The 72,089-nt window shown below is 43.2% G+C and overlaps 1 protein-coding gene and 2 pseudogenes across 1 annotated transcript; all 3 read right to left on the bottom strand.

The window, feature by feature from the left end:
• Positions 1–3,160: 3,160 nt before the first annotated feature.
• On the bottom strand, positions 3,161–4,452 carry LOC134966925 (C3a anaphylatoxin chemotactic receptor-like). The gene has a single exon (XM_063943942.1). It carries the CDS (start codon positions 4,418–4,420, stop codon positions 3,485–3,487), a length of 936 nt encoding a protein of 311 aa, XP_063800012.1. The 5' UTR covers positions 4,421–4,452; the 3' UTR covers positions 3,161–3,484.
• A 39,179-nt stretch (positions 4,453–43,631) lies between these two features.
• LOC134967219 (5S ribosomal RNA) lies at positions 43,632–43,751 on the bottom strand (annotated as a pseudogene).
• Positions 43,752–48,592: 4,841 nt separating this feature from the next.
• Positions 48,593–48,712, bottom strand: LOC134967218 (5S ribosomal RNA; annotated as a pseudogene).
• Positions 48,713–72,089: the final 23,377 nt, after the last annotated feature.

Raw genomic sequence — 72,089 nt, 5'->3', positions numbered from 1 at the left:
CATTCATCTTGTCTTGTAGAAATGTCCTCTCTCCCTACCTATTGTAGTTTGTTGTCATTTGCGGATGACAGAACATATGTATATTTGTGTACAGTATATGATATTTTATATTTATTTGGGGCAGTCTCTCCACAAATGATGATGGGTTAAGTAGAGATGTGCGGCGGGCACTTTTCATGTTTTGTGTTTTGGTTTTGGTTCTGGTTCCATGCTCATGTTTTGGATCTGGATTGGTTTTTCCAAAACCACCCTTTCGTGTTTTGTTTTCGGATCTGGATGATTTTTGAAAAAAACCAAACCCATAAAAACAGCTAAAATCACAGAATTTGCGGGTAATTTTGCTCCTACGGTATTATTAACCACAATAACATTCATTTCCACTCATTTCCAGTCTATTCTGAACACTACAAACCTCACAATATTGTTTTTAGGCCAAAAGGTTGCACCGAGGTGGCTGTATGACTAAGCAAAGCGACACAAGTGTACGGCACAAACACCTGGCCCATCTAGGTGTGGCACTGCAGTTGCAGACAGGATGGCACTTAAAAAAAACTAGGCCCCAAACAGCACATCATGCAAAGAAGTAAAAGAGGTGCAATGAGGTAGCTGTATGACTAAGCTAAGCGACACAAGTGTACGGCACAAATACCTGGCCCATCTAAGACTGGTACTGCAGTTGCAGACAGGTCGGCACTTAAAAAACTAAGCCCCAAACAGCACATCATGCAAAGAAGTAAAATAGGTGCAATGAGGCAGCTGTATGACTAAGCTAAGCAACACAAGTGTGCAGCACAAACACATGGCCCATCTAGGAGTGGCACTGCAGTCCCACTGTACTAATGGTGGATACTGGATGCACGTCTAACATCAGCATGGTTGTTATGGCCTCAGTAATCCGCTTTGCAACAGGGTGACTGCTGTCATATTTCATCTTCCTCACAAAAGACTGTTGGACAGTCAATTGCTTAGTTGAAGTAGTATAAGGGGTCTTCCGACTTCCCCTCTGGGATGATGATCGACTCCCAGCAGCAACAACAGCAGCGGCACTAGGAGGAAGTGGTTCTTGATCTTTCCGTATTTTACCCTCCAAATCTTTGTTCTCCATTATTTCTCTGGAGTTATATAACAAAATGCAGCACAGGAGAGAGCACCTCTACAACACAGGGCAAACCTTGTAAAAATTATTTGGATTAAATATTAATAACCCCTTTATTTGGAGTAAATAATATACAGCACAGGACAGCACCACTGAATTTATAACGCAGCACCATTGGACTGGACTTATACGGCAGTACCACTGGACTGGATTAATATGGCAGTATCACTGGACTTATACGGCAGTATCACTGGACAGGATTTATACGCCAGTACCACTGGATTTATACGGCAGTACCACTGGACATATACGGCAGTATCACTGGAATTATATGCAGTTCCACTGGACTGGATTTTTACAGCAGTATCACTGGACTTATACACCAGTACCACTGGAATTATATGGAAGTACCACTGGATTTATATGGCAGTACCACTGGACTGGATTTATACGGCAGTACCACTGGACTTATACGGCAGTACCACTGGAATTATATAGCAGTACCACTGGACATATTCAGCAGTATCACTGGACATATACGGCGGTATCACTGGACTGGACTTATATGCCAGTACCACTGGATTTATACGACAGTACTACTGGACATATACGGTAGTATCACTGGACTGGATTTATACACCAATACCACAGGATTTATACGGCAGTACCACTGTACATATATGGTAGTATCACTGGACTTATATGGCAGTACCACTGGACATATACGGCAGTATCACTGGACTGGATTTATATGCCAGTACCACTGGATTTATACGCCAGTACCACTGGCCTTTTCCGGCAGTATCACTGGAATTATATGGCAGTACCACTGGACATATACGGCAGTATCACTGGATTTATAAGCCAGTACCGCTGTACATATACGGCAGTATCACTGGACATATATGGCAGTACCACTGGACATATTCAGCAGCCCAGGGACACCACCACTGGACTGATGCAGGATAACACAGCACCACTGCAATGGACTGGATTTATACAGCCGCACTGGACATATGGCAGCAGAGGACACCACCGCTGTGACTGGACTGATGCAGCACAATACACCACCACTGAACTGATGCAGCACAACACAGCACCACCTGACTGGATTTATACAGCAGCACGGGACATATGGCAGCAGAGGACACCACCACTGTGACTGGACTGATGCAGCACAAGACAGCACCACTGGACTGATGCAGCACAACACAGCACCACTTGACTGGACTTATACAGCAGCACGGGACATATGGCAGCAGAGGACACCACCACTGTGCTGGACTGATGCAGCACAAGACACTATACTGAACTGATGCATGACACTGAGGACGGAGACACGTCCTCTCACTACACTCTCCAATGCCGGAGTGAAAATGGCGGCGACGTGCAGCTCCTTATATGGAATCCAAACCCCCGTGAGAATCCGACAGCGGGATGATGATGTTTTGCCTCGTTCTGGTTTCCGAGTCAGGTGGGATAACCCGAGCCGGGCTCGGAACGTGAAGTTCGGGGGGTGGGGGGGGGGGGGGGGGGGCTCGTCTCTAGTGTTAAGCCATTATTGTCCTGGCCGGGAATATAAACTCCACTCATCAGGCTTTACTTTTTGGATTAGGGTAGATTTGTACACCAGTTACTGAGTTATTGCTTGCTAAATATTGTCTTGATTTCATTTTTTTAAGTCCACCCCCATACTAAAAATTTTATAGTTCAATTAGATACCAAACCCAGTTGTCCTGGGTCGTTATTTATTTGGTTAAGATTTTGAATTGTCAATTATTTGCTAAGGTAGGGGACCAAGTGACAAAATTCAAGAGTTTTAATACGTTGATAATTCATTTGAGTTAAACAAATTTGTGCTATGATAAATAAAAAAATATAATGAAGGCATCAGACAAAATATTTCAGAGGGATGGCGAAGACTCAGTGAAATAAGGAGAGTGATGCAATTGCGTTAAACAACAACCACTGGGACTTTGTTTAATAAACAAAAACAGAGTGTTATTCACCATTTCATAAAAGATACATTTTTAGAAAACATCCATTTTAACTAGTGACAGACATAATAAGTTTCAAAATATATTATATGCTTTGCAAAATAAATACAACTATACGCCCAAATACATTAAAGATGGAACACAGTGAACGTCCCAATCATATCAGCCTTCGAAATCTTCCCTTCTGGAAGCTCCAGGAGGTGAAATGCAATTTATCACTGAGAGGACACATTGTATGGACATAAGCAACATAAGTTCAGATCTGTGCAAAATCAATCAGCTAGAATGTATGTACTACAAGCCAATGCTGTGTGATTTCTATTAAGCAATATATAATATTTGTGAGAATATCATCCAGTGAACATTTTAATGTTCTCTATAGTAAAACTATTTATAAAGATGATGAATCCAAATTTAGAGTTGGAGACATGGTGGCTTTGTTGTCCTTACAATTAACATCAGGCTGTTCATTTAAAGCATTTTCCAACACGGCTGGTATAGACTTTACAACGTTTTTCTTGAAGTCGTGGGAAAAGAAGACATAGAGTATGGGGTTGATGCAGCTGCTGAAATAAGCTAAGCAGACTGTAACTTCTGTAATAACAATATCAATTATCTGGTATTTTAGCTTTAGAGTTATTAATGGCCATGAGTTATATGGAAACCAGCAGATGAAGAAGCATACTATGACAGCGGTGATAACTCGGAAAGGTCTGTGAGACCGATTTGATTTCCTAATTGCTCTTATCTTAAATAAAATTAGGCAATATGATATTAGGATGATGGCAAATGGGAATGCAAACATGCAGATATTTCTTGTGATAAACATTGCCTTTGTCTTTCTCTCCACATTGGCTTCTAAAATATTTTCATATTTAGGATAGCACTCAGTGACATATTCAAACCCATGGTTAAACACCAGGTGAGGGATACTAGTAAGTAGGCACAGCAACCAAACCAGTACCGCTATGATGGTGGCTAACCTGGGCGTCCTGTGTATTTTGGTCCAGATTGGCCAAAAAATTGAGACAAGTCGATCAATGCTGATGACGGTCATGAAATAGACACTGCTCAACATGTTTATGAAGAGAATTGTTACACCAGCCTTACATAGAAAGTGATCATAAGGAATTTGCCAATACAAAGCCCACTCAGATATACGTAAGGGGAGAGAAATACATGTGACAAAGTCAGCAATAGCCAAGTTTAGGAACCAGACGGCACTGACTGTCTTCATCTTGAAGCTGGCAATCCAGATGACTAAACCGTTTCCAATTGTCCCCAAAATTAAAGTAATGCTGTACCATATGATGGACATTGCTCTCATAATATTTTTTACATTTTTGATTTCTGCAATAGACATCCAAATCTTCAGTTCATCATTGTTGTCCAAGAAAAATCTGTCTTCAGTAAAATTCCTAAGAAAACAGTATACTAGTTTACTCAACAGTGAAACTTGACATTTGCTTTTATACTATAAATGAACAATTAAAATTTGCTCTTTTGACAAAACATTGGCTTAGGCCAGTGGTTACCAAACTTTCTTCAATCACAGCGCCCTTGGGTATCAGCAGGGATAGGCTGGGGCTCTGAATCAGCCTGGGCATTTGTGAATGCGGGCACGTCAGTTAGGGGGTTCACGGCACCCCCCCACCCGCATTTCCATGGCGACGCACACTTCGGGCGGAGGGGGCGGCTAAACCATATATGCGTGCAGCCTTCCCGGCTCTCTAAGGGACAGGCCCACCAGCTCATCAACCCTTCTGTCATATGCCAGAAGTGCCATATGGGCAGTCCGGCCTTGGGTATAAGCTCGTTTTTTCATGGCACTCCTAGCCCCAAAGTTTCTTATTAAGAAATTCAGCAAAAATATTAGATTAAATAAATTGTGACTACTGGTCATCTTAAGATTCAGTCCTGTGGTGGTGGACAGGCTGAAAGTCTGTTTCCCCGTATATTTTTATGATTGGCAGCCACCAGCACTGTTTTACCTATCATATCAACCATAATTAATCTAATTTGGTTCTTGACCACCAGGCCGAGGTACACCAACAAGTGCACTGTCGTACCTCAGTGTGCCACGGCATTACTTTGGGAATCACTGGCTTAGGCATATTGTGAATCTAAAATAAACCAGCTCCATTCCTCATATTCAGCATAAGGAAACTAGTTAATGTAGTTTCAAGAGATGTACTATGCCTTAGAGAGTGATAGAGTGGAGAGAGATAAACTACTTACTGTCATGTTACAGGCTGGATTTGAAAGGTGACAGGAGCTGATTGGCTGGTACTTTAACTCTCTCTACTTTATCATAAGCCAAGGCTTAGCACATCTGCCCCTACTGTATGTATAGAATGAATACAACATTTTGTGAGGTGAAAAAAATAAGTTGTGAATCCTTCAGCATTTCGTGTTTTACACAATAATCAAACATATTTGAACCTGAAAATACCTCCATGATGTCTTAGCTGATCTATTTCTACCTCAATAATATTATTGAAATCTGATAAATGCTATATATTAAGTTTGAGCAGAATATAAATTGTTTAATTCTGATTGCCAACACCCATAGCAGAACATGGGGCAGATGTACTGTATTAACCTGGAAAAGTGATAAAGAAGTGATAAACCAGTGATAAGAGCAAGGTGATAACTCACCAGCCAAACATTACAGATTTGAAAAATGACAGGAGCTGATTGGCTGGTGCTTTATCACCATGCACTTATCACTTTATCCCTTTCTCAGGTTTAATACAGCTGACCCCATTTTCTGAACAATCATCATTTAATAAAGGTGTATATACTGTATTAGAAAAAAAACAATTTTAAATCCCTGCAGCTGAGTAAACCTTTATTGGGACACAGGTTTTGTGTTAATCATTAGAGATGAGCGGATTCGGTTTTACTCGGTTTTACTCGGTTCTCAAAACCGAATCTTATTGGCTATCCAAAACACGTGACATCCGTGAGCCAATTAGATGCCGTTTTGAGAACCGAGTAAAACCGAGTAAAACCGAACCCGCTCATCTCTATTAATCATATGACAGTATCCAGTGGTTGATGTTGACATATTGAATTAGTGCTATTGAATTTGCAAGTGAACTGAGTGAATTGTAAGTGGCTGAATGAGTCTGAGGTTATGCAGAACTGGTGCCGTAGCTTCGTCGTTGAGGCCAGGTAATCTGCGTTGGAAGACAGAGACCCTTGCCCCAGCACAACCACAAAATGGGGGTGACACTCCACTGTTTTGTGAAATGGAGACAATAGCTGCTCCTTCCCCTCCCCTAAATGGCTGCAAACTGTCAATCACCTGATGTCTGCAGACTTGCTACTTCCATGGGCCCATACTGTTCTGAACATTGGTACAATGCGTATTTCTCCTTCTTGCGACCGGCCATAAATCTAAGTTAAATTAGCTCTGTTCCTCATATTTAGCTTAAAGAAACCAGTTACTGTTTTTTTCCTATGTCCAAAATGAATATAATTTTTCCTAAGGTGAAAAAAAAAAAGTTGTGAATCTTTTAGCATTGTTGAAATGTTGAAATTTTGAATTAGCACTGTGGAACTTCTAAGAGAATAGTAGTTTTATAATCAAAGCATTAAGAGACTTGGAAGTGTGGTATACCACTGTACACAGACTTCTGAGGTCTATTCATGAAGCAGTGAAAAGAGTGGATAAGTGAACCATTAAAGAAGTTGCCCATGGCAACCAATCAGTGATAGGTAACATTTCTAAAATGCATTCTATAAAATTATACAGAGCAGCTGATTGGTTGCCATGGGCAACATCCCCACTGGCTCACTTCTCCACACTTTTCACTGCTTCATGAGTAGACCCCTCTTTTGACCACGTAAGGCAAGAGATATTATTCACATCATGAGGGCCCACTTCTGTATTTTTGTTCACCTTACTGTAAATCCTAGTAAGAAATACAAAGTCAGATGAAACCAATATCAGAAAATAATTGTACTCTTTTAAGTTTCCAGTTACTCAATAATACATAGGAAAATATATTTGAGGTTAAGTGCCAGGTGGTTCTGTAGAAGACAGCTCTGTTGCCTGCCAACCATCTCTTTAACCATTTAACAAGCTCCAAGGATCCAATGTGCATTTGAACTATAGATGTGCTCTGGTCTATGTTTGCTGGATTTGGCTCTAATTCGATGGCCAGTTTTGGATTTGGATGTGCCAAACTGCCATGACTAGTTTTGGATTTGGATTTTTTTTTTTCAATTTACAAAAAGCTAAAATCAATTAATTTGGGCCTTTTTTGTTCTTAAAGTATTATTAACCTCAATAACATTAATTTGCAGTCATTTCCAATTAATTTTGACTACCTCACACCTTACAATATTGTTTTCACCATTATTGGGCAAAGGCTGTAATGACCTGGTGGTTACGAAGCATCAGAGCAGCGGCACAAACACACGGCAGTTTATAGCACATCTGTGAAACATTGCCACACAGCAGTGGCAGAAATGAAAGTTGGTGCAATATGGAAATTTTCTTGGGAACTCCCTCCCACCCTTATGTTGGATATTAAAAAGGACATGCACAGTTGAAGAAACCAAAAACTTTAGTGACAGGGACTAACACTTTTGTGGCTGAAGTGCTTGCTTTGTTTGGGCCTCCACATGACAATTTTTTGGAAGGACTACAGTACATCCAATCACTAATGAGGAGGTTGATGATGAGGGTGTTAATTACATTAAAATCTTGTAAAATAAATTTCATGAACGTGCTGCAAATGACATAACTTGGAGGAGGTTCCTAGATGGCTGATGACCCTACCTCAACTAACTTTGGCTTTACAAATGGAGCAGATTCCTTCACAAACACTGTCAGGATTTGGGTAAAAATAATCCCATACCTAAGAGGTGGCTTTTTTTTTATGCCAGGCATCACAATGGCTTTCTTATTATTATGGGCAAGAACTGCAGCCGCTGTTGGCTGACTTACACAAATGACATCATCAACATCCTCTGTGTCAAACAGTAGTAGTACACATATATCCCACTCATCCTGTTCCACTTCCACACATGAATCCTCAATTTATATTATGCCCTCATCCCCATCTGTACTTGTACTGCTCCCCACATGTGCAGATGGTGCAGAATTGATGGAAGGAGGTGAAAGAGGCTTCTCTATAAGGACAGTGTGAGAAATGTCAGACTCACACATAACTAATGTGGGCACTCCTAAGCGTTCCTCAGGAATATTTGACGGCTCTGAATGCAGTTTGTTCTACTGTCTTAGTAGTTTTAATTTTTTGACACCTCTTCTATATAGAGATGAGCGGGTTCAGATTTACTCGGTTCTTTACGCCAGAATTATGGCCATTTCTTGTTTTCTGGATTTTTGTTATTGGCTAAAAAAAAATTACGTCCGATAGCCAATAAGGAGATTCAGGTAAATCCGAGTAAATCTGAGTAAAACCGAACCCGCTCATCTCTACTTCTAGACTCTCAGTGAAAAGTTCTTGCATCATCATGAGAGACAGAAGAAGATGCCTGACAGTTGCAAAACCGCCACTCACAAAAAAAGGCCAAGGCCTAAGCCTTTCATTGTCACTGTGTTTTGTGAATGGCATGTTGGCAATTTTATGTTTTTCTGCACCAATCCTTGGCTTTATAAGAGGTGTTTTTTTTCTTTAACACTGTATATTGGGTTTTTGATTTTACGTGCCCTGGCTTAGACTTGCTATGCCCTTGAGAATCGGCTTCAGTAGATCACATTGCTGGGCTAGCATTGTCATCACTGGTGGAAGCAGCTGCTGCACTAGTATTTGGTTGCTCTTCTCAAAACTGATAGTTATTCATTTGTCATGTTGCAGATCACTGCGTGGATCACAGGGCTTATAGGAAAGTGCACTTGAGTAAAGCGCACCAACCAACCAGTAAAAAAACAATAGATGTATTATAAACATATTATTTTTCTATTTTTAAAGTTGCAGCTCAATTCGAACTGCATGGATCACAGGGCCTATAGATGCACATGAACAAAGTGCACTTGTGTACCGCAGCACAACCACCCAGTACAAAAACTATATATATATATATATATATAAGCGCAAAGTCCACAGCACTCCCAATTCCCAAAGGTCGATGTGATACTATAATACAGCCGGTGCCCTCCCTTGGTGACAGCAGTGCTGTGTCCAATAATATATGCGGGAACAGGCGGCACTCTCGGCGTAAGAATAAAGACAGACAAGCAGGTCTGATGTTCGTTCAACGTTTCAATGTCAAATGACGAAAATGCCGCTTTGACATTGAAACGTTGAACGAACATCAGACCTGCTTGTCTGTCTTTATTCTTACGCCGAGAGTGCCGCCTGTTCCCGCATATATATATATATATATATATATATATATATTCTATTTTTAAACTTGCAGCTCAGTTCAAACTGCGTGGATCATAGGGCTTATAGATGCATGTGAACAAAGCACACTTGAGTAAAGCACACCAACCAGTACAAAATAATAGAAATATATTATATTTTTCTTTTTTCAATTTCGCAGCTTGGTTCCAACTACGTGAAACACAGGGCTTATAGATGCACGTGAACAAAATGCACTGGAGTAAAGCACACCAACCAACCAGTTCAAAAACAATAGATATATTACTGTATTTATATTTTATTTTTCTATTTTTAAACTTGCAGCTTTGTTTGAACTGCATGGTTCACAGGGCAGGTTAACAAAGTGCACCAACCAGCACAAAAAAAAAATATATATATTCTATTTTTAAACTTGCAGCTTGGTTTCAACTGCATGGATCACAGGGCTTATAGATGCACATGAACAAAGCATACCTGAGTAAAGCGCACCAACCAACCAGTACAAAAACAATAGATTAGATATTTTTTTATTTTTCTGTTTTTAAACTTGCAGCTCTGTTTGAGCTGTGGGGATCGCAGGGCTTATAGATGCATGTGAACAAAGCACACTTGAGTAAAGCACACCAACCAGCCAGTACAAAAACAATAGAATATATTATATGTTTCTTTATTTAAACTTTCAGCTTGGTTCCAACTGCATGGATCACAGGGCTTATAGATGCACATGAACAAAGTGCACTTGAGTAAAGTACAGCTAATACAGCAGAGTACAGTGCAACACACAGAAGCGTGCAGCATGTCCCTATATACACAGTCACTATACTGCAAAGCCACAATTAGTCTGGAGTCTCTGTATGAACACAGCTAGCCAAAACCACATAGTACAGCGCAGTGTGCCCCTATATAGTCACTATACTACACTGCCACAATTAGAGTCTCTAGATGGACACAGCGGAGTATAGCACAGTGTACCCCTAGTATATATACACTGTCACTATAATGCACATCCACTTACAGATGTCTGGTGTCTGGACACAGCACAGCACAGCCTAAACAGCAGAGTTTAGCACAGCATTCCCCTATATATACTATCACTATACTTCACAGCCACTTAGTGAAGTCTGGAGTCTCTGGAGTCTGGACACAGGACAGCCAAATCTGCAGAGTATAACGCAGCAAAGAGCAGCGTGCATTGATTGAAATAGTGTAGAGACCCGGCCACAGCGCCTTATATGGAATCCAAGTACCATGAGAATCCAACACTGGGAAGATGATGTTCGGCCTCAATGTGGAATCCGCGTCTGGCAGGTAGACTCAAATTAGCAATATTCGGAGTGGTTTGGATTCCAAGCAATCCAAACTACTCATCTCTAATTTGATCAAAAGTACAGTCTGTGTTCTTGCACACATCTAGAGGCATTTCAGAGTTGCATTTGCCTAAGTTACAACTCTACTTGCAGCTGAATAGGCATAAATGAGAGACAAAGGGGTGGTTGCATACAGGCAAAGTTTAGGAAGGGTGTTTCAATGGAATTTTGGACTGTACAGATGTGTATATCGAGCTATATTAAAGATGAATCTCTTGTATCAAGGATGGGGATAGTGATAACATCTATAAAACCAAGTTTAAAGATAGGCGTGAAGTAGTCACAGAGATGTGCAAAGTCTGCATAAATATCCATATATTTATGCATGCAGACAATGCTGGTGTAATTACAGCCGAATTGTGTTCAACTCTGTATCTTCCACAAAATGTACTACCGCACTCTTGTGACCACAGGTTCCCACCATACACGATAATGGGGATTTCTTTCAGCATTACTGCCTATGCGCTCTGCTTAATTGGCAGACCAGGAGCGCACAGCCAATCAGGAGAGCACTATGACGTGGAGCTCCCTGATTGGCTGGCGGGTCCCCAAGTGACAGGAGTCACGAGGGGTACCACCATTCGGGGGAAAGGGGATGCATGTATACACATGGATCCCCTTCACCTGCATTTTTTTTGCGTTTTTTTTTTTTTTTTACCCCTGGATGCCTACATGGAATGAAGAGAACCGATCTACACCAGATTAGGTGAGTATCATTTTTTTATGTACAGATACCCGTAGATTCTACTAGACAAGGGTACCGAGGGGCTCCGTGGGACACTAGGTACAGTAAGTACGTGTGAGTGTGTAAGTGTGCATGTATTTTAAATAAAATTTTATTTTCACTGTGTGTGTCCTGTGTTTTTTTGAATATTTCTTTTACTGTGGAACTACAGGTACCAGCGGGCCCTTTAATGCCTCACATGCTGGTACATTACATTGACATCGGTGTACTCTAATTGAAAAAACCCAGTACTTTACTAATTTACCATGTTTTTTTTTTTCTCAAAGTTGCAATCTCAAATGGCCGATGTCAGCCGAGATTGATCTGGGCTGACATCGGCTGCAACGTCGATGTTAGTAAATTTACCACACTATGTGTTATGTGTATTTATTTTTGAATATTGATATTATTAATATGCATTCATTCTTATTAACCTGGATTTAAGTGCTTCATGTTTTATATAACATTTTGTCACATGTAGAGGATTGCTGTATTTGCAGCAGCAGTTTTCTAGTTTTAATAATTGTTTAAGATCAGCGCTCAGTTATGTGTCTGTATTTTAGAGTTTGGGGTCTATTTACTAAGCCTCAGGTGGACATAAAGTGGCCGGAGATAAGGTATCAGCCAATCAGCTCCTAACTGCCATGTCACAGGCTGGTTTTGAATAATGACAGGAGGTGATTGGCTAGTACTTTATCTTTGTACGCTTTACCTCCACTTGAGGTTTAGTAAATAGACCCCTAAATCTACTGTATACAGTGGCTCATATTTTTCCTTATATGAATTGTTATAGAAATGTTTTCAGTGAGTTCAACAAAGACATTAAAAGTATTTATTTTGTTTCACTAGTTCAAAGAATTGTCCACTTTCATAATAGACCCAAATGATCTCTTTTACACATGTACACATGTAAATACCTGCTTTATTATATAATTGCATTCTCTAGCGTAGTATGGAGGTCATTCCGAGTTGTTCGCTCGTTGTCGATTTTTGCAATGGAGCGATTAAGGCAAAAATGCGCATGGTACGCAGCACAAAACTTAGTAGATTTACTCACGTCCGAAGGAAGAATTTGCATCGTTGAAGTGATCGGAGTGTAATTGGCAGGAAGTGGGTGTTTCTGGGCGGAAACTGACCGTTTTCTGGGAGTGTGCGGAAAAAAGCAGGCGTGCCAGGATAAAACGCGGGAGTGTCTGGAGAAACGGGGGAGTGGCTGGGCGAACGTAGGGCGTGTTTGTGACGTCAAACCAGGAACTAAACGTGCTGAGCTGATCGCAGTGTAGGAGTAAGTCTCGAGCTACTCAGAAACTGCTAAGAATTTTCTATTCGCAATTCTGCTAATCTTTAGTTCGCAATTCTGCTAAGCTAAGATACACTCCCAGAGGGCGGCGGCCTAGCGTGTGCAATGCTGCTAAAATCTGCTAGCGAGCGAACAACTCGGAATGATGGCCTATATGTATTGGTACATATAACACATAAATAAGCAGACTTCCTCACACTCCCAATATATGGTCAACATCATCATCTTTTAAACTTCCACAATGAATAGCTGATATTGGGTAGATTATGTTATAGGGGCTCATTCTAAGTCGGACGCAATAGCATCTTTTGCCAGTTGCACATCTGCGACTTTATGCAAATACTGCTACAAAGCCATTCCGTGGTGTATATCCATGCATATGAATGTGCAAGGACTGAGATGCCAACTGTCAACATTTGATGAATCTTTAGATGCCACCATTGGTCACACAGTTATAAATTGGCAGGTGCAGATTTTTCATTCGATTATAGCCCCTATATGAGCAATAAAGTGTCTACACAAACACATCAGTTACACGCTAATAACACACCCATTAAAAGGACCACTTCCCAGTTACTGCCAGAGGTGGGCTGGCTTGGGGGGCAGGATTCCATGTGCTACTGCCAAGGGCCGGTTGCCACCTTCCACTACTCCAGCAGTGGCCAACCCGTGGCTCTCGAGCCGCATGCGGCTCTTTCTATCTCCGCGTGCGGCTTGTAAGCTCCTGCAGCACCTCCCACTGCCCTAGCCTGCAGTGCCTGCCGCTGGCCTGTGAGCCAATAAGAGCACGCAGCCCAGCAGGCAATCAGGAGTCTTAGCTGCCGGTCCACAAACTCTGATTGGCTCACGGACCGGCGCTTTATTAGAGAGAATCAACGCCGCTGGAGAGTGGAGACTGAGGGGCAGGAGAGGTGCACATTGCACTGTCCTCCCCTCACAAGCAGCAGAATGAGCAGAGCAGCAGCGTGGCGGTGAGCAGCACTTGGGGGGGCGCAGTGTGGGGACATGTGTATCTTACACTGTGGGCATATCTGGCACTGGGGGGACGTGTATCTGGCACTGGGGGCAAATCTGGCACTGGGGGGGACATGTGTTTCTGGCACTGGGGGCATATCTGGCACTGGGGGGGACATGTGTTTCTGGCACTGGGGGCATGTGTATCTGGCACTGGGGCATATCTGGCACTGGGGGGACGTGTATCTGGTACTGGGGGCATATCTGGCACTGGGAAACATGAAGATGGCAGTGGGGGCATATCTGGCACTGGGGAGACGTGTATCTGGCAGTGGGGGCATATTTGGCACTGGGGGCATATCTAGCACTGGGGGACATGTGTATCTGGCACTGGGGGTATATTGGGCACTGGGGGCATATCTGGCACTAGGGAGACGTGTATCTTACAACACTGTAGGTATATCTGGCACTGGGGAGATGTGTATTTGGCACTGTGAACATATTTGGCACTGGGGAGATGTGTATTTGGCACTGTGGTCATATCTGGCACTGGGGGGAGATTTGTATCTGGCACTGTGGTCATATCTGGCACTGGGGGGACATGTGTATCTTACACTGTAGGCATATCTGGCACTGGGGGGACACGTGTATCTTACACTGTAGGCATATATGGCACTGGGGAGATGTGTATCTGAGAAGGTATAGGGGATACCGCACTGATCAAAGATAATATGCTAATCAGCATGAAAAAACGGGGGCTGCCCGGGAAGACTGAGTTTAGTAGCGGTTCCAGTGGTTGTCAGACTCTGTGCCTAACACTGACAGCAGATTCTGCCTTCTCTCTCCTAAATAATCTTGCACTTTTGGAACTTTTTATGCGCAAGAATCTTTTGTAGACATTTACCCATTCCACATGGTCACTCTCTTTGGAGGATAATTTCGGGGTCTATACTTGTGAGTCCAAAAAATATTAACCATGTGTGGGTTTTATTGGCTATTATTGACGGTACATTATATAGTGATGAGCGGGTTCGGTTTCTCGGAAACCAAACCCCCCCGAACTTCAGCTTTTTTTACACGGGGCCGAGCAGGCTCGGATCCTCCCGCCTTGCTCGGTTAACCCGAGCGCGCCCGAACGTCATCATCCCGCTGTCGGATTCTCGCGAGGCTCGGATTCTATCGCGAGACTCGGATTCTATATAAGGAGCCGCGCGTCGCCGCCATTTTCACACGTGCATTGAGATTGATAGGGAGAGGACGTGGCTGGCGTCCTCTCCGTTTAGACTAGAGTAGAGACACTTGATTGTTGATTTACTAATTTTGGGGAGCATATTAGGAGTACTACTTGCTGTTGCTGATAGTGTGACCAGTGACCACCAGTTTAATTAATCCGTTTTCTGCCTGAAAAAAAACGATACACAGTGTGACACAGTCACATACCATATCTGTGCTCAGCCTAGGTGTGCTGCATCATATGTAATACTGTATATCTGACTGTGCTGAGTGCTCACTGCTCACACAGCTTAATTGTGGGGGAGACTGGGGAGCAGTTATAGCAGGAGTACATATTTTAAGTACAGTGCACACTTTTGCTGCCAGAGTGCCACTGCCAGTGTGACTGACCAGTGACCACTGACCACCAGTATATTGTGATTGTCTGCTGACCACCAGTATATTGTGATTGTCTGCCTGAAAAAGTTAAACACTCGTCGTGTGGTGTTTTTTATTCTATAAACGTATTCTGCTGACAGTGTCCAGCAGGTCCGTCATTATATAATATATACCTGTCCGGCTGCAGTAGTGATATATATATATTTTTTATATCATTATCATCCAGTCTATATTAGCAGCAGACGCAGTACGGTAGTCCACGGCTGTAGCTACCTCTGTGTCGGCAGTCGGTCGTCCATCCATAATTGTATACCACCTACCCGTGGCGTTTTTTTTTTCTATCTTCTTGATACTAGTAGCTTACTTTAGGAGTCTGCAGTGCTGAGCTAACAGTGTCCAGCAGGTCCGTCATTATATAATATATACCTGTCCGGCTGCAGTAGTGATATATATATATTTTTTATATCATTATCATCCAGTCTATATTAGCAGCAGACGCAGTACGGTAGTCCACGGCTGTAGCTACCTCTGTGTCGGCAGTCGCTCGTCCATCCATAATTGTATACCACCTACCCATGGTGTTTTTTTTCTTTCTATCTTCTTGATACTAGTAGCTTACTTTAGGAGTCTGCAGTGCTGAGCTGACAGTGTCCAGCAGGTCCGTCATTATATAATATATACCTGTCCGGCTGCAGTAGTGATATATATATTTTTTTTATATCATTATCATCCAGTCTATATTAGCAGCAGACGCAGTACGGTAGTCCACGGCTGTAGCTACCTCTGTGTCGGCAGTCGCTCGTCATCCATAAGTATACTAGTATCCATCCATCTCCATTGTTTACCTGAGGTGCCTTTTAGTTGTGTGCATTAAAATATGGAGAACAAAAATGTTGAGGTTCCAAAAATAGGGAAAGATCAAGATCGACTTCCACCTCGTGCTGAAGCTGCTGCCACTAGTCATGGCCGAGACGACGAAATGCCATCAACGTCGTCTGCCAAGGCCGATGCCCAATGTCATAGTACAGAGCATGTAAAATCCAAAACACCAAATATCAGTAAAAAAAGGACTCAAAAATCTAAAATAAAATTGTCGGAGGAGAAGCGTAAACTTGCCAATATGCCATTTACCACACGGAGTGGCAAGGAACGGCTGAGGCCCTGGCCTATGTTCATGGCTAGTGGTTCAGCTTCACATGAGGATGGAAGCACTCAGCCTCTCGCTAGAAAAATGAAAAGACTCAAGCTGGCAAAAGCACAGCAAGGAACTGTGCGTTCTTCGAAATCCCATATCCACAAGGAGAGTCCAATTGTGTCGGTTGCGATGCCTGACCTTCCCAACACTGGACGTGAAGAGCATGCGCCTTCCACCATTTGCACGCCCCCTGCAAGTGCGGGAAGGAGCACCCGCAGTCCAGTTCCTGATAGTCAGATTGAAGATGTCAGTGTTGAAGTACACCAGGATGAGGAGGATATGGGTGTTGCTGGCGCTGGGGAGGAAATTGACAAGGAGGATTCTGATGGTGAGGTGGTTTGTTTAAGTCAGGCACCCGGGGAGTCACCTGTTGTCCGTGGGAGGAATATGGCCATTGACATGCCTGGTGAAAATACCAAAAAAATCAGCTCTTCGGTGTGGAAGTATTTCAACAGAAATGCGGACAACATTTGTCAAGCCGTGTGTTGCCTTTGTCAAGCTGTAATAAGTAGGGGTAAGGACGTTAACCACCTCGGAACATCCTCCCTTATACGTCACCTGCAGCGCATTCATCATAAGTCAGTGACAAGTTCAAAAACTTTGGGCGACAGCAGAAGCAGTCCACTGACCAGTAAATCCCTTCCTCTTGTAACCAAGCTCACGCAAACCACCCCACCAACTCCCTCAGTGTCAATTTCCTTCTTCCCCAGGAATGCCAATAGTCCTGCAGGCCATGTCACTGGCAATTCTGACGAGTCCTCTCCTGCCTGGGATTCCTCCGATGCATCCTTGCGTGTAACGCATACTGCTGCTGGCGCTGCTGTTGTTGCTGCTGGGAGTCGATGGTCATCCCAGAGGGGAAATCGTAAGACCACTTTTACTACTTCCACCAAGCAATTGACTGTCCAACAGTCCTTTGCGAGGAAGATGAATTATCACAGCAGTCATCCTGCTGCAAAGCAGATAACTGAGGCCTTGGCATCCTGGGCAGTGAGAAACGTGGTTCCGGTATCCATAATTACTGCAGAGCCAGCTAGAGACTTGTTGGAGGTACTGTGTCCCCGGTACCAAATACCATCTAGGTTCCATTTCTCTAGGCAGGCGATACCGAAAATGTACACAGACCTCAGAAAAAGACTCACCAGTGTCCTAAAAAATGCAGTTGTACCCAATGTCCACTTAACCACGGACATGTGGACAAGTGGAGCAGGGCAGGCTCAGGACTATATGACTGTGACAGCCCACTGGGTAGATGTATGGACTCCCGCCGCAAGAACAGCAGCGGCGGCACCAGTAGCAGCATCTCGCAAACGCCAACTCTTTCCTAGGCAGGCTACGCTTTGTATCACCGCTTTCCAGAATACGCACACAGCTAAAAACCTCTTACGGCAACTGAGGAAGATCATCGCGGAATGGCTTACCCCAATTGGACTCTCCTGTGGATTTGTGGCATCGGACAACGCCAGCAATATTGTGTGTGCATTAAATCTGGGCAAATTCCAGCACGTCCCATGTTTTGCACATACCTTGAATTTGGTGGTGCAGAATTATTTAAAAAACGACAGGGGCGTGCAAGAGATGCTGTCGGTGGCCAGAAGAATTGCGGGCCACTTTCGGCGTACAGGCACCACGTACAGAAGACTGGAGCACCACCAAAAACGCCTGAACCTGCCCTGCCATCATCTGAAGCAAGAAGTGGTAATGAGGTGGAATTCAACCCTCTATATGCTTCAGAGGTTGGAGGAGCAGCAAAAGGCCATTCAAGCCTATACAATTGAGCACGATATAGGAGGTGGAATGCACCTGTGTCAAGCGCAGTGGAGAATGATTTCAACATTGTGCAAGGTTCTGCTGCCCTTTGAACGTTCCACACGTGAAGTCAGTTCAGACACTGCCAGCCTGAGTCAGGTCATTCCCCTCATCAGGCTTTTGCAGAAGAAGCTGGAGACATTGAAGGAGGAGCTAACACAGAGCGATTCCGCTAGGCATGTGGGACTTGTGGATGGAGCCCTTAATTCGCTTAACAAGGATTCACGGGTGGTCAATCTGTTGAAATCAGAGCACTGCATTTTGGCCACCGTGCTCGATCCTAGATTTAAAACCTACCTTGGATCTCTCTTTCCGGCAGACACAAGTCTGCTGGGGTTCAAAGAACTGCTGGTGACAAAATTGTCAAGTCAAGCGGAACGCGACCTGTCAACATCTCCTCCTTCACATTCTCCCGCAACTGGGGGTGCGAGGAAAAGGCTCAGAATTCCGAGCCCACCCGCTGGCGGTGATGCAGGGCAGTCTGGAGCGACTGCTGATGCTGACATCTGGTCCGGACTGAAGGACCTGACAACGATTACGGACATGTCGTCTACTGTCACTGCATATGATTCTCTCCCCATTGAAAGAATGGTGGAGGATTATATGAGTGACCGCATCCAAGTAGGCACGTCAGAAAGTCCGTACTTATACAGGCAGGAAAAAGAGGCAATTTGGAGGCCCTTGCACAAACTGGCTTTATTCTACCTAAGTTGCCCTCCCACAAGTGTGTACTCCGAAAGAGTGTTTAGTGCCGCCGCTCACCTTGTCAGCAATCGGCGTACGAGGTTACATCCAGAAAATGTGGAGAAGATGATGTTCATTAAAATAAATTATAATCAATTCCTCCGTGGAGACATTGACCAGCAGCAATTGCCTCCACAAAGTACACAGGGAGCTGAGATGGTGGATTCCAGTGGGGACGAATTGATAATCTGTGAGGAGGGGGATGTACACGGTGATATATCGGAGGATGATGATGAGGTGGACATCTTGCCTCTGTAGAGCCAGTTTGTACAAGGAGAGATTAATTGCTTCTTTTTTGGTGGGGGTCCAAACCAACCCGTCATTTCAGTCACAGTCGTGTGGCAGACCCTGTCACTGAAATGATGGGTTGGTTAAAGTGTGCATGTCCTGTTTATACAACATAAGGGTCGGTGGGAGGGCCCAAGGACAAGTCCATCTTGCACCTCTTTTTTCTTTAATTTTTCTTTGCATCATGTGCTGTTTGGGGAGTAGTTTTTTGAAGGGCCATCCTGCGTGACACTGCAGTGCCACTCCTAGATGGGCCAGGTGTTTGTGTCGGCCACTTGGGTCGCTTATCTTAGTCACAGAGCTACCTCATTGCGCCTCTTTTTTTCTTTGCGTCATGTGCTGTTTGGGGGGTGTTTTTTGGAATGGCCATCCTGCGTGACACTGCAGTGCCACTCCTAGATGGGCCAGGTGTTTGTGTCGGCCACTTGGGTCGCTTAGCTTAGTCACACAGCTACCTCATTGCGCCTCTTTTTTTCTTTGCGTCATGTGCTGTTTGGGGAGTGTTTTTTGGAAGGGCCAGCCTGCGTGACACTGCAGTGCCACTCCTAGATGGGCCAGGTGTTTGTGTCGGCCACTTGGGTTGCATAGTTTAGTCATCCAGTGACCTTGGTGCAAATTTTAGGACTAAAAATAATATTGTGAGGTGTGAGGTGTTCAGAATAGACTGAAAATGAGTGGAAATTATGTTTTTTGAGGTTAATAATACTTTGGGATCAAAATGACCCCCAAATTCTATGATTTAAGCTGTTTTTTAGGTTTTTTTGAAAAAAAACACCCGAATCCAAAACACACCCGAACCCGACAAAAAAAATTCGGTGAGGTTTTGCCAAAACGCGTTCGAACCCAAAACACGGCCGCGGAACCGAACCCAAAACAAAAACACAAAACCCGAAAAATTTCCGGCGCTCATCACTAGGTACATATCATATATCCAATTTAGCCTATAGGAGATTATCTCCTATACTATTTATCTTAGATAAGTATTTTGTAATTTTATGATTCTGTGTTTATCATATGTGTCATACACTGTTTAAAAATGTTTTAAATGTGACCTAGTAAATAAAATATATTTTAATATCTCTATACTGTAGTTTTCTACTGAATTTAAGAGTGCACCCCAAAAAAAGAGTCTTCTTTTTCTTTTTTGTTTGCTGAGATGTGTATCTGGCAATGGGGGCATATCTGGCACTGTGGGGACATATATGTATCTGGCAGTGGGGGCAAATGTGTATCTGACACTATGGAGACATATATGTATCTGGCACTGTGGGAGCATATATGTATCTGGCACTGTGGGGACATATGTGTATCTGGCACTGTGGGGACATATGTGTATCTGACACTATGGAGACATATATGTATCTGGCACTGTGGGAGCATATATGTATCTGGCACTGTGGGAGAATATATGTATCTGGCACTGTGGAGGAATATATGTATCTGGCACTGTGGGGACATATAAGTATCTGACACTATGGAGACATATATGTATCTGGCACTGGGGAGATGTGTATCTGGCAGTGGGGGCAAATCTAGCACTATGGGGACATATATGTATCTGGCACTGTGGGAGCATATATGTATCTGGCACTGTGGAGAAATATATGTATCTGGCACTGTGGGGACATATGTGTATCTGACACTATGGAGACATATATGTATCTGGCACTGTGGGAGCATATATGTATTTGGCACTGTGGAGGAATATATGTATCTGGCACTGTGGGGACATATAAGTATCTGACACTATGGAGACATATATGTATCTGGCACTGTGGGAGCATATATGTATCTGGCACTGTGGAGGAATATATGTATCTGGCACTGTGGGGACATATGTGTATCTGAAAAGGGAATGGGGGGGGGGGAGGGGGAGATACCAGTATGTTTACAGCTCTTTGTTGAGTTGATAAGATGAGTGTCCGGAATTTTATTTTTAATGAGTGAGTTTGGATTCCATATAATTGCCTTGTGGGATATCCTCAGCAGGTAGTAGTGGGCTAACTGTCCCTATCTGTACCTCGCTGTGTTGATGTTTGTTAACTCCCGTGGCTGGTCCTTAGTCATGGATGCTGAGGCATGAAACGCGTTGGACCGTGTGACCGGAAGTACGTCATTGCCGCGACCGGAAGTGCTGCAAAACCCGCAACTCGGCCGTGGAGATCGTGAGGCAGAAGCTTGGAAACCAGCCACGGGAGTTAACAAACATCAACACAGCGAGGTACAGATAGGGACAGTTAGCCCACTACTACCTGCTGAGGATATCCCACAAGGCAATTATATGGAATCCAAACTCACTCATTAAAAATAAAATTCCGGACACTCATCTTATCAACTCAAAAAAGAGCTGTAAACATACTGGTATCTCCCCCTCCCCCCCCCCCCCCCCCCCATTCCCTTTTCACTCATAGCGCTTTGATACAACTTTTTATTGTTTAATTTATAACCAAAATCAAAGCAGCTTACACATACAGGCGCAGATCTGGGAATTTTTTGTACCCCAATATGTGTATCTGACACTATGGAGACATATATGTATCTGGCACTGTGGGGACATATATGTATCTGGCACTGTGGGGACATATATGTATCTGGCACTGTGGGGATATATATGTATCTGGAACTGTGGAGGAATATATGTATCTGGCACTGTGGGGACATATATATATCTGGCACTGTGGGGCATATATGTATCTGGTGCTGTGGAGGAATATATGTATTTGGCACTGTGGAGGAATATATGTATCTGGCACTGTGGGGGCATATATATATCTGGCACTGTGGGGGCATATATGTATCTGCCACTGTGTAGGAATATATGTATCTGGCACTGTGGAGGAATATATGTATCTAGCCCTGTGGGGATATATATGTATCTGACACTGTGGGGACATATATGTATCTGGCACTGTGGAGGCATATATGTATTTGGCACTGTGTAGGCATCCATTTTTTGGTGTTTTTATATGTATGTGGCACTGTACAGGGGCTTTATTTGTATGTGGAACTGTACAACATGACTAAAAATGGGGTTATGACAAAAGGTCATGCTCCTACAAACGTCAAACCGAAAAGGTGTGCGCATAAAAATGGGGTGTGGCTTTGTGACAACTATTTTTGCTCGCGCGCCTTCGGCATGCGCATGATATAGCTCTTACCCTTGACTACAGATCTTTTCTGGCTCTTTGCCACTGACTGGTTGGCCACCCCAGCACAACACAGCTCTGCTGACGCCGCATAGACTAATTTATAATAAAGTATCTTTTGGGATAATTTACAAAAGGCCTAATTTTTTTTTTATTAATAGATATTTTTTCAACAAAAAAAACTTCATTTAAGATGGTGCCATTACTTATGGGCCAGTCCTCTGGACTTGCCCCCCAGGCTAAAAGTTGCCAGCCAGCCCCTGGTCACTGCCCAGGATTGCCCAAACACCTTTATGTACAGTACTTCTCTCTGCATTGCCTAAATTCACAAATTTGACTCTGTATGAGCAATGGGCCTAATTCATGTCTGTATGCAATGGCTGATTATTAAACAACAGAGCAATTATTTGCAAACTGCGCATGTGCTGCAATCGCAAAGCGCATGCGCCAAGGTGCCGCTGCAATCTCGCTTGCAATGAGGATTTCTTGGAAAGATGATTGACAGGAAGTGGCCGTTTGGAGTGGTAATTGGGAGTGTATGGGGAGTAGTTGGGAAAATGCAGGTGTGTCATGGTCTTTTTCAGGGGGGGGCGGGGCTGATGGCTGTGAGCGCGTACCTACAAAAACATAGCGACTGAGTCACTACTGCTGTTTCCACTTTGCATAGCCATACACCAACCCTTAGCCCCAATATTCCTCTTTTTTGTGTGTAGGTTGCGATGTGTATGCAATTGTGCATGTGCTTGCTATGGCTTTGGTGGGAGCGTCACTTATCAATTCTGACCGGCACCAGCACTTGTTAATAGCAGTTCCGTAGCCTAGAAAATCGCAATTGCATTCGCATACAAACATGAATTAGGCCCACAATGTGGATGCATGCGCGATGAGACTAAGGTGCAGGCACAATCATTTTTTTTGCAAAACTACGTCCGACATTGACATTGCGACTCAGAATTAGACTCATATTGTTCCAATTTAGCATTTAAAATACTGCACTATGGTTTCCTCAGGTACTCTTATCAGAAAATATGCTGCAAGTTAAGCAGGGATATATATTTGGAAAATAGATTATATGAGTCTGATAACTTTTAATCAGGATGCACCCAAGATGGCATTCCATCTGAACCCAGAAAAAGCCCCCCGCACTGCTTCTTATCGTGCTTAGCAAGAAATATAGCAGGTTCTACATCCTCCTCAGTATCATAGAATTGGAGTGGGGCACTTGACTAGAACACCACAGTCAGACAACACACTCCCAGTCTAACACGGAAATGGAGAAACCACAGTAAGAAACTTTGGGGTCTATTTACTAAGCCTTGGAGAGAGGTAAAGTGGACGGAGATAAAGTACCAGTCAACCAGCTCCTAACTGTGAACTTTCAAACACAGCCTGTAACATGGCAGTTAGGAGCAGATTGGCTGATATTTTACCTCTGCCCATTTTGTCTCCATCCAAGGTTTAGTAAATAGACTCCTTTACATGTAAGAAGCTGCTATTTCGGCTTCATGGCTGTGGCTGTCACATCTTTTAGTGGCAACGTCAATAAAATCACTGTATAAGTGACATTATGTCTTTCTGTGTTTTTGGTGCCCCTCACTCTTGGCATCTTAGTCAACCCTTGTGTTGGTTTAAAAGCACTGCTGGCCCTGCATTTACCTCTATGGGACATGTACAGCAAGCTGATGCTGTCATTAAGACACGCTAAAATGACTATTGTACAGGTGAAACTCAGAAAATTTAAATATTGTGCAAAAGTTCATTTATTTTAGTAATTCAACTTAAAAGGTGAAACTAGTATATTATATAGACTCATTACATGCAAAGTGAGATATTTCAAGCCTTTATTTGTTATGGCCCTCATTCCGAGTTGTTCGCTCGCAAGCTGCTTTTAGCAGCTTTGCACACGCTAAGCCGCCGCCTACTGGGAGTGAATCTTAGCATAGTAAAATTGCGAACAATGTATTCGCAATATTGCGATTACAAACTTCTTAGCAGTTTCTGAGTAGCTCAAGACTTACTCGGCATCTGCGATCAGTTCAGTGCTTGTCGTTCCTGGTTTGACGTCATAAACACACCCAGCGTTCGCCCAGACACTCCCCCGTTTCTCCGGCCACTCCTGCGTTTTTTCTGGAAACGGTAGCGTTTTTTCCCACACGCCCATAAAACGGCCTGTTTCCGCCCAGTAACACCCATTTCCTGTCAATCACACTACGATCGCCGGAGCGAAGAAAAAGCCATGAGTAAAAATCCTAACTTAGCAAATTTACTTGGCGCAGTCGCAGTGCGAACATTGCGCATGCGTACTAAGCTGAAAAACGCTGTGATGCGAAAAAATTTACCGAGCGAACGACTCGGAATGAGGGCCTATATTTTTGATGATTGTGCCTTACAGCTTAAGAAAACCCCAAATCCAAAATCTCAGAAAATTAGGCAATAATTCATGCAAAAGGGGCCCAAACCAAGTACTGAGTACATATGCATGATTATACTTTTCAGAGGCCGACATTTCTGTATTTAAAATCCTTTTTTTATTGATTTTATGTAATATTCTAATTTTATGAGATTTTGGATTAGGGGTTTTCTTAAACTGTAAGGCACAATCATCAAAATTATAATAAATAAAGACTTGAAATATCTCACTTTACATGTAATGAGTCTATATAATATATTAGTTTCACCTTTTAATTTGAATTACTGAAATAAATGAACTTTTGCACGATATTCTAATTGTCTAAGTTTCACCTGTATAACAAGATAGAAAGGAAAGTTGGAGATATCTTCTGCTTACTGATTGGCAGGCTTCAAGGGGCCATCTCCATTTTTTTCCAGACATTGGGGGAAATTTACTAAGCTCCCGATTTTGACCGAGATGCCGTTTTTTCATCAAAGTGTCATCTCGGTAATTTACTAAACACTAATCACGGCAGAGATGAGGGCATTCGTAATTTTTTGCAAGTCCAAGTAAAAAATTACGAATGAATACACCATCGGTCAAAACGCGGCTGTTTAAGTATGAATCTCGGTCATTTACTAAGAAGTGCAAAGCAAAAAACAAACAAACACTGCCGTGAAAAATTACAACTCGTAAAAAAGTGCTAAAAAAAACCAGACCTTTTTTTTTTATTCGTGATTGGATAGGCATGCACGGATCCATGAGATCCGTGCATGTATATCAGTGGGAAGGGGTGGGAAACTGCTTATTTTTTCAAAAAAAATTGCGTGGGGTCCCCCCTCCTAAGCATAACCAGCCTCGGGCTCTTTGAGCCGATCCTGGTTGCAGAAATATGGGGAAAAAAATGACAGGGGTTCCCCCATATTTAAGCAACCAGCATCGGGCTCTGCGCCTGGTCCTGGTCCCAAAAATATGGGGGACAAAAAGAGTAGGGGTCCCCCGTATTTTTAAAACCAGCACCGGGCTCCACTAGCTGGACAGATAATGCCACAGCCGGGGGTCACTTTTATATAGTGCCCTGCGGCCGTGGCATCAAAAATCCAACTAGTCACTCCTGGCCGGGGTACCCTGGGGGAGTGGGGACCCCTTCAATCAAGGGGTCCCCCCCACCCAGCCACCCAAGGGCCAGGGGTGAAGCCCGAGGCAGTCCCCCCCCATCCAATGGGCTGCGGATGGGGAGGCTGATAGTCTTTGTTGTAAAAGAAAAGATATTGTTTTTAGTAGCAGTACTACAAGGCCCAGCAAGCCTCCACCGCATGCTGGTACTTGGAGAACCACAAGTACCAGCATGCAACGGAAAAACGGGCCCGCTGGTACCTGTAGTACTACTACTAAAAAAATACCCAAAAAAAGACAAGACACACACACCGTGAAAGTATAATTTTATTACATACATACACACATACATACATACTTACCTTAAGTTCCCACGCAGGTCGGTCCTCTTCTCCAGTAGAATCCAAGGGGTACCTGTTGAAGAAATTATACTCACGAGATCCAGGGGTCCAGGCTCCTCGGGAAATCCAGGGGTAATCCACGTACTTGAAAAAAATAACAAAACGGTGTCCCGACCACGAACTGAAAGGGGACCCATGTTTGCACATGGGTCACCTTTCCACGAATGCCAGAAACCCACTTTGACTTCTGTCTAAGTGGGTTTCTTCAGCCAATCAGGGAGCGCCACGTTGTAGCACTCTCCTGATCAGCTGTGTGCTCCTGTCCTCACTGACAGGCAGCACACAGCAGTGTTACAATGTAGCGCCTATGCGCTACATTGTAACCAATGATGGGAACTTTCTGCTCAGCGGTGACGTCACTTTAGGTCAACCGCAGGGCAGAAAGTTCCCATCATTGGTTACAATGTAGCGCAAGGGCGCTACATTGTAACACTGCCGTGTGCTGCCTGTCAGTGAGGACAGGAGCACACAGCTGATCAGGAGAGTGCTACAACGTGGCGCTCCCTGATTGGCTGAAGAAACCCACTTAGATAGAAGTCAAAGTGGGTTTCTGGCATTCGTGGAAAGGTGACCCATGTGCAAACATGGGTCCCCTTTCAGTTCGTGGTCGGGACACCGTTTTGTTATTTTTTTCAAGTACGTGGATTACCCCTGGATTTCCCGAGGAGCCTGGACCCCTGGATCTCGTGAGTATAATTTCTTCAACAGGTACCCCTTGGATTCTACTGGAGAAGAGGACCGACCTGCGTGGGAACTTAAGGTAAGTATGTATGTATGTGTGTATGTATGTAATAAAATTATACTTTCACGGTGTGTGTGTCTTGTCTTTTTTTGGGTATTTTTTTAGTAGTAGTACTACAGGTACCAGCGGGCCCGTTTTTCCGTCGCATGCTGGTACTTGTGGTTCTCCAAGTACCAGCATGCGGGGGAGGCTTGCTGGGCCTTGTAGTACTGCTACTAAAAACAATATCTTTTCTTTTACAACAAAGGCTATCAGCCTCCCCATCCGCAGCCCATTGGATGGGGGGGACAGACTCGGGCTTCACCCCTGGCCCTTGGGTGGCTGGGGGGGGGGGACCCCTTGATTGAAGGGGTCCCCACTCCCCCAGGGTACCCCGGCCAGGAGTGACTAGTTGGATTTTTGATGCCACGGCCGCAGGGCACTATATAAAAGTGACCCCCGGCTGTGGCATTATCTGTCCAGCTAGTGGAGCCCGGTGCTGGTTTTAAAAATACGGGGGACCCCTACTCTTTTTGTCCCCCGTATTTTTGGGACCAGGACCAGGCGCAGAGCCCGATGCTGGTTGCTTAAATATGGGGGAACCCCTGTCATTTTTTTTCCCATATTTCGGCAACCAGGATCGGCTCAAAGAGCCCGAGGCTGGTTATGCTTAGGAGGGGGGACCCCACGCAATTTTTTTTAAAAATTTTACAGTGTTTAATTAAAAAATAAAAAAAAAATAGAACCCCAGCACGGATCACACAGATTCGGCCGAGATTAATTGTAAAAAAGTCGGCAGTGTTTTGCTAATCACTGCCGTAAAAAACACAAAAAAAACACGAATGACATCGACATCGGAAGAAAAGAAAAACCCGAATACGACAGCTTAGTAAATCCATCGTAACAAATTCAAAAAGTTGCAGTTTTACACTTTCGATGTCATTCGTGATTGAACTTTGACCTGAAACGGGAAAATACGAATCTTAGTAAATTTACCCCATTGTATGAAACAAGTTCTACTTGACAGTATGCTGTACTTGGATTATCTTTGTGTAAAGACAGCTAGTGCATTTAATGAGGACAATAATAATTTTTACAATTATTTCAGTAAAGTGTATGAAATACATACTGCTCAATATAACTGTATATGAAACAAGAAGTGACACTGTACATACCTGTAATCATTGTCATTGTCATAGTTATAGTAATCGTCATAATTCGTTGTACTGTTGTATAACATCATATTATTCAAACCAGGCGTCCACGTGGTCTCTTTTCCACTGTAAACGGAGCCATGGAAAATATTTTTAAAAAAACAATAAAAACTACACAAAGCAGTGCACATTTGTAATCAAGTTGTGTTATGAATTTGCCATAAGATACATTCATATTGTCAGGAATCGGCGCTCTGCTACGTCTCACCTACCAGCGCGCTGGTGTGCGGGCCTCCGGAGGTCATGGCCCCAGTTGCGGCTGCATGTGTGTATGGACCGCAAGCGTCATCTTCCGCCTTGCTGAGTACCCCTGAGTCTGGTCCTATGTGCATTCTGCTGTGTGCCGGCGTCCTGCCTGTGAGGTCGTTGCCATGACTCCTGCACTCAGCTGATCCGGGTGTGCAATCCAGCACTGTGTCTCCACCCAGAGTTCAGTGACCAATGACTGCAGAGCCATGGGTATAACTCCCAGTCCGTGGCTCACTCACATTGCCTCAGACAACGAGTCACATACGGTGTGCCTTGTTCTCCGGACTCCTGTGTTCCTGTTTCCAGTGATTCCCCGTGGTTACCTCTTGTCATCTCATCTCACTACAGCTCTCCTGTTTTCTTCAGACTTCATCCACAGCCAGTTACCAGCTCATCAAGCAGTAAGAGACTCTCCTCAGGTGATTCATTCATTATTACCTGTGCACTGCTAATTGCATACCATCTGTGCATCTCTGCAAGTATATCACCTCATTGCATAGAGACTGTCTCCTGCTTGGGCCTAGTGTGGCCATACAGACTTTGTTATACAGTAACTGTGTGTTTTTCAAGTTTTACCGGAGTTCTGTTTATTTCATTCACATTCAGCATCAAGTCACTATATATTTTTGTTGCAAGAGACTTTTCAGTTGTTTTGGATTCAATTACCAATCACTGTTACTTTATTGCCTGGTTTCAGTTTGTCATTCACTGCTATACCATCTACTCTGTGATCCCTGTGTAATAAACATCAGCGCTTATGCGCCGGACTTTCATATTGCCTCCCCGCTTTGTACATTGCACCAACACTGACCCACTAGCGCCCCCGCCGGGGACAGACAAACCCAGAGACCTGACAGTTTGTCTGAGGCCCATGGACCCGGACGGTGGTCAGAGTGTGGGGTCAGGGACACTCCAAGGTTTAGTGTCACGACTGGATGGTCAAGAGGCTGCGCAGCAGCAGATTATACAATTTCTGCAAGAAATGTCTTCTCGCTTAGATACTCTGCAACAGTCATTTCCAACTTCAGTTTCTTCAGTGTCCTCATCAGTTTCTGCTCCTGTTCCTAGTTCCACAGTTTCTAGCTCTCCAGTTGCTCCTGTTCCAATGTCTCACATCCATCTACCTACTCCAAGTAAATTTGATGGTAATGCTAAAATGTGTCGTGGATTTTTGAATCAATGCGAGGTTCATTTTGAATTGCAACCACAGAACTTTCCAACACCTAGAACAAAGATTGCTTATATTGTTTCTCTTTTAGCTGGCTCTGCCCTGAACTGGGTCTCTCCGCTGTGGGAGCGAGCAGATGCTTTGTTGAACAACTATACAGAGTTTGTTGCCACATTCCGACACATCTTTGACGAACCTGGGCGTACGACCTCTGCTTCTTCAGACCTCCTTCAGATCCGCCAGGGAACACGTACTGTGGGTCAGTACGTTATCCAGTTCCAGACATTGGCATCAGAGGTAAAGTGGAACAACCAGGCATTGGTTGCCGCCTTCTGGCATGGTCTCTCTGACCGCATAAAGGATGAGTTGACTACCCGAGACTTGCCAGAGCAACTGGAAGCTCTAATTTCCCTATGCGTCAAGTTGGATCTACGTTTACGCGAGCGAGCCTGTGAACGCTCTCGAGGTGATCTTCGCAAGCACCGAGCTATGCCTCCTGTACAGTCTCTACCTATTATTGCTGATGAACCCATGCAGGTAAACAAGTTTCGTTTAACACCTGAGGAGCGGTCCAGAAGATTAAAGGAAAGACTGTGTCTCTATTGTGCTGCTGCTGGTCATCTGATTGGTTCCTGTCCTGCTCGGTCGGGAAACCCCAGAGGAGGAGTCAAGTTAGGGACCTTGAATAAAGCTCCTTCTTTTCAAGACCTTACACTACCTGTCACTTTGGAAATGCCAGATGGACTCCAGTCTCTGTCCGCCTTAGTGGATTGTGGTGCTGCTGGGAATTTTATCACACAAGCTGCAGTGGATAGACTTCATCTCCCAGTGTCTAAACTGTGTCGTCCAGTATATCTCACTGCCGTGGACGGAAGCCGTATTCCTGAAGGTTCCATCATTCAGCAAACCAAGCCAGTGGTTCTGGGAGTAGACTTCCTGCATTCCGAGCTTATTGAGTTCCTGGTTATACCTAAAGCTGGCTATGAGATCGTACTGGGAATGCCTTGGCTTCAATTGCACAATCCGCAATTTGACTGGTCTACATTACAGTTAACAGCATGGAGTTTCCCTTGTCATCAGTCATGTCTGGCTCAAGTACTTCCAATCAAGTCTTCAAGTGTAAAGTCTCAGTCTGGCCTTCCGGAGGCCTATCAGGAATTCACTGACGTCTTCAGTGAGAAAGCAGCGGATGTCTTGCCTCCCCATCGAGAGTGGGATTGTCCCATTGATTTGGTTCCAGGGAGCAAGCCGCCTAGGGGGCGTACATACCCTCTTTCAGTTCCAGAGACCCAAGCAATGAGTGTATACATTAAAGAAAATTTACAGAAAGGGTTCATCCGTCCATCCTCTTCCCCAGCTGGTGCTGGATTCTTCTTCGTCAAGAAGAAAGATGGAGGACTTCGTCCCTGTATCGATTATCGGGGTTTAAATGACATCACGATTAAAAATAGCTACCCGTTACCTCTCATCACAGAGTTGTTCGACAGAGTTAGAGGTGCGTCCATCTTCACGAAACTGGATCTTCGCGGGGCTTATAATCTTATCAGGATTCGAAGTGGTGATGAGTGGAAAACCGCCTTCAATACTCGTGACGGCCACTATGAATATCTAGTGATGCCCTTCGGCTTGAGTAACGCCCCGGCCGTGTTTCAAAACTTTGTCAACGAAGTATTCAGAGATCTCCTGTATAAATGTGTGGTAGTTTACCTCGATGACATCTTGATATTCTCTCGTGATTTAGTTTCTCATCGCCAGCAAGTAAAAGAGGTTCTTCGACGTCTTCGACAGAATCATCTGTATGGCAAGCTGTCCAAATGCACATTTGAAGTTTCTTCAATATCTTTCTTGGGATATATTATTTCCGGAACAGATCTTCAAATGGACCCAGCTAAACTGGAAGCTATAGAGAGCTGGGCTCTTCCAACAACACTCAAGTCAGTTCAACGTTTCATAGGCTTTGCTAATTACTACAGAAAGTTTATTAAAGGCTTCTCCACGTTAATAGCTCCAATCACCTGCCTTACCCGGAAAGGGGGGAATCCTTCCCAATGGTCTGACGCTGCACTGTCTGCTTTTCATAAAATAAAACAAGCTTTTATTTCAGCTCCTGTGTTACAACAGCCGGATGTCAATAAGGCCTTCATCCTGGAAGTAGATGCCTCAACGGTTGGCGTGGGCGCAGTCCTGTCCCAGGTGGGCGTTGATGGTAAGACTCATCCCTGTGGGTTTTTCTCTCGTAGGTTCTCACTCGCTGAAATTAACTATACCATCGGTGACCAGGAGCTGTTGGCAATCAAATTGGCCCTTGAAGAATGGAGGTATCTGCTGGAGGGTACGAGATTCCCTATTACCATCTACACGGATCACAAGAACCTTCTTTACATGAAAGCTGCGCAGTGTCTGAATCCTCGGCAAGCAAGGTGGGCCCTATTCTTTTCCCGTTTTGACTTTAAGTTAATGTTTAGGCCTAGCTCACAAAACGTTAAAGCAGATGCTTTGTCTCGCTCTATGAGCTCAAATGAGGAATCTTCAGAACAGGCTGCTCGACCAGTATTAAATCCTGTGGTTTTCGCAGCTACAGGGGTGTCGCAAGTTCCACCTCCAGGCAAGATGTTTGTCTCTCCAGAGCTTCGTTCCAATCTCCTGTCCTGGGCTCATACGTCCAAATTTAATGGTCACCCTGGGGTTCTCAAGACTTTCAAGTTCCTGTCCCAAACGTATTGGTGGCCTCGAATGAAAATAGATATTCAAGAATTTATAGCTTCATGTCCCAAATGTGCTCAGCATAAAGTTTCTCGTCAGGCTCCCGCAGGCCAATTGTTACCCAATTCCATTCCCAGGCGCCCTTGGTCTCACTTATCGATGGATTTTATTTCTGATCTCCCTCCATCCAAAGGGTATGACACCATCTGGGTAGTTGTCGATAGGTTCTCAAAAATGGCGCACTTCATTCCACTCATGGGGTTACCCTCTGCTCCAAAATTGGCACAGTTGTTTTGTCACGAAATATTTAGGTTACATGGACTTCCAACAGAAATTATATCTGATCGAGGTGTACAGTTTGTGGCCAAGTTCTGGAGGGCTCTGTGTTCTGCGCTACAAGTAAAACTAAAATTCTCTACGGCCTATCACCCTCAAACAAATGGGCAGACAGAGAGGGTAAATCAAGAGCTTGAGACCTATTTGAGACTGTATATCTCTTCTTCACAGGATGACTGGGTAGAATTATTGCCCTGGGCAGAGTTTGCTCATAATTTTCGTTATCATACTTCTACAGATACAACTCCTTTTTTCGCAGTTTATGGACAGCATCCTAGAGTACCTGATTTCCAAGAGTTACCCGTCATAGATGTGCCTGCGGCTGCTTCTGCTCTTCAGCGGTTCGCTCAAATTTGGAAGAAGATTCATTTATCTCTTAAAAAAGTTTCTCAACGGTATAAAATGTTTGCTGATCGAAAGAGACGAGCAGTTCCTAGTTTAAAACCGGGCGACAAAGTCTGGTTATCTACCCGAAATCTCCGTCTCAGAGTTCCATCAATGAAATTTGCTCCTCGGTTTATTGGGCCATTCCCGGTGGAAAGTGTTATTAATCCAGTGGCTTATAAGTTAAAACTGCCTGCTTTTTTGAAAGTTCCCAACTCATTCCATATTTCTCTCCTCAGACCACTAATTCTCAATCGTTTCCAGAGAACGCTTCCAGCAGCTCCAAAAGTACAAACTCATCGGGGCGTGGAATACGAGGTGGAAAAGATCTTAGACTCTCGACATCGTTATGGTCATTTGCAATACCTGATTGACTGGTCTGGATATGGTCCTGAAGAGAGAAGTTGGGTTAACGCCACGGATGTCCATGCTCCACGGTTGGTCCAAGCCTTCCACAGACTCTTCCCTGCCAAGCCTCGTGGGTGTTCGGTGCCCACCCATAAAGGAGGGGGTACTGTCAGGAATCGGCGCTCTGCTACATCTCACCTACCAGCGCGCTGGTGTGCGGGCCTCCGGAGGTCATGGCCCCAGTTGCGGCTGCATGTGTGTATGGACCGCAAGCGTCATCTTTCGCCTTGCTGAGTACCCCTGAGTCTGGTCCTATGTGCATTCTGCTGTGTGCCGGCGTCCTGCCTGTGAGGTCGTTGCCATGACTCCTGCACTCAGCTGATCCGGGTGTGCAATCCAGCACTGTGTCTCCACCCAGAGTTCAGTGACCAATGACTGCAGAGCCACGGGTATAACTCCCAGTCCGTGGCTCACTCACATTGCCTCAGACAACGAGTCACATACGGTGTGCCTTGTTCTCCGGACTCCTGTGTTCCTGTTTCCAGCGATTCCCCGTGATTACCTCTTGTCATCTCATCTCACTACAGCTCTCCTGTTTTCTTCAGACTTCATCCACAGCCGGTTACCAGCTCATCAAGCCGTAAGAGACTCTCTTCAGGTGTTACATTCATTATTACCTGTGCACTGCTAATTGCATACCATCTGTGCATCTCTGCAAGTATATCACCTCATTGCATAGAGACTGTCTCCTGCTTGGGCCTAGTGTGGCCATACGGACTTTGTTATACAGTAACTGTTTTACCGGAGTTCTGTTTATTTCATTCACATTCAGCATCAAGTCACTATATATTTTTGTTGCAAGAGACTTTTCAGTTGTTTTGGATTCAATTACCAATCACTGTTACTTTATTGCCTGGTTTCAGTTTGTCATTCACTGCTATACCATCTACTCTGTGATCCCTGTGTAATAAACATCAGCGCTTATGCGCCGGACTTTCATATTGCCTCCCCGCTTTGTACATCGCACCAACACTGACCCACTAGCGCCCCCGCCGGGGACAGACAAACCCAGAGACCTGACACATATTAAATGTCCAAGTATTATTTTTGTGGATTCCGTATGCAAAAAAATTACATTTAGAGGCAGATTCAAGGCAAATTATGTTCCTACAATGTGATTGCCCTTCTCAGTAATTAACAATATCAATAGCTGCAAGTTATAACAGCTGAGAAATTAGTATGGTGCTATTTTATGAGACATGAGATGTCCGGGCAATCTGGCGATTCCACATACAGTAAATTTGCACTGAAAGTTATCCAGAATTTTAGAACATATATTTGTTTGTAGGCACTGATGACGGCATACTTCCCTTCATAGGTTTTCCAGGCAGTGGACTCCTATCATTAGTTTGTGGCTGAAGGTGCAATGTTTGGTGATGGCAGCAAATATGCAAGCAAGAACTTTGAATGCCAAAGTGGAGAAGGTTCCCATGTGAACAGAATTTAAACATGGGTTGGTCGCTCATAAGTCTGACCCATGAGTAGTGAAGGGTATGAGCATTTCAATTTATAATGCCCTGTTTCCTTTTTTCATTACTAATATATATCTGCTGAAACATTTATATGTTTTAGAAGCTAACTATGTGAAATACGGGAAAGATTCCTAAGTTATGAAACTTTCTTCCACACTCTGGTAGCTTTTGACCCTGTCTACATTTTACATGTTGACCTTTTGACCTTTTGACTCTGTCGACCTAATGCACAGGTTCTCAAACTCGGTCCTCAGGACCCCACACAGTGCATGTTTTGCAGGTCTCCTCACAGAATCACAAGTGAAATAATTAGCTCCACCTGTGGACCTTTTAAAATGTGTCATTGAGTAATTAATTCACCTGTGCACCTGCTGGGTTACCTGCAAAACATGCACCGTGTGGGGTCCTGAGGACCGAGTTTGAGAACCACTGACCTAATGTATGTCTACCTGTAGTGGTCTACCTCTTGACTGTAGACCTTTTTAGTGTAGATCTACAGATCAGATATCCTGGTAACTATTGATCTGCAACATTTTGGAAATTATTCAACCTTTTGCTTTCTGGTATGATAAAATGTAGCTTAAAAAAGTCTTCCAATAAAAACTGACATAAGTCTTCCCGGTGACTGACATACTGTATAGTTCTTTGTAATCTAGCACAAAAATAGATTGTAAATATGTTAAAGCAATACATTTCTGTCAGTGAAGTTCCAGCAATAAGGAGTGATCATTGATGGCAGCCCAACACAATTCTTAATAAATTTCCCCCTCAAAGTGGTTTTGTGTATGTAATTTAGCATTCCAGAAAAACAGAAAATTTAGCCACAGCTGCATGTGATTGTAGAAATTCTAGAGAATATAGCTTGACTGATAAATATACTTAACCAACTCCAGTAACAGAATAGATTTTCTTTATCTCATGAAAAATCTATGTTTAAAGTTTAACGTCTTAAAATTAAAGACAATGGGGGTCATTCTGAGTTGTTCGCTCTGTAAATTTTTTTGCATCGCAGCGATTTTCCGCTTAGTGCGCATGCGCAATGTCCGCACTGCGACTGCGCCAAGTAAATTTGCTATGCAGTTAGGAATTTTACTCACGGCTTTACAAGGTTTTTTCTTCGTTCAGGCTATAGTAATGTGATTGACAGGAAGTGGGTGTTTCTGGGCGGAAACTGGTCGTTTTATGGGCGTGTGGGAAAAAACGCTACAGTTTCTGGGAAAAACGTGGGAGTGGCTGGAGAAAAGGAGGAGTGTCTGGATGAGCGCTGGGTGTGTTTGTGACATCAAACCAGGAACGACAAGCACTGAACTGATCGCAGATGCCAAGTAAGTCTGGAGCTACTCAGAAACTGCACAGAGATGTCTATTCGCAATATGGCGAATCTTTCGTTCGCAATTTTAAGAAGCTAAGATACACTCCCAGTAGGCGGCGGCTTAGCGTGTGCAAAGCTGCTAAAAGCAGCTTGCGAGCGAACAACTCGGAATGACCTCCAAGGAGCAGTAAACAATGAAAAACTGAATAGATATATATAATAAAATGGGTGTGGATCGTTGGGTCGACAGTAACTAGGTTTACAGTCATTAGGTCGACCACTATTATTTGACAGTGATTAGGTAGACACCTGAAATTGGTCGACACCTGTCATACGGTCGACATGGGAAAAGGTTGACGTGAGTTTTTAACATTTTTGTGGTCTCGTATTCTTTGTAAAGTGACCAAGGATCCCAATTAGTGCACCGTGACCCCTCACATGGCTCGCTTTGCTCGCCATGCTTCGGGCAAGGTACCTCGCTCTGCTACCGCTGCGCTCGGCACAGGTTACTATTCCCAATCATAGTACACGTGGATCGTAAAGTATGAAAAAGTTAAAAAGATAAAAAAGTAACAAAATTCACGTCGACCTCTTCATGTGCCGACCTTTGTCATGTCGACCTAATGACCATGTCAACCCATACTTGCCTACTCTCCCGGAATGGCTGGGAGGCTCCCGAAAATCGGGTGACCCTCCCGGCCCCCCGGAAGAGCAAGCAAGTCTCCCGGAATCAGGGGTCCCCCCCTGCCCGTCCGCCCACTTAGTGTGTAAAGTGGGCGGTCCGGGCAGTTGATGACGCGATTCTTGCAGAATCGCGTCATCATAGCCACGCCCCCTGCAGTGTAATGCCGGTGATCGCGGCATAACAGAGCAGGGGGTGTGGCTTAAAGTGGGCGTAATCGTGATCCCACCCAACTCCGCCCCGCCCCACCCTTGCTCCGCCTCCGTCCCGCCTCCGGACCTCCTCCTCCCCACGTCAGAGCCCTCCCCTGCCCCCTTGCTGAGCCGACCTGGCTGCTCTCTCCCGCAGAGAGCAGCCAGAATGTCGGCAAGTCTGTGTCAACCTAATGTATGTCGACCAATAGTGGTCGACCTAATGAGTGTCAACCCTTAGTGCTGTCGACCTAAAGACCAGATACCAATAAAACACCTGTGTGCCCGCTTAAGTAGGCTGCTGGAACTTGGTGTGATTCTCACCAATCACAAATAACATCGACAACAATCCACAGTAGTTCCTGCATAGTTACTTCTGTGTATTGTTGTCAATTAAAAACTGAAGATGACAGAAGAGTTTACCTTTACATACTGTAGTGACTTTTAGTATATATGTAGTTGTAGAAAGCACAAAATTAATTACTATAGATGCAGCAAATATGGACATGTGGTGTGTCATAATTTTAGCACATTTCACCATTTCTGAGTTACCATTTTAAATTGTTAAAGTAGGAAAGTATAATTATACATAGAATAAAAATTGCATTTTCATCTCCTTGTTTGTAATATGACTTGTCCGGGTTTACGTTTGCTCCATGTACAATAGCTATGTTCTATGGGGGGGTAATTCAGATCTGATCGCAGCAGCAACTTTGTTAGCTAATGGGCAAAACCATGTGCACTGCAGGGAGGGGAAGATATAACAGGTTATATAGGGTTACATTTGGGTGGGTTATATATATTTTTTCTGTGCAGGGTAAATACTGGCTGCTTTATTTTTGCACTGCAATATAGATTTCAGATTGAACACACCACACCCAAATTTAACTCTCTCTGCACATGTTACATCTGCCCCCCTGCAGTGCACATGGGCCCTCATTCTGAGTAGAGATGAGTGGATTCGGTTTTACTCGGTTTTACTCTGTTCTCAAAACGACATCTTATTGGCTCACGGATGTCACGTGTTTTGGATAGCCAATAAGATTCGGTTTTAAGAACCGAGTAAAACCGAGTAAAACCGAATCCGCTCATCTCTAATTCTGAGTTGATTGCTCGTTAGCTACTTTTAGCAGCCATGCAAATGCATAGTCGCCGCACACGGGGAGTGTATTTTCGCTTTGCAAGTGTGCGAAAGGCTTTGCAGCGGAGCTCTGCAAAAACATTTTGTGCAGTTTCTGAGTAGGTCTGGACTTACTCAGCCCTTGCGATCACTTCAGTCTTTTTGTTCCCGGAATTTACATCAGACACCCGCCCTGCAAGCGCCCGCACACGCCTGTGTTTTTCCAAACACTCCCAGAAAACGGTCAGTTGACACCCACAAACGCCTTCTTCCTGTCAATCAACTTGCAATCGGCTGTGCGAATGGATTCTTCATTAAAGCCATTGTTCAGCATCAAACCTCTTTGTACCCATACGACGCGCCTGTGCATTGTGGGGCATACTCATGCGCAGTTTTGCCATTTTATTTCTCATTGCTGCGCTCCAAAAATTGGCAGCGAGCGATCAATTCGGAATGACCCCCACGGTTTTGCCCATTAGCTAACAAATTTGCTTCTGTGATCTGATCTGAATTAGGTCCCATGTGTGTTTTGATCTCCCTACACAACTTACTCTAAATGTGACTTACCTCTCTGTCCCCGTTTGAGCTTCCTAATATTCATAGTTCTCATCTCCTACTACAGCATGAGGACGAAATTGTTTTTAGATTAGTTTTATTATAATTGGCCAGTACAGAAAGGAAATTTTGTTTTAAGATAGTGCAACGACTGTTTCCCACATGATATTACAGTTTATCACAAACTTTTGTTGTTATTTAAGATTAGCACTGTAGATTTATATCTGGTCAAATAGGAGAGAGTGAATGTACTTGTGTTCTGCAATAACGAACTCAAGGGGCCCGTACATCAGGCTTGTACTGGGCCAATTTGCTGTTTTGCCAATTACCTGGTTTGGGGGATCAGCAAATTCCACCATGTTGGAATTCCAGCATGTTAAAAATCCCAGACTTTTTGATTACAATCTTTTTGGGTTGTAATAATTGAGTCTGTGATTCTTAAAATGCTGTATTTTGCAGATTCCTAAACATATCGCTGATGTGCAGATTGGATTGACATTGGAACTCTGACTTTAGATGTTCAATGAGAGGTAGATGACTAACATTAACTTAATTCCAGGCACGGTTCATACAGTATAAAGACATACTGTGGGGTATATTTACTAAGCTCCCGATTTTGACCGAGATGCCGTTTTTTCTTCAAAGTGTCATCTCGGGAATTTACTAAACTCAAATCACGGCAGTGATGAGGGCATTCGTATTTTTTTGGAAGTCCTGAAAAAAAAAATACGAATGAATACACCATCGGTCAAATACGCCAGCAAATTAGTAGAACTCGGTCATTTACTAAAAAGTGCAAATCTCAAAATAGCCAAACACTGCCGTGAAAAATTACAAATCGTAAAAAAAGTGCTAAAAAAAAACAGACCTGCTTTTTTGAGCCGTGATTGGATAGGCATGCACGGATCCATGAGATCCGTGCATGTATATCAGTGGGAAGGGGTGGGAAAGTGTTAATTTTTCCTAAAAAAATTGTGTGGGGTCCCCCCTCCTAAGCATAACCAGCCTCGGGCTCTTTGAGGCGGTCCTGGTTGCAGAAATATGGGGAAAAAATGGACAGGGGTTCCCCCATATTTAAACAACCTGCACCGGGCTCTGCGCCTGGTCCTGGTTCCAAAAATACGGGGGACAAAAAGTGTAGGGGTCCCCCGTATTTTTGAAACCAGCACCGGGCTCCACTAGCTGGACAGATAATGCCACACCCGGGGGTCACTTTTATACAGTGACCTGCGGCCGTGGCATTAAATATCCAACTAGTCACCCCTGGCCGGGGTAGCCTGGGGGAGTGGGGACCCCTTCAATCAAGGGGTCCCCCCCCAGCCACCCAAGGGCCAGGGGTGAAGCCCGAGGCTGTCCCCCCCATCCAAGGGCTGCGGATGGGGGGCTGATAGCCTTTGTTCAAAGTGATTGATATTGTTTTTAGTAGCAGTACTGCAAGGCCCAGCAAGCCTCCCCCGCAAGCTGGTACTTGGAGAACCACAAGTACCAGCATGCGGCAGAAAAACTGGGCCACTGGTACCTGTAGAACTACTACTAAAAAAATACCCCAATAAAGACAACACACACACACCTTGACAGTATAACTTTAATACATCCATTCACACCTCCATATACACATACTTACCTTATGTTCCCACGCAGGTCGGTCCTCTTCTCCATGTAGAATACATGGTGTACCTGTTGAAAAAATTATACTCACCAAATCCAGTGTAGAAGGCTCCTCGGTAAATCCTTTTGTAATCCACGTACTTGTAAAAATAAAAAAACGGATACCCGACCTCGCACTGAAAGGGGACCCATGTTTTCACATGGGTCCCCTTTCCCCGAATGCCTGGAACCCCCTCTGACTTAAGTTCAAGAAGGATCCATCAGCCAATCAGGGAGCGCCACATTTGGCACCCTCCTGATTGACTGTGTGCTCCTGTACTGTATGACAGGCGGCACACGGCAGTGTTACAATGTAGCGCCTATGCGATCCACTGTAACCAATGGTGGGAACTTTTTGCTCAGCGGTGAGGTCCACGTGCCTTTACGACCTCCCTACAATGCCTGGGCATGCTCCTGATGAGGTGGCGGATGGTCTCCTGAGGGATCTCCTCCCAAACCTGGACTAAAGCATCTGCCAACTCCTGGACAGTCTGTGGTGTAATTTGGCGTTGGTGGATGGAGCGAGACATGATGTCCCAGATGTGCTCAATTGGATTCAGGTCTGGGGAACGGGCGGGCCAGTCCATAGCATCAATTACTTCATCTTACAGGAACTGCTGACACACTCCAGCCACATGAGGTCTAGCATTGTCTTGCCAACCACACCAGCATATGGTCTCACAAGGGGTCTGAGGATCTCATCTCGGTACCTAATAGCAGTCAGGCTACCTTTGGCGAGCACATGAAGGGCTGTGTGCCCCCCCCCCCCCCAATAAATGCCACTCTACACCATTACTTACCCACTGCCAAACCGGTCATGCTGGAGGATGTTGCAGGCAGCAGAACGTTCTCCTTGGTGTCTCCAGACTCTGTCAAAGCTGTCACATGTGCTCAGTAAGAACCTGCTTTCATCTGTGAAGAGCACAGGGTGATAGTGGCGAATTTGCCAATCTTGGTGTTCTCTGGCAAATGCCAAACGTCCTGCACGGTGTTGGGCTGTAAGCACAACCCCCACCTGTGGAAGTCGGGCCCTCATACTACCCTCATGAAGTCCGTTTCTGATCATTTGAGTACACACATGCACATTTGTGGCTTGCTGGAGGTCATTTTGCAGGGCTCTGGCAGTGCTCCTCCTGTTCCTCCTTGCACAAAGGCTGAGGTAGCTGTCCTGCTGCTGGGTTGTTGCCCTCCTACGGCCTCCTCCACGTCTCTTGATGTACTGGCCTGTCTCCTGGTAGCGCCTCCATGCTCTGGACACTACGCTGACAGACACAGCAAACCTTCTTGCCACAGCTCGCATTGATGTGCCATCCTGGATGAGCTGCACTACCTGAGCCACTTGTGTGGGTTGTAGGGAGATCATACAGGCACGTGGAGGCCACACACACTACTGAGCCTCATTTTGACTTGTTTTAAGGACATTACATCAAAGTTGGATTAGCCTGTAGTGTGTTTTTCCACTTTAATTTTGAGTGTGACTCCAAATCCAGACCTCCATGGATTAATAAACTGATTTCCATTGAACATTTTTGTGTGATTTTGTTGTCAGCACATTCAACTATGTAAAGAACAAAGTATTTAATAAGAATATTTCATTCATTCAGATCTAGGATGTGTTATTTTAGTGTTCCCTTTATTTTTTTGAGCAGTGCATATATATATATATATATATATATATATATGGGAGAAGTGGGAGATAGGGGTACCGGCGACTTGTGTTGTTTGAAAATGTATATTAAAAGATCCTAAAATTTATCAGCCAAAAAATATATATAAAAATATTCAAATTTATTAAGATATAAAACTTAATAGATAAAAGTACAAATTTTCAAAAAAAGTATAAAAATATATATGAATAAATATAAGGTAGGAGATAAGACTTAGCTTAAAAATAGGCAGGGGGTCAGTGCAGGGAGCCCAACGCGTTTCGTCACATATGACTTCTTCAAAGGGTAGGGACAGAATGATTCCTTAAGCCTATTTATACCCTTACATACTGGGTATGGAGTAGTGACATCACAGATGGTCATGTGATTTAATCTCAAAGTCTCACCAAAATACACACATAATGGTACTTATTAATCATCACAGCAGGCTATGGGTGTTATTTGGGGCACATCTACAGTTAAAACGAATGGTTTATATGTTTAAAAAGTATATATATAGGGTTTTTCATGAATTAATGTATTAAATAGCGGCACTTCCGCCACACTTCCGGTGACGGAGGCCGCGGGTCACATGACTTAGGGCACTTCCGCCCCACTTCCTGTATGCTTCTGCGCATGCGCCGCACTTCCTGTGTGCTTCTGCGCATGCGCCGGCGGCGGGACCCGGTCCGTGTGTTTGCGCATGCGCCGGCGGCGGGACTCGTTCTCCATGTCTGCGCATGCGCCGGCGGCGGGACCTGGTTTCGATGTCAATTCAGTTTTGTCTCCTCTGTGTTTAGTCTGTGTTTCTCTCCTCCATGGCGGCCATTTTCGTGTATATCAAGTCCATAGAGTTCAAGGCAATTGCGGTGGCCATTTTGATGTGGTTTCAGGAGACCCATATTGATTTCATTATGAGGTATCCATAGTAACGTTTCCATATGGAAAAAAAGAGATAAAAGATTTGGTAATGATCCTTATCTTGGTGTTTCTATTACCATCATAAAGCAACATTTGTCATTATTAAAATATTGAATTATTAGTATTAAAAAACCCATAAGCTACTATTGTATATGCTTGTAATTATAATACAGTAGTATTAATAGTACAGTAATATTTTTAAAATAATATTTTTAAAGTTTAAATGGGCTATCTCAGGTATAACTAGGGTTCGGGGGGGGGGGGGGGTTGGACCACGTGAATATATTATATATTAATTAGATATATAAAATGCTAATTAGGATCATAAAACATTTTCGTTTGTTTCAAAGGACCCTTTAAATCGTAGGGGTGCCGAGTGTTAGTAGATCGCCCACCAGGTGGCTTGATGTCCTATCGTCACTCACTACAGTACCTGATCTTCCCAGGTAGTCCCCTCCCCTGGTACTGGTCAGGCCCAATACACTGCTTAGCTTCCAAAATCGGACGGGGTTGGGCGTACCAGTGTGGTATGACTGTACATACGTGTGAGACGTCGTTACACCGGTGATCCGATCGCTCAATAACACTCGGGATCAGGTTAGCTTGATTAGTTTATTAAAATAAATGGGAGAACTAAAAATGTGAAAATGCAGGACTATATAAAAGAATGCAGGACTATATAAAAAATGAGGATACTGCACCTCACAGGAAAGGTGCAATCTCGTAACCTTCGTTAAAGCCTGTTGGTTGCAGTGTTCCCAGCTGGAAAATCCAATACATTTCGCGTCTTGAGAGCTTGTTTGCAAGATCACCACCTCTCTCACCCAGGTCCACATGTTCAATCGCCTTGAACGTAAGGTCCTCAGGATTTGAATTATGGTGTGTTGTGAAATGTCTGGAGACCGTGTGGCTTTCGACCTTATTTTTAATGTTTCTGATATGCTCCTGAATCCTTATTTTCAACGGTCTCTTAGTCTTGCCCACGTATTTCATCCCACAGGTACATTCCAACAGGTAGATCACGGACGTTGTATTGCAGTTCATGAAATGTTTAATAGTATATTCCTTTTTATTTTCCATATCACAGAAAGTTTTCCTGTTCCTATGTAAATATTTGCAAATAATACACTTCCCACATTTATAAGATCCTAGGCACTTAAGCATTGGGATCCTTTGATTAGGTTTCTCCTTTATCATGCTGGGTGCCAGGCAGTCCTTCAAATTTCTTGACTTTTTGAAAACTAGTGTTGGTTCGGGCGGTAGGATATCTTTTAATACTGTATCCATCAGAAGGATGTTCCAGTGCTTCTTTAGTGAATTCCTTATTATTCTCTCATGTTGATTAAATGTGGTGATAAACGCGACTGCATCCTTCGTTTCGTCTCTCGGTTTGTACCTCAGCAGGTCATCTCTGTTTAAACTTCTTGTCTTCTTCATTGCTTCATTCAAGATGGGCTCCGGGTATTCTTTGTCTTGGAATCTTCTCTTATATATCTCCAGTTGATCTTCACAGTCTTTTGTGCTTGTGCAGTTTCTCTTAATCCTTGAGAACTGCGAGGCCGGTATATTGCTCTTCCATTTTTCTAGATGGTTACTTCGGAAGTGCAAATAGCTGTTCGTGTCGACCTCTTTAATGAAATTCCTGGTGGTAACACATCCAAATTCCCCTGTTAAAACCAAGTCCAAGTACTCCACTGACCTACTGTTGGTGTTTGCGGTAAATGTCAAGTTCATGTTGTTATTTCCCAACACTGCTAAAAATTCATTAAAAGATTCAGAAGTGCCGTCCCAAATAATTAAAATATCGTCGATGTAACGTTTATAAAAGACCACTTTCTCATTAAAAACGACCGAATTGTAGACATGTGTTTCTTCCCAACAACCCATAAAAAGATTTGCAAAACTTGGGGCAAAAATAGTCCCCATAGCTGTGCCACAGCATTGTAAGTAAAATTGATTTAAAAACTTAAAATAGTTGTGGCTGAGGATAAAATGCATAAGTTCGCAAATAAAACTTCGGTGAATGGGAGTCAACGATGGATCTTTATCTAGGTAGTCTCTACATGCGGCGATTCCTTTTGAGTGTTCAATGCATGTGTACAAAGATTGGACATCCACCGTCGCCCAGATATATGTGTCCTTCCATTTCACTGTTTTTAGTATATTAAGTACTGATGTCGTATCTTTAAGATATGATGGCAAATCTTTCACATAATTCTTTAAAAACTTGTCTACGTATTCGGATAAATTTGAAGTCAAAGAGCCAATACCCGCCACTATAGGTCTACCGGGCGGGTTGGTCAGGGATTTATGTATTTTTGGCAGAAAGTAAAAAATGGGGGTTATGGGATTGGATTGCATGAGATATTGGTATTCTTCCTTTGTTAGCACTTCATTTCGTAAGCCGTATAGAAGTATGGTCCTCAATTCTTCCACAAATTTTACCTGAGGATCCTCCTTAAGTGGTGTGTATGAATTTCTATCTCCCAATAATCTCAATGCTTCCTTTGTATAAAGGTCATAGTCCATTACAACCAATCCCCCCCCTTTGTCAGCTTGCTTGATGATTACATTTTTATTTCTTTGTAACTTCTTCAAGGCTTCATATTCACAGTTCTTCATATTTTTTTCCCTGGGTGGTTTCAGTTCTGTATCGCACAGGTCTTTCTTTACCATATCATAAAAAAGGCTGATGTTACTCCCCTTTGACTCCAACGGATAATACTTCGATTTGGGTTTTAACCCTGATTTTGATTTTGCCTCGTAATTGCTTATTATGGCATCCTCTTTCCTCAAAAAATGTCTTTTTAGAGTCAATTTTCTCACAAACTTGTTTAAGTCGATGAAGGTCTCAAATTTGTTTAAGCTACTTGTTGGTGCAAATGATAGTCCCTTGCTCAGGAGTTGAATTTCTGGATCTGTTAAAACGTGCTGTGATAGATTGAAAATACCTTTTTCTTGTGGTTTGATCAATGTAGATTCCTTCTTTTTAGGTCTCTCCCTCCTACCGCCCCGTTTTCCTCTTCTTCTAGCTGTCGTTTTTTCATGGGTGATGCATGCCTGCTGTCCTCTCTCACAATGCCTCTTACCATGTCCTTTGTTCGTGCGCCCGTTCTCACCGATAAAAAATCCTGATCCCCTGTAGAGTCTCTTCTTTGTAAGGCTGAGAATCTATTAGCCATTCTTAAATTTGGGTTTGATGGAGAGTCTTCACTATTGGTTCTGTTTTTTCTCCCTTTATTTGGTACCATCTTCCATTGGTATCTCCCTACGTCTTTGCTGTGATTTTCTTGAGCCTTGAATCTGCTCCAGTTTTTCATACGCCCTTGGTTGTAATCATTCTTGTCCCGAAGAAATTTCTTCTCCTTCCCTTTTATGACCACCCCTTCAATATGTTCTAGTTTCTTCTTGAGTACTTTTTCGTTAATGATATAGTCCTCCTTTTCCTTATAGCTGCTCATTTCGGAGTCTTTCGCCTTTATTTCTACCTCCAGTTCTACCAAGGCATCTTTCTTTTTTCTGATGAGAAGTTTCATAAGATCTATTGAACACTTATGCAAAATGGAGTCCCATTCCTCTACAAATTCTGTGTCCGAGGTGCCAAACGTTGGTTGTTTGAGAAGTCTCAAACCTCTGGGTACTCTATTTACTGTAACATAGTGTTCTAGTCCTTTGATATCCCACCAGGTCTTTACTTCCTTGATAAGGAGTTTCTCTATGCCCCAGAACATATCATCTAGGTCCTGTGATGGTGTTGGGGCCTCTGTTGGTATATTTTCATTAAATATTTTTTGGCATAAATCATTTCTCTTAGTTGTGCGGTCATTAGTTCCAAACATTCTAGTTTGTAATGGATAGTTATCACACCAGGCTGCTAGTATAAACACACCAGGAAGCAGTTAACGTTGGAGAAAAATATATATACAGCGCCACTTGTGGGATAGATTCCAATATTCCGTTAAAATATTTTATAAAAAGAGAAAAACTGTAAAAACATTTAAAAAACACACATAACCTTTTTTAAGGTGTCTGCCACCCCCTAAAGATGCAATGCTGGTGAAGCAATGCTAAAAATTGTGGAAGAAGTGGGAGATAGGGGTACCGGCGACTTGTGTTGTTTGAAAATGTATATTAAAAGATCCTAAAATTTATCAGCCAAAAAATATATATATAAAAATATTCAAATTTATTAAGATATAAAACTTAATAGATAAAAGTACAAATTTTCAAAAAAAGTATAAAAATATATATGAATAAATATAAGGTAGGAGATAAGACTTAGCTTAAAAATAGGCAGGGGGTCAGTGCAGGGAGCCCAACGCGTTTCGTCACATATGACTTCTTCAAAGGGTAGGGACAGAATGATTCCTTAAGCCTATTTATACCCTTACATACTGGGTATGGAGTAGTGACATCACAGATGGTCATGTGATTTAATCTCAAAGTCTCACCAAAATACACACATAATGGTACTTATTAATCATCACAGCAGGCTATGGGTGTTATTTGGGGCACATCTACAGTTAAAACGAATGGTTTATATGTTTAAAAAGTATATATATAGGGTTTTTCATGAATTAATGTATTAAATAGCGGCACTTCCGCCACACTTCCGGTGACGGAGGCCGCGGGTCACATGACTTAGGGCACTTCCGCCCCACTTCCTGTATGCTTCTGCGCATGCGCCGCACTTCCTGTGTGCTTCTGCGCATGCGCCGGCGGCGGGACCCGGTCCGTGTGTTTGCGCATGCGCCGGCGGCGGGACTCGTTCTCCATGTCTGCGCATGCGCCGGCGGCGGGACCTGGTTTCGATGTCAATTCAGTTTTGTCTCCTCTGTGTTTAGTCTGTGTTTCTCTCCTCCATGGCGGCCATTTTCGTGTATATCAAGTCCATAGAGTTCAAGGCAATTGCGGTGGCCATTTTGATGTGGTTTCAGGAGACCCATATTGATTTCATTATGAGGTATCCATAGTAACGTTTCCATATGGAAAAAAAGAGATAAAAGATTTGGTAATGATCCTTATCTTGGTGTTTCTATTACCATCATAAAGCAACATTTGTCATTATTAAAATATTGAATTATTAGTATTAAAAAACCCATAAGCTACTATTGTATATGCTTGTAATTATAATACAGTAGTATTAATAGTACAGTAATATTTTTAAAATAATATTTTTAAAGTTTAAATGGGCTATCTCAGGTATAACTAGGGTTCGGGGGGGGGGGTTGGACCACGTGAATATATTATATATTAATTAGATATATAAAATGCTAATTAGGATCATAAAACATTTTCGTTTGTTTCAAAGGACCCTTTAAATCGTAGGGGTGCCGAGTGTTAGTAGATCGCCCACCAGGTGGCTTGATGTCCTATCGTCACTCACTACAGTACCTGATCTTCCCAGGTAGTCCCCTCCCCTGGTACTGGTCAGGCCCAATACACTGCTTAGCTTCCAAAATCGGACGGGGTTGGGCGTACCAGTGTGGTATGACTGTACATACGTGTGAGACGTCGTTACACCGGTGATCCGATCGCTCAATAACACTCGGGATCAGGTTAGCTTGATTAGTTTATTAAAATAAATGGGAGAACTAAAAATGTGAAAATGCAGGACTATATAAAAGAATGCAGGACTATATAAAAAATGAGGATACTGCACCTCACAGGAAAGGTGCAATCTCGTAACCTTCGTTAAAGCCTGTTGGTTGCAGTGTTCCCAGCTGGAAAATCCAATACATTTCGCGTCTTGAGAGCTTGTTTGCAAGATCACCACCTCTCTCACCCAGGTCCACATGTTCAATCGCCTTGAACGTAAGGTCCTCAGGATTTGAATTATGGTGTGTTGTGAAATGTCTGGAGACCGTGTGGCTTTCGACCTTACCCCGTCCGATTTTGGAAGCTAAGCAGTGTATTGGGCCTGACCAGTACCAGGGGAGGGGACTACCTGGGAAGATCAGGTACTGTAGTGAGTGACGATAGGACATCAAGCCACCTGGTGGGCGATCTACTAACACTCGGCACCCCTATGATTTAAAGGGTCCTTTGAAACAAACGAAAATGTTTTATGATCCTAATTAGCATTTTATATATCTAATTAATATATAATATATTCACGTGGTCCAACCCCCCCCCCCCGAACCCTAGTTATACCTGAGATAGCCCATTTAAACTTTAAAAATATTATTTTAAAAATATTACTGTACTATTAATACTACTGTATTATAATTACAAGCATATACAATAGTAGCTTATGGGTTTTTTAATACTAATAATTCAATATTTTAATAATGACAAATGTTGCTTTATGATGGTAATAGAAACACCAAGATAAGGATCATTACCAAATCTTTTATCTCTTTTTTTCCATATGGAAACGTTACTATGGATACCTCATAATGAAATCAATATGGGTCTCCTGAAACCACATCAAAATGGCCACCGCAATTGCCTTGAACTCTATGGACTTGATATACACGAAAATGGCCGCCATGGAGGAGAGAAACACAGACTAAACACAGAGGAGACAAAACTGAATTGACATCGAAACCAGGTCCCGCCGCCGGCGCATGCGCAGACATGGAGAACGAGTCCCGCCGCCGGCGCATGCGCAAACACACGGACCGGGTCCCGCCGCCGGCGCATGCGCAGAAGCACACAGGAAGTGCGGCGCATGCGCAGAAGCATACAGGAAGTGGGGCGGAAGTGCCCTAAGTCATGTGACCCGCGGCCTCCGTCACCGGAAGTGTGGCGGAAGTGCCGCTATTTAATACATTAATTCATGAAAAACCCTATATATATACTTTTTAAACATATAAACCATTCGTTTTAACTGTAGATGTGCCCCAAATAACACCCATAGCCTGCTGTGATGATTAATAAGTACCATTATGTGTGTATTTTGGTGAGACTTTGAGATTAAATCACATGACCATCTGTGATGTCACTACTCCATACCCAGTATGTAAGGGTATAAATAGGCTTAAGGAATCATTCTGTCCCTACCCTTTGAAGAAGTCATATGTGACGAAACGCGTTGGGCTCCCTGCACTGACCCCCTGCCTATTTTTAAGCTAAGTCTTATCTCCTACCTTATATTTATTCATATATATTTTTATACTTTTTTTGAAAATTTGTACTTTTATCTATTAAGTTTTATATCTTAATAAATTTGAATATTTTTATATATATATTTTTTGGCTGATAAATTTTAGGATCTTTTAATATACATTTTCAAACAACACAAGTCGCCGGTACCCCTATCTCCCACTTCTTCCACAATTTTTAGCATTGCTTCACCAGCATTGCATCTTTAGGGGGTGGCAGACACCTTAAAAAAGGTTATGTGTGTTTTTTAAATGTTTTTACAGTTTTTCTCTTTTTATAAAATATTTTAACGGAATATTGGAATCTATCCCACAAGTGGCGCTGTATATATATTTTTCTCCATATATATATATATGTATAAAAAGAAAAATCTCTATCAGGCAAATACCTCTGACTCATCACAAAATCTCCTGATCCATAAGGACTAGGAACTTGACATTTTGCTATTATCTTGCTTTTGTAACGTAGGCACCCACTAAGAAGGGATTTTTCAAAATTACATTCACAAAGGGGTTAAATGGGGTGAGATGATTATTGGAAATTTCCCCTCACAGAGGAGAGGTAAGACAGTCCACCCAGCTGGGGATATAAAGAATGCATGTTGCAGACGATAACAAGTCACAGAGGGGGGAGGACACAGTGCTCTGTTCTTAAACTTCCTTGCCAGTGGCAGTTGCAGAGCAGTCCATTATTCAAATAGGGCCACATCAACTGCCACCCCTAAACACTGTCAAACATTACTGGGTATGGCTTCCCTATTTGAATAATGGACTTATCTGCAACAGCCACCTGCAAGGAAGTCTAGCCTTATGGTTCAGGAGATTTTTGGTATTTGGTATATATAGATTTCAGATATAGGTACTTAACCAACTATTTACAGTCAGGAGAGGAAAGTGTCTCAATAATCAGAGGTTATCCTGTCACTTAAACTAATCATTGTCAAACCTCTCAGAGACAATTGGAGGAAAGGAGAGATAGATATTTTGACTCTTAAATGCATTAAAGGAAAGCTTGATAGTCAGCAACTACTTACCTGCTGTGTAACATGTTCCAACAGCTCTCCCAGTGACCTCAAGAGTTGTGCAAAAATATTTACCTTTTTCCCTCAACAGAGGAGCCCTAAGGAGCGTAAGAAGGTAAGCAAGGAGACCTAGAGCCCTTTGGAATAGAGTCAGCCTATCCCTGCAAACCTTACATATTTAACCTACAGCAGGTGGAGCTTAAACTGTCGTCCCAGCATTTACAGCACTGAGCAGGGCAGCATCAGAGGAGAGACAGGGCAGAGAAGGAGGTGGATTATTCTCCTCAGCACCAGCATGTACAGCACTGAGCAGGGCAGTATCAGAGGCGGGATGGAGCAGAGAAGGAGGCAGATTATTCTCCTCAGCACCAGCATTTACAGCACTGAGCAGGGCAGCAGCAGAGGCGGGATGGGCAGAGAAGGAGGCGGATTATTCTCTTCAGCACCAGCATGTACAGCACTGAGCAGGGCAGCATCAGAGGAGCGACAGGGCAGAAAAGGAGGAGGATTATTCTCCTCAGCACCAGCATTTACAGCACTGAGCAGGGCAGCATCAGATGCGGGATGGGGCAGAGAAGGAGACGGATTATTCTCCTCAGCACCAGCATGTACAGCACTGAGCAGGGCAGCATCAGAGGTGGGATGGGGCAGAGAAGGAGGATGATTATTCTCCTCAGCACCAGCAGTTACAGCACTGAGCAGGGCAGCATCAGAGGTGGGATGGGGCAGAGAAGGAGGTGGATTATTCTCTTTAGCACCAGCATGTACAGCACTGAGCAGGGCAGCATCAGAGACGGGACAGGGCAGAGAAGGAGGATGATTATTCTCCTCAGCACCAGCAGTTACAGCACTGAACAGGGCAGCATCAGAGGTGGGACGGGGCAGAGAAGGAGGCGGATTATTCTCCTCAGCACCAGCAGTTACAGCACTGAGCAGGGCAGCATCAGAGGTGGGACGGGGCAGAGAAGGAGGCGGATTATTCTCCTCAGCACCAGCAGTTACAGCACTGAGCAGGGCAGCATCAGAGGCGGGATGGGGCAGAGAAGGAGGCGGATTATTCTCCTCAGCACCAGCAGTTACAGCACTGAGCAGGGCAGCATCAGAGGCGGGACAGGGCAGAGAAGGAGGATGATTATTCTCCTCAGCACCAGCGGTTACAGCACTGAGCAGGGCAGCATCAGAGGCGGGATGGGGCAGAAAAGGATGGAGATTATTCTCCTCAGCACCAGCAGTTACAGCACTGAGCAGGGCAGCATCAGAGGAGGGACGGGGCAGAGAAGGAGGCGGATTATTCTCCTCAGCACCAGCATGTACAGCACTGAGCAGGGCAGCATCAGAGGTGGGACGGGGCAGAGAAGGAGGCGGATTATTCTCCTCAGCACCAGTGGCGGATCTAGACTTAACTTTTAGGGGGGGGGGCCGGTTTAAGAATTATGACTCCTCCCCCTAATAATAGCCCCTCCCACTTAGTAATGCCCTTCCCGTTCGCTTCTAAAATTTCCTATTGTTGCTATTACTAATAAAATGTTGCAAGCTAGTGGAGAGAACCCTGCGCACTGGTGATACAGACTGGCAAATCGCCATTCCTTCCATCAGGGGTAATAGAGGATAAGACAGTAGGGCAATTTAAACATGCATGGGATAGACATAAGGATATTCTTACAAAGAAATTCAACATTGAAGCACACTGTATGAGCTGAAATTCACATTATAGCACACTGTATGAGCCAACGTTATAGCACACTGTATGAGCCAAAATTCACTTTATAGCACACTGTATGAGCCAAAATTCACTTTATAGCACACTGTATGAGCCAAAATTCACTTTATAGCACACTGTATGAGCCAACGTTATAGCACACTGTATGAGCCAACGTTATAGCACACTGTATGAGCCAATGTTATAGCACACTGTATGAGCCAATGTTATAGCACACTGTATGAGCCGAAGTGCACATTATAGCACACTGTATGAGCCAAAATTCACTTTATAGCACACTGTATGAGCCAAAATTCACTTTATAGCACACTGTTTGAGCCAACGTTATAGCACACTGTATGAGCCAATGTTATAGCACACTGTATGAGCCAAAATTCACTTTATAGCACACTGTATGAGCCGAAGTGCATATTATAGCACGCTGAATGAGGCAACAGAATGCAGGGACATAATGCCGGGAGAAGAGAGGAGGGGGGAGAAATGGGACACACACACACAACACACACACACACACCTAATCATTGATGGAGGCCGGGTCCCGCCGCGATATTGGGAACGGGTGCCGAGCGGTGCAGCGAGGCGGAGGACGAAGACAGAGAGAGAGCTTCCTGACGCGCGTACAGGAAGGAGGGGGCGTGCTCAAAACAGAGGTCACTGTACGCGCGTCAGGACGCTCCTCTCTCTCCTCGTCCCCGCCGCGCTGCACCGCTCTCCAACCCGTTCCCAATACCGCAGCGGGACCCGGCCTCCATCCCGCTGCCGGTATATGTAGGGGGGGCGTTCGCCCTGATCGCCCCCCGCTAAATCCGCCACTGCTCAGCACCAGCAGTTACAGCACTGAGCAGGGCAGCGTCAGAGGCGGGACGGGGCAGAGAAGGAGGCGGTTTATTCTCCTCAGCACCAGCATGTACAGCACTGAGCAGGGCAGCATCAGAGGTGGGATGGGGCAGAGAAGGAGGATGATTATTCTCCTCAGCACCAGCAGTTACAGCACTGAGCAGGGCAGCATCAGAGGTGGGATGGGGCAGAGAAGGAGGATGATTATTCTCCTCAACGCCAGCAGTTACAGCACTGAGCAGGGCAGCATCAGAGAAGGAGGCGGATTATTCTCCTCAGCACCAGCAGTTACAGCACTGAGCACGGCAGCATCAGAGGTGGGACGGGGCAGAGAAGGAGGCGGATTATTCTCCTCAACGCCAGCAGTTACAGCACTGAGCAGGGCAGCATCAGAGGCGGGACGGGGCAGAGAAGGAGGATGATTATTCTCCTCAGCACCAGCAGTTACAGCACTGAGCAGGGCAGCATCAGAGGCGGGACGGGGCAGAGAAGGAGGCGGATTATTCTCCTCAGCACCAGCAGTTACAGCACTGAGCAGGACAGCATCAAAGGCTGGACGGGGCAGAGAAGGAGGATTATTCTCCTCAGCACCAGCAGTTACAGCACTGAGCAGGGCAGCATCAGAGGTGGGATGGGGCAGAGAAGGAGGATGATTATTCTCCTCAGCACCAGCAGTTACAGCACTGAGCAGGGCAGCATCAGAGAAGGAGGCGGATTATTCTCCTCAGCACCAGCAGTTACAGCACTGAGCACGGCAGCATCAGAGGTGGGACGGGGCAGAGAAGGAGGCGGATTATTCTCCTCAACGCCAGCAGTTACAGCACTGAGCAGGGCAGCATCAGAGGCAGGACGGGGCAGAGAAGGAGGCGGATTATTCTCCTCAGCACCAGCAGTTACAGCACTGAGCACGGCAGCATCAGAGGTGGGACGGGGCAGAGAAGGAGGCGGATTATTCTCCTCAACGCCAGCAGTTACAGCACTGAGCAGGGCAGCATCAGAGGCGGGACGGGGCAGAGAAGGAGGATTATTCTCCTCAGCACCAGCAGTTACAGCACTGAGCAGGGCAGCATCAGAGGCGGGACGGGGCAGAGAAGGAGGCGGATTATTCTCCTCAGCACCAGCAGTTACAGCACTGAGCAGGACAGCATCAGAGGCTGGACGGGGCAGAGAAGGAGGATTATTCTCCTCAGCACCAGCAGTTACAGCACTGAGCAGGGCAGCATCAGAGGCAGGACGGGGCAGAGAAGGAGGAGGATTATTCTCCTCAGCACCTGCATGTACAGCACTGAGCATGGCAGCATCAGAGGCAGGACGGGGCAGAGAAGGAGGCGGATTATTCTCCTCAGCACCAGCAGTTACAGCACTGAGCAGGGCAGCATCAGAGGCGGGACAGGGCAGAGGAGGAGGCAGATAATTTTCCTCAGCACCAGCAGTTACAGCACTGAGCAGGGCAGCATCAGAGGTGAGACGGGGCAGAGAAGGAGGCGGATTATTCTCCTCAGCACCAGAATTTTGACAGCATCAATCCGGGAAAGGCCCTCTCAGAGGTGCGGCCTGACAAAGAGTGGCAGCAGGGGGTGGAGTATGTCCTGTTGTAAACCTAATTGCTGATCTTCTGTGATAAACTAACCAGTTAACTTTAGGTATATCCCGTTGGCCAGAAAATAAAACACAGAGACTACAGATTAAATTTACTTAAATACCAGTGCTATTCATCTCTTTGTGATTATACCTGACATTCTGTAGCGAAGCACGGGTATTCAGCCAGTATTATATATACAGTATATAAATATATATATATATGCTTGTTGTTATTCAGTTACAATACCCTTTATTAAATAATCAATTTCATTATACTGCCATACCCAGGATTCAAACCTATAACCGTTTGAATTGTAATCTAACACCCTACTCACTGAGCTATATGATCCTGCATAAAAACTATGAGAAATATATGAAGCTTCTGGTACTTTGTAAGAAAAAAAAATCAGCATTGCAATTGAGCAGATCTATGTAGTGTGCAGCCACACATCCAATCTCTTGCGGCCACACACTACATAGATCTGCTCAGCCGCAATGCTGATCATTTTTTCACCTAAGCTTAGAATTCTCTAGCTTTCTATGCAAGGGCAGATAGATGAATGAATAGATTGTCTGACTGCAGTGCCACAGGCAATGGGTTCGAATCCCAGGTATGTCAGCATCTTGAAATGTAATAAAATACAGTGTGACTGAATATCAAAGAAATCTCAAGTTGAGTTCATGAATGTTGTATAGGTATTAGCGACAGAAGGGGCAAGGTAGGAGACAGCGGCGGTCAGGAGATGCTGGGCTTCAAAAAGCTTTTAATAGCTGCAAGTGAAAGCAATAAAAACAGATAATTGAAAAGTGTCACCACCAGTGCCCGCTAGCCCGCAGCGCTCTGTGTGGTGCCCCCTTCACACACACTTTACGTCCCTGCTTTGAAGTGCATTAAGATAAAATAATTTGCATAGAAGAATATTGGAGGATGAGAGCATCTGAGTAAAGGTAGTTGCAGCAGTGAGCCTAGATTTGCATTGCCGTGTATGAATGAGATCTGGTCAGGATCTTTGTAGTCGGGATCCCAGCAGTCAAAATACTGATGCCAGAATCCCAACACTGTTTGGAATGCCGTCTTCAGGATCCCAACTAGGATTACAATACCGGTGCCAGTATCCCAACCATCAGGCTCCCGGACAAGTGCTGGGCCACTGAATAGGGTTAGGGTTAGGCTGCAATTGTTAAGGAGGGTAAGGTTCAGGCTGCAGAAAGGAGGGGTTAGGTTTAGACACCACCGGGGAGGGTTAGCCTGGGGGGGGGGGGATTAGGTGCAGGCTGCGGGAAGGGAGAGTCAGGGGTTGGAGAATGGCAAGTATGCTTACTTTGCCCCTGTTAGGATTCTCACCATGGAGGCCACGATCGGTTTTCTGACCACTGGCATCCTGAAAGCAGTTCATTCAAGGTGGCAAATGGTGCAATTTTCTGAGCATTACTTGCTGTGCAAAAAAAAGAAAAGTAGATATTTATGTCAACTCCAACTTTTAATAGGACATATGTTGCACCTTCTAATTGCAAATCAGAAGAGTAGTGAATTTCTATGTGTACTTTGTTTTCCAATACTTCAGGAACAGAGGCGTATCTAGAGAGGAGAGGACCCATGTGCAGGCTCCGTGTGTGGGCCCCCTCCTCTCCCATAGCCGGCAGCGCCGCTGTTACCGCTCTGAGCACTGAGACTCTGGGGCAGTGCCATAGTCTACAGAGTATGCGCAGGACTCTGAAAAAATGGCCATCGTGCCATTTTTTCAGAGTCCTGCAAATGCACTGTAGCGTTTGGCACTGTGCCAGAGTCTACAGTGCTCAGCGCGCTAGCAGCGGCCTGCTACAGGAGAGGAGGGGGCCAACACACGGTCACCAATGGACGCCGGAAAGGTAAGTATAAGAGAAATGTATGCAGTGTGTGTGTTGTGGGGCCCCCTCTGAACCCAGGGGCCCCTGTGCACTGCACACACTGCACCCATTATAGATACGTCACTATTCCAGGAAGGAATGATAATAGCAGAGCAAAGTTAGTGTTTCCATGAGAAAAGATTGATAAAATTGGGGTGTTCAACTCATTGAGGCTACCAGACTAACTCTGTTTCCTAGTTCATGCAACTCTCATATTTTTTTTATCCATGGAGTGATCTTTTTGTTTGATTTAGCGGAATTTAGCCAGAGGCACTGCAGATTATTAAATGGTGCCCGGCGGTCAGGCCGATTCCCAGCAGATACCAGAACGGGAGGAAGATCTCCCCCTGGAAGTGAACATAAGCATTCCACGGCCACAGTGTAAAAGGCTGACCTGCCAATCTGACAAAATCAGTTATATTAATCCCAACCAATGGACAGGCTCCATATACCCCAGGCAGCAGGGGGGAGGAGGGAGTGTAGAGAGGGGACGGATTAATTTAGGGTGAGTCATTCTATGTACTGGCTGGAATGGAAGTGAGAGACTGATCTCTCCCAGTTCTGATTAAATCAGCTGGCGAGGACTTGAAAAGCCATGGACTGGATAGAGCTGCTGTTCCTCTGGATTGAAACCCATTGAATTCCAAAAGGAGTTAGCAAGTAGGAAGGCCTAAAGCAGCAGTAAACAGTGCCATTGGAAAAACACCCCTTGGTGAGACTGGGCAGATCTGCAGTAATTGCCTCTGAGGATTGGGAACTTTGCACGGGATGTTAAGGGGGCTGTCAATCATTTTAATTAATTTTTTTACAATGTGTACTGGTTTTTTAGACTATAGTATTGCACTTGTATGCACTTTTTGTGAGATGAAGTTGTTGCTAGAAATGTTTCTTTTCCTTACCTGTGTGATTGCCAAGCCTAAGGATCTAGGCACACTTGGCGAACTAGGGTTCCAATACTCAGTGTCCTCACATTTGGTGACATAACAGTGGGATCACAAAGACCCAATGAGTGGGTGGAGCATAGGGGTGCAAATGCAATATGGCCAAGCTCTGTACTGATGAGAGGCAATAGTTGGCCAATACCAGTCTCCTTAAAGGAACCTGTGGGAATTCTAACTGAAGGATAAGGAGTGAACCAGAATTGGGAGAGATGGTAGAAAAAGAGATATTCTACAGAAGCAACACATGCAGGGGTTCTGCCGAATGCATGGTATACAGTAGCCTATGATGGATAAAAGATCTGGGAGATGTTCATGACCCGATTAATGGAATTGGAGAAGGCTCATCATAAAGAAGGGGATGAAAAAGGAGATGAAGAGAAACAACTGGGATTCCAACAGATTCATCTAGGAACTACGTACTTTAGGTGCCACAAAGTAATGGTGGTGATCAATTCAATACGATTGGATTGGCTGGGTGCATTAAGGGACAGGGCAACTCCACAGGAAAAAGCTGGAGTTATCTAAGTGGTGATGGAAATTCCAATTGCCGATGCCTGAAAAGTTTGAGAAATTATACAATTGGATAATTTCTCTTTATTTATTTATCTACACAATGAAGTATATTTTCTTTTAGGCTATCCCTGTTGTCTGCTTTTGTGTTCCAACTAACTAAATCCAATATATTTCAACTTTGGTTAGGCTCTTAAGAAGACTTTTACAGCTTGGAAAAGTAATATGTTTAGAATAACTCAGACAAATGAAACACAAAAATTTAAATACACAAATGTTATTTTTATTTTTTAGGAACACTTCAATTCAAAAAATTATCATCATTTTTGTCTCCTTGCATGTGAAACTGGTAATTAGGCAATATATCATTTGGTATGTTTCAAATACAGAACTCAAATTAACTGTCTTACAAAACTAAATGATTTATATTCTATTATTAAACTTTCCAATAACTCTATGGCCAGAATTAGTTTGCTTTGAACAGAATTTAAGATACTATTACAGTAATAAATGACACAAAGTTTTAAACTAATATACTTAGACTTCAACAAGAACAATTCTGTATATCTTAATGTCTTTATTATACAAATGTCCCCTTAATATGTATCTCAATGTACTGTACAAATGTGGGTTAATCTTGGTGGTGCACATAACTCATTTCCTACTAGCAGGTCTTGCAGATGGTTCCAATTGTGGTTAGTTTTATATTTAATTGGATTAGGGGAATTGCTACTGCAATTTAATATAGATGTTAAATCTCTTTCCAGCAGCGAGGGATAACTCAATTGAATAAGTGTTACAGTTTTCATGGATGACAGTTCCAATGTAATTAAGAGCTATACAGTTGCAAAGTCTGGAAATAAAGCCAACAGGTAGCAATCTGTTGCTATGAATATTTCTCTATTGTGATGAAAGTCAACACTAAAATACTCAGTCTATCCTTAAGTATAAGGAGCTATCATCTTCTGTCCTAAAATTTAAGGTTGACTGCTCTAACATCTTCTACCTGTGCTGTTGGTGCTATACTGACCTTAGGGAAGGCATGCAGGGGGTTGGTTCTGGTTTAGGTGTATGTTTGCTATTTCAGGACTCCTGCTGTTCACAATGCTGATCTGAACTCACTTCCGCCTGTCCTAATCCACTGGTTAGTGATTAGGGACTATGCTTGCCTATTCCACAGCTGCTTCCATCTATGCTGCTCTGCCACACTTGGAAACAACCTCTCTGGGTGATGTATGCTTCAGTTTCCTCACTGCAAACTCCATAGCCTTGACAGCACTGCTGGTCCTGCCGATGTTTTTTCCACAAGTAACATTGTAACACACTTCCCACTCAGGTAGGAAAGCTGAGTTGGTCCCTCTGCTAAAATCACTAGCTACTCCTCAACCAAGTCCCAACAGTGCTCCTGACTTCAACACTTTGACTCTTCAACTTTGGTCTAAGCCATTTATTGTCTCTCTCTTCCTCTTTTTATAGCTAGTGGCTCATACTGACTAAAGTATTTATAGTCTAATAGGTGCCCACCAACTTGTCATACATTTGCCTTTCTCATTTATAGAAAATATTAATTAATATAGATTTTCACATGTAATAAACAAGTATTAAATTGCTTGTATACCCTCAGTTCAGCAGAACATATTATAAGAGGTTGCTTTTAATAATGATTCCATTTGGGGAGGTATGTATTACACAATGCAACATACAGGCCAAATTATATAAATTGGCATGACTGTTGTGCTAATTTGAATTTGGATTATGGGTGGAATTGAATTGACTATCATGCCCGATCTCCTGTCTAGAGTAACAGGAGATTGCAGGGGCAATATTCAATTGAGTCCCATCATCGCGCTAATCTCACCTATAGACGTTGGGTTTAGCTACGCTAAGTGACTAAACTCGACCAAAGTGCTGGGCATGATCATGAAAAGTCCAGTTTGGGTGCTCAAATGGTCACTTTTTGCACATTTAGCTTGCCACCCCTAGGAGGTGCGAGCTGAAATGCAGGCTCCTGCGGCCATCGTGCCTGAACGGAGCTATAGTTGAATAGCTCTGTTTGGGTGCCATCCAAACAGAGAATTGAACCTTGCCCTATGTATTACACTACTTATACTGTACTTCAAAGTAGGTCAAATTCTTGTATCTCCTCTTTCAGAAGCAAGAGGAAGTTTATGTGTATTCTGTGCATAAATATTTTACAAATATTTTAAAGATTTTATTTTATGTTAATATCATGTAGCAACTTACTGTACATTTCTAAAGCTAATCAGCACATATATACTGTAAATCAAAACCTAAACAACATTATGTTGGATCTTTAATTAAAACCAGTGTCATTTTCTCTACAAGCATGGTTAATTCATTCATTTAAAGCTCTTTCCAGTCTGGACGATATTTAATGCTTTAAAATCTCTTTAACATTTTGGCCTATCAAGACATAGAGGATGGGATTCAAGCAACTGTTAAAGTAAATCAACCCTACAGAAATATAAAATATTATGTCAGATACAAAATAAGGTCCTTTCACAACTAGTGGAAAAACGTGGAACGGAAATGTACAGATGAGGAAACACAGTATGACGGCAGTGATAATCTTATAGGGTCGTTGTTTCCTCCTTGGTATTCGAACTTTTCAAAGTTTAAAACAAATTACACAATAACACATAAGAATGACAGAAAAAGGGACAATAAATACGGTGACAAATCTGATGATGATCATTTCCTTATGATAATGATAATAACCATAGGTAATATTTATATGAGGGAAGTTTAAGACGATACTCACCACCCAAACTATTGCTGAAATGTTGCAGACACATTTGGTTTTTCTATAGGTTTTGGACCAAAATGGCCACATCATGGAGACACAGCGGTCAATACTCATGGCGGTTAAAATATAGGCACTAATGCACACGGTCATAAACCATAGAACAGTGACGACTAAATCACAAATATAGTGAGATGCAAATATTTTAAATGGGATAGAGACACAACATATGAAGTCAGCTACAGCCAGGTTAAGAAACCACACAGCACTGACTGTCTTCATCTTGAATCCAGCGATCCAGATTACTAATCCGTTTCCTACTGTTCCCAAAACAAAAATAATACTGTAGTAAATGATTGACAATATTAACATTATGTTGAAATAACTGTAGTCTTTATGCGATACAGTCCAATTAGATAATGTCTGATTGTCCGAGAGACTATAGTGCACAGCAGATGTCTTCCTGAAAGCATAGAGTGGCATTATTAATTATTTTTTTAGATTAAATTACAATAAGTATTATGTTAGCAAAATAACTCAGAAATGTTTATGTTTCGTTATTTGCATGCTGCATACTACTTTACACAACACAGCACAACTTTTGTCAGACACATTTCCCTGCCAGAATAAACAATATTGCAGTTTAATATTTTCTTTGGCACACATGGAAACTAACATGTCCACAGTCACTATGCTTGATGAAAGCCCCCTGTTTTAGTAAGTGTTGTTAGTAAATATTAAAGGGTAAGTGTATAGTGTGTGCACCTGCATTTTCTCTTTTTTTCTGTGTGACATTAAAGAATAGGAATCCACAACCACAGAATTACTTGTCCTCTCCTATAATCCACTGAATATACAGTATTATATATTTTTTATTTAATTTCAATTTCTTTTCTTTTTAACATACTTTATTGAGTACCATGAACAACAGGAACAAGATAAGCCAAATCTCTAGAATATAAATGATAACCAAATTAGACATCACGTCCATACAAAAACAAGCTAACACGTGATTCATTTTTAAAGAATAACACTGTTAGAAGAGAAAACTTCAGCATGATAGAAGAAAAAGAAAGATGAGAAGAAAAATAGGAGCAAAGAAAAGAAAGGAGAAAGGAAAGCCCTGTGGTAGATCCCTGGGATTGGAACGTAAATAAGTCAATGTGTGCAGTTGGCTGTTACAATGCATTAGGGGAGGGGGCGTGTTGATTGGCTGACCAAGGGCTCCATATTTTGTTAAATAATTTAGAAGTGTAATTCAGTAAGGGTGTGACCTCATGGGTAGGGGCGTGGACAATCGGCCCTGACCCCCTTTTTCATTACTCCGGGGGTCAGTGCCAGCTCCTACACTGTGACAGTAGCAAGTAAGATCACAACTGCTAATTTATGCACTCCCAGAAAATACCATCTGAATGGACATGACTTGCCTGCGTTTACCTGACCACTCCTATTCCCACCCCCAAACGCTGTCTACTTGGCACTCACTGCGGTTCATACGCATGCGCAGTAAGAAAATATCGACCCATGTGCGTACAATAGCAGCTTTGCGACCGCACCTGAAAGGGCCTCCAGGTGTTTTGCTCTGTGTGGTATATAGACCCTAGGTATAAAAAAAAGATGCTTCCATAGCTTTAGGGAAATGAGTTCAATTTATTTGAAATATTCCATTCATCATAATATAATATAGACAAATTACAAATTATATTTGATATACAGTATATATAGAACGGGTGTAGTACGGTATGCCGCCGCTCGGGCTCCCGGCGACCAGCATACCGGCGCCGGGAGCCCGACCACCGGCATACCGACAGCGTGGTGAGCGCAAAGGAGCCCCTTTAGATTTATTGTAGCATCCAGAAAGCCCTCTTCTTAGTGGTAGTAATAATACATCATACGTATCAATTTAAAGTACAGGTAAGGATTAGCATTTTAGCTCCCATACCTGAACGACAGCTGTTTTGGTGTGGATGCACCCAGGGCCAGATTAACAATGGGGCGGATGGAGCTACAGCTCCAGGCCCCAGGTAAAAATAGGCCCATCACCATGTCAGCATGATCATGATTAACTGCCAAGCTGGTCACATGGTTGCCATAAATGATAAGAATTAAAATTAGATTTTTAGTTTCCTCACAAAGTGAAGCTGTTTTTCTACTGTTATGTATTTTGGGAGACAATGGGGCTAATAGTGTAGGGAGTGTACACGCCCATATATCACTGGCCACACCTACACAGCATTAGCCACACCTCCTCAACTTCTCACAATAGGCCCTTGATCATTTTCAGCCCGAGGCCTATGTGGACCTTAGCTTAGAAGGAAGGATATCCAGCGCTCGTGTATAAGAGTATTTGGATTGTCCTCAGGCTGCAACCTGTTTTTAGAAGTACCTCAAACTTCAATACATATATGGGAAAATGCAGAGTTAGGTGCGCCAGATAGACAATTCTTAGCTGAAAAAAGGATGTCGTAGTGATAACACTCAGGGTAATTGAATTATTTTAAAACATCAATTATGTCTTTTATTTAAATTAGAAAATGTCTTAACTATGCACATAATAAGAACTTATGCCGTTCTGTGTAGGGTTGTGGTTTATATAATGGGGAAAGGGAACGGGATAGTGAGGGATGGAGACACTCAGGTTGGTGGCGTCCCACCTCTGTAGTGTCTATAGTTCTGTTAGAGTGTTCAGAGCCTATGGTCAGTGTTGTTGTTAAGTCCGACTGGAAGAGATTCAAAAGTAAAACAAAAATAGGGGTACCCCCGGAGGGTCGGTGCGGCAAGGGATCCTACTGGTTGCTATTCGTCAGGTAGTGAGGGCTCCGGACATACCGTCCACGTCTGTGCTCTGACAGTTCACTGTGTCGCTCTTCTGAGCGCACCGTGGATGTCTATGCGAATGGGGAAGCGGTCACCGTCTTGGAGAGGGAGGAAGACAACTGCTTCTAGCCCTAATGGGCTGTCTGCTGTGCCTTCTCCTCTCCTACAGAGTCCCTTACCTTATCCTCGTAGCTCCGTCCTGTATCCTCTTGCCGGCGGCCTGCTCCGTTATCCTTCAGCGTCGCTGTCCTCCTCTTGCTTCCGGGTTTGTTCCGGTCACGTGTTTAGGTCACGTGACCGCGGCGTTCTCCTTCAGTGAGGCGGCTGTTCTTCCTCGTCTGTCTTTGTTCCTCTCCCTCTTAAGGCTCTGTTGAAGTTGAATTTAATGGCTGGAGTATTCTGCAAATAGTTTGGTGGTGTGTTTCCACCGCGTATCGGCCCGTTGTGGCCTTCGTCAGGGAATCTAATTCAGCCATGTTTGAAGTGGGCTATTTAGCCCATTTCCAGAAAGAATGTCTCTGTCTCATTGGTCCTCTGTGTAATTAGAGGCGGGGTGGGGGGCGGATTAAAGATGGGAATGGAGTTAAGTATGGGGGTTTGGAAGAGACAAGTAGTAGGTAGATAAGTAGGTAGATAAATAAATGAAAAAATAGAATAGACATAATTAAATAAATAAATAAAGAGTTGCGCAATGATATTAGTTTTCTAGCACTGTGTGGGGGATGAAATGTGACAGTCTTACAATATTAAATGGATGCCAGTTTTTAAGGGAGCATCCAAAAAAAGAAGTTGTAAATAAATAAAGGTGTGATGTCTTGATAATAAAACAGATGAAGCCGATAATAAAACTGATGAAGCTGATAATATGTTTCTGCATAATATTTCCATGTATGCGCACCTTCTGTTTAACGCATGTATTCATGTTTGCATGTATACCTTTAGTATTGTGGCGAGGGGTTATGACTTAACATAATACAGTTGTTTGGTGTTGATATAATATCAGTGGTGAAATAGGGAATACTCTCAAGAATTTGGCCACTGTCTCATGGTTTGACTCCCATAATCACTGATCTTACTTCGTTATCTATATTCAGCCCATATGGTTTCAGGGTTTTGAGTGTGAATATCCATTTGAGTTCTTCTTTGTTTACTTTCTTAATGAAGTCTCCTCCCCGCCAATTGTGTTGTAACATTTTTATCCCTAGGATTCTCATCCCTGCTGGATCTTGCTTGTGCCTTTCTCTAAAATGGTCCGAGAGACTGTGTGTCTCTAAACCCTTTCTTATATTTCTTATGTGTTCAGATATTCTAGTCTTGAGGGGTCTCACTGTTCTCCCTACATATTGTAAATGGCAGGGGCATTCTATTAGGTAGATGACCCCCTTGGTATGACATGTAACGTGTTCCTGAATAGTAAAGGATTCCTGTGTATTGTTTGACTGAAAGTTATGTGTACTCTTTGTTGTGGTGTGGATGGACTTGCAGTATTGGCAACAGTTGCAATGAAAAAAGCCCTTGTTCAATTTGTTCCCTGTTAAGGTGGTTTGTATTGTCCCTTTTCTTTCTAAATGGCTGTGTGTCACCCTGGATTTTAGGTCTGGTGCCTTTCTGTATATCACCTTTGGTTGTCTGGGTAATATGGTCCCTAGTTGTTCATCTTCTAAAAGGATGTGCCAGTGATCACGTATGATCTTTTCTACGTTTTTGTTCTTACAGCTGTATTGGGTTTGGAAAGTGATTTTCCAGTCTTTTTGGTCTCTTGTCTGTCCTTCTTTATTTTTGTATGTTAAAAGTGTTTTTCTCTCTATCTCTGCAGTCTCTTTTAAGTCCTTGTCTAAGGACTCTTCTTTGTATCCCCTATCCATAAATTGTCTTTTCATTTGGTTTGCTTGGATATGGTAATCTTCTATTCTAGTGCAATTTCTTCTAACTCTTTTGAATTGGCCTGACAGTACATTTTTTAACCAGTTGGGATGATGTCCACTGGTTGTGAGGATATAGCTGTTGACATCCACACTTTTCTGATATATTTTTGTGCAGATGTTCGTCTCCTCTGTAAAGATGGTTATGTCCAAAAAGTTAACAGTGGTTTTACTGTAGTTGGTAGTGAATACTAGGTTACTCTTGTTCGAGTTGATATGTTCAAGGAAACTTAGGAGTTGATCTTCAGTCCCTTTCCATATGAAAATTACGTCATCTATATAGCGACGCCAGAGGACCAGGTTCGCCCCAAAGTCATTCCCTTCCCAAATATGGGTGTCTTCCCACCTACTCATGAATAAATTAGCATAACTTGGGGCAAACCTAGTCCCCATAGCGGTTCCGGTAGTTTGTCTGTAATATGAATCCTGAAACCAAAAGTAATTGTGCTGTAAAATGAAATTCACACAGTCTAGAATGAAATTTGTTTGTGTTGTTGTCATTGTTTGGTCCTGATTCAAAAAATAACGTAGTGATTCTAGCCCTTGCGATTGATCTATGATTGTATATAATGAAGTCACGTCACTAGTACATATCCAATATTCCTCTGACCATGTGATGTCATCAAGTGTTTTTATAATGTCAGTTGTATCCCTAATGTATGATCTTTGAGTCTGTACATAGGGTTGCAAAAAGCTGTCGATGTATTGGGACAAGTTTGCTGTTAGTGATCCTATCCCTGATATGATTGGACGTCCCGGTGGGTTTGTCCGGTCTTTGTGTATCTTTGGCAGATAATAAAAGACTGGTGTGATGGGATGTGTATTGTCTAGAAAGGAATGTTCTTTCTTGGTTAGGATGCCTTGTCCTAGGCCTTGCTTGAGTAGATGTTCTAATGTCTTTTTGTATTTTAAGGTTGGGTCTTGCTTCAGGATTTCATATGTGTTTGGGTCATCTAATATTCTCAGTGATTCTTTTACATAATCGCTCTTTTCTAGGATTACAATCCCCCCTCCCTTATCTGCCGGTTTTACCACTATGTCCTTGTTCTCTATTAGGTCTTTCAGTGCCTCCTTTTCTTTTAAGCTAAGATTAAATTTTTTTGGTTTGTCATCTAGTTTTTCTAGATCTCTCGTGACTAGTTGTTCGAATGTACCTATTAATTGTCCTCTCATGTGTTGCGGATAAAATGTAGAAGTTGGTCTAAGATCTGAGTGTTGTAATATTTTGCCAGTGTGAGTTTGCGGGTAAATCTATGTAGGTCTAGATATGTCTCAAATTTGTTTAATTTCTTTGTGGGTGCAAATTTCATGCCTTTGTTTAGTAATGACACATGTTCTGATTTTAGGACTGTATTGCTGAGATTGAAGATCCCTGTATGATCTACTTCTGTGGGTGGTGTCGTTTTTGTCTGCCTTCCTCCTCTCCCTCTCCCTCCTCGTCTAACTCGTCTAGCTTTCGTTTGTTTGGTGTTTTCGATGTCTGGTTGCAGGTTCTCAGTCCTGCTACCTCCTCTAAAAAAAACCCTACACATGATGTCTGTTTTTTTCCTAGGTCTAGGGACAAGGTGGCTTCCTCTAGATTGGCGGAGACCTGGAACCCTTCCTCAAGTGAAATTCGGGCTAAATTTTCATATGCAAACTCCTCATTAATACTGTAGGTTAAGAAACTAGTGTCTCGTGTTGTGTCACAGTCGTCTATGGAACCTCCTGTCTTGGGCTCTATTCTCTCGTTAGCCCCCCTTCTTTCCTTTTTTTCTTTTTTTCCTTTGCTATGTAGTCTTGTCATGTATTGCTGATATGTTAAGTTTAGTTTTTTATATATGGGGTTGTTGTTTTTCTCCAAAAGATATGGAGTGTCTCTTATTAGTGTCTTATTGGTTGATCTCAGTTCCTTTGTCGCCGTCAGGGTCTTCTTCCTGTCTGTCCTATGGTTCCTTTCTTTCCCTATCTTGTCCCTCAATATTTTGGATTTTTTGGTCGCTATGCAGAGGTGGATATATATAGCTTAGAAGGAAGGATATCCAGCGCTCGTGTATAAGAGTATTTACTCAGTTCTACATGACTGCTCCAGAAACCTAATAAAGGTAATCTTGGAGACTCATGAACATGAACTGAAATCCTTGGAGACAGAAATAAGGACGTTACACACATCATTGGAGGTTTACAAAGAAGATAGAGAGTTTCAACAATTAGAAAACATCTCACAAAATAGGCTGCAGAAGATTGAGGAAGAAATTGTAGCGACCAAAAAAATCCAAAATATTGAGGGACAAGATAGGGAAAGAAAGGAACCATAGGACAGACAGGAAGTAGACCCTGACGACGACAAAGGAACTGAGATCAACCAATAAGACACTAATAAGAGACACTCCATATCTTTTGGAGAAAAACAACAACCCCATATATAAAAAAACAAAACTTAACATATCAGTAATACATGACAAGACTACATAGCAAAGGAAAAAAAGAAAAAAAAGGAAAGAAGGGGGACTAACGAGAGAATAGAGCCCAAGACAGGAGGTTCCATAGACGACTGTGACACAACACGAGACACTAGTTTCTCAACCTACAGTATTAATGAGGAGTTTGCATATGAAAATTTAGCCTGCATTTCACTTGAGGAAGGGTTCCAGGTCTCCGCCAATCTAGAGGAAGCCACCTTGTCCCTAGACCTAGGAGAAAAACAGACATCATGTGTAGGGTTTTTTTTTAGAGGAGGTAGCAGGACTGAGAACCTGCAACCAGACATCAAAAACACCAAACAAACGAAAGCTAGACGAGTTAGACGAGGAGGGAGAGGGAGAGGAGGAAGGCAGACAAAAACGACACCACCCACAGAAGTAGATCATACAGGGATCTTCAATCTCAGCAATACAGTCCTAAAATCAGAACATGTGTCATTACTAAACAAAGGCATGAAATTTGCACCCACAAAGAAATTAAACAAATTTGAGACATATCTAGACCTACATAGATTTACCCGCAAACTCACACTGGCAAAATATTACAGCAACAACGTGAGGGAAGTAGAGCATAAACACAATGTAGACAATTTTAAACACTCAGATCTTAGACCAACTTCTACATTTTATCCGCAACACATGAGAGGACAATTAATAGGTACATTCGAACAACTAGTCACGAGAGATCTAGAAAAACTAGATGACAAACCAAAAAAATTAAATCTTAGCTTAAAAGAAAAGGAGGCACTGAAAGACCTAATAGAGAACAAGGACATAGTGGTAAAACCGGCAGATAAGGGAGGGGGGATTGTAATCCTAGAAAAGAGCGATTATGTAAAAGAATCACTGAGAATATTAGATGACCCAAACACATATGAAATCCTGAAGCAAGACCCAACCTTAAAATACAAAAAGACATTAGAACATCTACTCAAGCAAGGCCTAGGACAAGGCATCCTAACCAAGAAAGAACATTCCTTTCTAGACAATACACATCCCATCACACCAGTCTTTTATTATCTGCCAAAGATACACAAAGACCGGACAAACCCACCGGGACGTCCAATCATATCAGGGATAGGATCACTAACAGCAAACTTGTCCCAATACATCGACAGCTTTTTGCAACCCTATGTACAGACTCAAAGATCATACATTAGGGATACAACTGACATTATAAAAACACTTGATGACATCACATGGTCAGAGGAATATTGGATATGTACTAGTGACGTGACTTTATTATATACAATCATAGATCAATCGCAAGGGCTAGAATCACTACGTTATTTTTTGAATCAGGACCAAACAATGACAACAACACAAACAAATTTCATTCTAGACTGTGTGAATTTCATTTTACAGCACAATTACTTTTGGTTTCAGGATTCATATTACAGACAAACCACCGGCACCGCTATGGGGACTAGGTTCGCCCCAAGTTATGCTAATTTATTCATGAGTAGATGGGAAGACACCCATATTTGGGAAGGGCATGACTTTGGGGCGAACCTGGTCCTCTGGCGTCGCTATATAGATGACGTAATTTTCATATGGAAAGGGACTGAAGATCAACTCCTAAGTTTCCTTGAACATATCAACTCGAACAAGTGTAACCTAGTATTCACTACCAACTACAGTAAAACCACTGTTAACTTTTTGGACATAACCATCTTTACAGAGGAGACGAACATCTGCACAAAAATATATCAGAAAAGTGTGGATGTCAACAGCTATATCCTCACAACCAGTGGACATCATCCCAACTGGTTAAAAAATGTACCGTCAGGCCAATTCAAAAGAGTTAGAAGAAATTGCACTAGAATAGAAGATTACCATATCCAAGCAAACCAAATGAAAAGACAATTTATGGATAGGGGATACAAAGAAGAGTCCTTAGACAAGGACTTAAAAGAGACTGCAGAGATAGAGAGAAAAACACTTTTAACATACAAAAATAAAGAAGGACAGACAAGAGACCAAAAAGACTGGAAAATCACTTTCCAAACCCAATACAGCTGTAAGAACAAAAACGTAGAAAAGATCATACGTGATCACTGGCACATCCTTTTAGAAGATGAACAACTAGGGACCATATTACCCAGACAACCAAAGGTGATATACAGAAAGGCACCAGACCTAAAATCCAGGGTGACACACAGCCATTTAGAAAGAAAAGGGACAATACAAACCACCTTAACAGGGAACAAATTGAACAAGGGCTTTTTTCATTGCAACTGTTGCCAATACTGCAAGTCCATCCACACCACAACAAAGAGTACACATAACTTTCAGTCAAACAATACACAGGAATCCTTTACTATTCAGGAACACATTACATGTCATACCAAGGGGGTCATCTGCCTAATAGAATGCCCCTGCCATTTACAATATGTAGGGAGAACAGTGAGACCCCTCAAGACTAGAATATCTGAACACATAAGAAATATAAGAAAGGGTTTAGAGACACACAGTCTCTCGGACCATTTTAGAGAAAGGCACAAGCAAGATCCAGCAGGGATGAGAATCCTAGGGATAAAAATGTTACAACACAATTGGCGGGGAGGAGACTTCATTAAGAAAGTAAACAAAGAAGAACTCAAATGGATATTCACACTCAAAACCCTGAAACCATATGGGCTGAATATAGATAACGAAGTAAGATCAGTGATTATGGGAGTCAAACCATGAGACAGTGGCCAAATTCTTGAGAGTATTCCCTATTTCACCACTGATATTATATCAACACCAAACAACTGTATTATGTTAAGTCATAACCCCTCGCCACAATACTAAAGGTATACATGCAAACATGAATACATGCGTTAAACAGAAGGTGCGCATACATGAAAATATTATGCAGAAACATATTATCAGCTTCATCAGTTTTATTATCGGCTTCATCTGTTTTATTATCAAGACATCACACCTTTATTTATTTACAACTTCTTTTTTTGGATGTTCCCTTAAAAACTGGCATCCATTTAATATTGTAAGACTGTCACATTTCATCCCCCACACAGTGCTAGAAAACTAATATCATTGCGCAACTCTTTATTTATTTATTTAATTATGTCTATTCTATTTTTTCATTTATTTATCTACCTACTTATCTACCTACTATTTGTCTCTTCCAAACCCCCATACTTAACTCCATTCCCATCTTTAATCCGCCCCCCACCCCGCCTCTAATTACACAGAGGACCAATGAGACAGAGACATTCTTTCTGGAAATGGGCTAAATAGCCCACTTCAAACATGGCTGAATTAGATTCCCTGACGAAGGCCACAACGGGCCGATACGCGTTGG

Source organism: Pseudophryne corroboree, chromosome 10 (genome assembly GCF_028390025.1).
Source record: "Pseudophryne corroboree isolate aPseCor3 chromosome 10, aPseCor3.hap2, whole genome shotgun sequence".
NCBI lineage: Eukaryota > Metazoa > Chordata > Amphibia > Anura > Myobatrachidae > Pseudophryne > Pseudophryne corroboree.
The sequence above is the reverse complement of the archived record's forward strand: the minus strand, read 5'-3'. Positions and strand labels throughout refer to the sequence as shown.

Bases quoted from the DNA above. Each gene is read 5' to 3' on its own strand.
- LOC134966925 (XM_063943942.1), bottom strand. From the start codon at position 4,420: ATGAGAGCAATGTCCATCATATGGTACAGCATTACTTTAATTTTGGGG.